A 72,089-nucleotide genomic window follows, 5' to 3' on the forward strand; every position below is an offset into this window, starting at 1 on the left:
GGATGGGAAGCAAGCAGGGATTTGGAGGAGGGGCGTAGACGAGTGGAGGGAGCGACGTACACGAGAGTGATATCAAACACAACTTTACTGTCTTGTAGCGGCATGGGTCACTGAAGGGACACCACGCACACACACACACATACACACACACACACACACACACACACACACACACACACACACACACACACACACACACACACACAGGCTATAGGCACACACGCTCACACCACGTGCGCACACAGCCCCCCAGCCATAGCATGCACCCTATGCAAACACATCAGCTACAGTACACACAGTCTCTGTTTGCTTCTTGTTGCTGTGATAATATATGTCACTTGTCTCGTCTTTGAAGTAGACGCACACACGCGAGCGAACAGGTGCCTTCATTTCCACGCAAATGTACAGTACAGGACAAAAGTTTGGACACGCCTTCTCATTCACAACACAACTGATGAAGCAAGAAATTCCACTAATCAACCGGGGTTGAAAACCATTTCAGGTGAGTACCTCTTGAAGCTCATCGAGAGAATGCCAAGAGTGTGCAAAGCAGTAATCAGAGCTAAGCGTGGCTATTTTGAAGAAACTAGAATATAAAACATGTTTTCAGTTATTTCACCTTTTTTTGTTAAGTACGTAACTCCACATGTGTTCATTCGTAGTTTTGATGCCTTCAGTGACAATCTAAAAAATAAAGAAAAGGCATTTAATGAGAAGGTGTGTCCAAACTGTTGGCCAGTACTGTACATCATTTGTGTGTGAGGATCTGTCAATCATGCATGAGTGAATGTTAAAGATACAGACTTAACATATGAGTACAAAAGGTGGTGTTGGCTTGTCTGAAGAAAAAAAGAGGAGTGTGTACTGCTGATGTACTCAAAATAGACCAAAACAATACAAAAGCATGATTTACTTGTGGATTTTACTCCTCACTTCCTGTCATGTCTTTAAAGGACCCTTATATTTTCAGCCCCTGAAAATGAATCTGGCAGTCATTTCCCAATTATATCAATTACCGTATTTTTCGGACTATAAGTTGCACTGGCCGAAAATGCATAATAAAGGGAAAAAACAAATAAGTCGCATTTTTGGGGGAAATGTATTTGATAAAAGCCAACACCAAGAATAGACATTTGAAAGGCAATTTAAAATAAATAAAGAATAGTGAACAACAGGCTGAATAAGTGTACGTTATATGAGGCATAAATAACCAACTGAGAACGTGCCTGGTATGTTAACGTAACATATTATGGTAAGAGTCATTCAAATAACTATAACATATAGAACATGCTATACGTTTACCAAACAATCTGTCACTCCTAATCGCTAAATCCCATGAAATCTTATACGTCTAGTCTCTTACGTGAATGAGATAAATAATATTTGATATTTTACGGTAATGTGTTAATAATTCACACATAAGTCGCTCCGGAGTATAAAAAAAACTGTGACTTATAGTCCGAAAAATACGGTAGTTTATTATTTTATTTTATTATTAGTAGTCGGTAGTTAACTAACTGTACTTAGAACCCCAGACTCGCTATGCTGCTCCTTATTGGTGTCACGTCATCTACACAACTGGAGCCCATTTCCCTGTGTAGACAGTGTGGATAAAAGCATGTAAAACTAATGTTTTTATGACGTAATTGCATGTTTCTGCACCCCTGGTCCACGATTACTTCAAAACTGATATGTTTAACATTATAAGTGTTCGATACTACCTGTGTCCCATTTATTGTAACAAGTTCACAGATGAAAATTACAGCATTGCTCTCAATCAACCATCAGCTACTGCCGAGAGGATAGAACCCCCATCAATAATTATTTTATAGTCTCCAGCAAGTCCATTGGGTCCTGAGGGACCAGGAATGGCCAAACGAGTCATCGCAAAGGTGGGGGCGAGTCCAGGGAATAATAGTCCAGGTGGCTTTGGCACAACAAGGACATCAGGACACGAGTTGGATGGCCATCAAACTTGTGTAACTGATTAACTGTACTTATATTCATATTAGTTTTAAAAGTCAACATTCTCCCAGTCATAACAGTTTCATGGTGTTTTGACGACACGATGGCCTTGCTAGGAGTCAGCCTGACATGTGGAGTGTGTGCTACAAGCAGAGCAAAAGTTGAAGAGGAAGCTTGAGAGCAGGGGTGCTCATTACGTCGATCGCGAGCTACCGGTCGATCGCGGAGGGTGTGTCAGTCGATCACCAGCCAGGCATTAAAAAAATAGTCCTAAAAATGAGCGATCATAAATCATCACTATGACGTCACTTTCGTCACTTGATTGACATTCACGGCACCCGAGGGTCTTCTGAGATGACGCTGGCTGCTGCCAGATCATTAAAATTACCGACTGGAAGGCGAGAAACACTTTATTTCAACAGACTCTGGCGCCGTACCTGTCGTCAAAACTCCAAAGACCGACTGCACAGTTGCACAGTTGCGCTAACAAAATAAGAGTCTCAGAAATCTGGCGTGCACAAGCTAGCAAGCTACGGACTTTGCCGACAATGTATTTCTTGTAAAGTGTATACAAAGGAGTACGGAAGCTGGACAAATAAGATGGCAAAAACCAACCACTTTCATGTGGCATTGGACAGAAAGGAGGAATTTTTTTCTCCTCCATTCGTTATCAGCACCACTGTCCAATCAATGCAAGTAATCAGAATCAGGTAATACACCAACTTATATTCTTGTCTTCATGAAAGAAAGGAATCTGTGTTAAACATGCTTGTATTATCTTTAAACACCTTTAATTTTTTAACAATATTAAGTATGTGTTAAACATGCTTGCATTATCATTAAACATCTTTAACTTGTTAACAAAAACATATATTTTATAAATAAGTAAATATAAATGATATATATGAATGAGGTAGATCCCCATGACTTGATCAATTGAAAAGTAGCTCGCCTGCAGAAAAAGTGTGAGCACCCCTGCTTTAGAGAGTGATGTGAAATGCAATATGGGTATTTGTGTTTATTCAATACAATATTCTAACAATAAGCAAAAAAGTATGATAAAAGAATCACCATTTCCAGATTTCCCTGCTCCTCTTCCCCTTCCATAGTCTGTTTCCTCATGCTCTGTCAGCATTTCCTTAAGCATCTTGAAGAAAACATCAGTAGAAGAGGACACAAAATGGAATACTAGCAGCTTACCTTCTATTTGTCTTTTTTTTTTTTTTTTTTAAAGCAACAGGTCTGCTTTATTTTCTCTATTTTTTCCCTACAGGCTCTGACCTAATCTTTCTTCCTTCCTTTTTGGGATCGCATTTGAATTGAGTTTTTTTCAATCCAAACTCCGCCCGGTCAGAATCATTAAAACGTTCCTTGGTCCATTTGACTGGAGAAGTCTTTACTGGAAATGTATGCAGACTAACCCCTTCTTTAGTCGTATTGCTACAACTTGCAACAGTGCATCTGCCATACTTGCTAAAACATTGTGATGGAGATGTTACCAAAAGACATCCATCCATCCATTTTATACCGATTGTCCCGCCTACATTTTGGAGTTAAAAAGTAGGTGTTCCAAAATGTGCTGAAACTGAAACTACTGTGTCTATTTGGGGGTCATTTTACCAGAACTATGAAGTAAGTGCCAATGTTGTCAGCATTAGAGGAGCCCTTTAATCTATTCTTTCTATGGTGTCACGTTCCATCCACCGCAGGCTGGTGTAACTATCCACTGGACCAGCTGGGTTTCTGGAGACACATGGAGCGTCTGATTGAGAGACTGACGGGTCAAAAGCCTCGCTCTGACGACTTGGCCTGGGCTAAGAAGACCGACTGACAGATGGGCTTGCATATGGAAACATAGCAGATAAGAAGAAGATAGATGTATGGGGAGGAAAGCACACACACTGTACATTATACATTTTCAGTGCATTCTTCATTACTGTATTTCTGTGTGTGCAGAATTGTATCTAAAAAGGTTTGTGGAAAAAATGCCTCGTAGTTCCACTGATAGCAGTCAATCATCTTGTTATTGAATGCTCATTTTAACCAATCAGGTGTAGTATTGTTTTAACGTCTCGTAGGAAGCTTTTGGAGGTTGGGCTCTCCAGGAGTGAGACCATGCTGCCTCTCACACAAACACACACACACACACACAATTCAACCCCTCGAGCCCCACAGTGTCCATTCACAGGTACGTTACTTTAACAACCTCCAAAGTTAAAATCCTGCTCTCTACACCTTTTATTCTGTCATTCCAATGTTGTATAGCCTTTCATATAGCATAAACAAGACAAGAAAGTATCTTAAAACTGACAAACTTCTGTTTTAAAACTGAATATTTTATTGGAATATGAACAGGCTCATCAAAAGTCCTAAATTAAGGTTTAAAAAGCTGCATTTTTAATAGTAATTACATTGCTTACTCGTTTAACTGCAGAGGGTACCAGGCATGTAATAGTGTTGAGTCAATATTAGCACAAGGCCTTTAATTAGATAAACGCACGAGTGTATTAATTGTGAATAATATAATGAATTAATTTGACAGTAGCTTTTTGATACATAACAGAGTTGTACCAAGGGCCTGATCTACTAAGATCCAAATAACAAGTGTGCAAATTATAAAATTAAATGTACCGGTATGCTTAGTGCACAGGTGTGAAACTTAACGCCCGGGGGCCAGATCTTGCCCGCCACATCATTTTATCTGGCCCGCAAACACCTGGAAATGATACGTGTCAATAAAGTACTTCATATTTTCTCACTAAATGTAATTGTTTTTCATTTTGACAGAAAAAAAAAAAATGTACTGCTTGAAATTGCATACCTTTTAACTTTAATAGTATCCAATATTACAGTATGTTATATTTTCCCAAATAAAAAATACTAAACTTTACAGCATACATTTTACGTTCTTTACAGCATATTACTGTAAATTGAATAATTACTGTTTGACTGTTGACTGAGCTGCCAGCTTTTGACTGTAAAATCTACGGTTGTTGTTTTTAACGGTGTATTACTGTAAATGGAAAGACGGTACATTTGTTTTTACAGTAGAAAAACTGGCAGCTACGTTGCCAGAATAAAAAAAAAACTTGTATTGTTTTTCCATTAACAATATAATGTTGTAAAAACCAATGTCAATTTAACACAAAAATTCTAGCAACTAAGCTGCCAGTTTTTTCTGTAAAAACAAATGTACCGTCTTTCCATTTACAGTAATACGCTGTTAAAAACAACAACCGTAGCTTTTACACCAGGCGTAGGGAACCTATGGCTCTTTTGATGACTGCATCTGGCTCTCAGATAAATCTTAGCTGACATTGCTTAACAGGATAAGTAATGAATAATTCAGCTGGTAATCACAGTGTTAAAAATAACGTTCAAAATATAAAACATTCTCATGCATTTTAATCCATCCATCCGTTTTTTACCGCACCTGTTCAAGAAGTCGCATTAACGGTAAGAAGTATTTAATTTATTATTGGTTAGCTTCAGAATAACAATGTTATTAAAAAGAATAAGAGACTTATTATACTCTAAAAATGTTGGTCTTACTTAAAAATGCACGCATTTAGTTGTATTCAGTGTTAAAAAATATTATATGGCTCTCACAGAAATACATTTTAAAATATTTGGCTTTCATGGCTCTCTCAGACAAAAAGGTTCCCGACCCCTTTTTACAGTCAAAAACTGGCAGCTCAGTCGACAGAATTTTAATGTCAAAAAAACAGTAGTAGTTTTTCAATATACAGTAATATGCTGTAAAATGTACTGCCATTACTTGCCGTACTGTTTTTCCCATTTACCGTAAAATGTTAAACAAAAAAACCCACTATTTTACAGTAGAGATTTGTAAATGTAAAGTTTTTACTATAAAATCGACAGTTTAGTCTACTTAAAACAATTTATATAATTAATAATGAAATCAAATTCATATATTATTCACTGTTACAAGCGGCCCTCAGATGGCAGCCATAACTGCCATGTGGCCCTCAATGAAAACCAGTTGCGGGTGATTTACTAAGACTGTACAGTTGACAAGTGCTTACCGTCTTATTTAAATGAGGATTTTGCATGTACTCTAGCAGCTGTCACCATGGAGACACTTTTCCTTTTGTATGCAGCTGATCAAGATAAAGCACAAAAAATGTTGAAGAACATGCAGCACACACACCTTTTATAGGTTCATATATTGTACTTTCGGGGCGTTAGAGCGCACCAACCACATTTTTGAAGAAATAAATCTTTTTACATATATTAGCCACACCAGACTTTTAGGCACAGAAATGGGAAATGTCTGCGAAAACGCGGAAATCCACGTTTTAAGTTGTTGCGCCAAAATATGACTGCTGTTGTATTTGCTTCACCATGAGGGTGGTGTTTCTCGGGATGAAAACAAAAAACAAAGGAGGAAGCAGCGTGAAGGTCAAAACAGTCTATTTGATACTTTTAAGCAAGGTACAAAGTCGTTACTGTCTTTTTCGGACTATAAATCGCAGTTTTTTTTCATAGTTTGGCCGGGGGTGCGACTTATACCTTTCGACTTATGTGTGAAATTATTAACACATTACCGTAAAATATCAAATAATATTATTTATCTCATTCACGTAAGAGACTAGACGTATAAGATTTCATGGGATTTAGCGATTAGGAGTGACTGATTGTTTGGTAAACGTATAGCATGTTCTATATGTTATAGTTATTTGAATGACTCTTACCATAATATGTTATGTTAACATACCAGTTGGTTATTTATGCCTCATATAACGTACACTTATTCAGCCTGTTGTTCACTATTCTTCATTTATTTTAAATTGCCTTTCAAATGTCTATTCTTGGTGTTGGCTTTTATCAAATACATTACCCCAAAAAATGCGACTTCTACTCCAGTGCGACTTATACATGCTTTTTTTCCTTCTTTTCGGCCGGTGCGACTTATACTCCGGAGCGACTTATACTCCGAAAAATACGGTAAACAAAAGATGATCATGACACTAAAAAAAAAAAAAATTCGCACAGGAGAAACAAAAATACGTCCTTGTCAAGGAGGGAGATATACAAACGCAAGCTGGCGAGCCCGGTATAAATAAGGAGCCCGATTAACTAGAAACAGGTGGGAACACTGATTACTAACTGAAGACAGGTGTGGAGGGCAGCGCTCGGAAAGTGATTACGTCACAGCAGGATGAAACAAACAAGGGGGAAGAAAAACTAAATAGTAGCGCAAAAACATAACCTAACACAAAATAGGGAGAAATAACCAAAACACAAAACTAGGCACGACCTGACATAACAACTTCCGCGTTTTTTAAAATGAAAGTAGGATCTAAATAAAATTTGTTGAACGCTCGCCTCAGCTACTTGTTGTTACTCTTGCCTGAATGCTGCACTGAATTGCAGGAGAGGGAAATGATCAGGGACGCCCAAACAAGCTCGCTGGTTAGCATCATCTAGCTTTGATTTAAACTTTTATTAGTATATTGCACAGTACAGTACATATTCCGTACAATTGACCACTAAATACTCGAATAATTTTTTCAACTTGTTAAAGTTGGGGTCCACGTTAATCAATCCATGGTAAGCTGGCTTACTTGTTGTCGCCTGCGTTCGCTCTCCGAGCCACAAGATTGACAGCTTTCTACTTTGCTGCTCATCATATTTGGATGATTTTAATCCCAACACCGTTTGTTCCGAACCAGTTGTAGTTCTCAAGTATTTATTAGTAGCCAGTGAGAAGGTACATTTGACACAACACTATATTTATTAGCCAAGGAAGGGCGGCTGCAGCATAGTTGCCAAATGGAAAATGCTTTCTGCGTTCTTTGCATGCATGTTGTATAATTTGACATGACATGTTCAATGATAATAAATGTAGGAGCCTAAATGATGTTTAAGTTCATTTACATTTTATGGAAGGTGTTTTATGTTTATTCAGCCAAAACGGGACTATTTACATAATACGAAAATGTATATATTGCATGCTTAGAATAATCATAAGGTACACTTTATTTGTAATTATTAAATTTGTCTGAATAATTTGATGTACTACTATTTTATACTGCTTTAATACAGTGAAGATTACGTAACTGTTTAATTGCATATATGGCGGAAGGATCTGTGTGGTAATATGGTTTGGACACAACGTATTATGGGCAATGGCAGTCAGGTATGGTGGAATTGACCTTACTCTTACTTTTTCTAACTCTTTCTTACTGTAACAAACTCGCTTCATTTTGCCATTCATTTGTTCCCACGTCGTTATAGTTTTACGTTTTTGAATGATTAAGTTCACAAGTAAACGATACAAAACGAAGAATAGCGTTTGGAGTTTTGTTTGTTGTTGCCGCAGCAAGCGGGAGCAGGAGAAAGTAGAGGAGCGTCAAGCTAAGGCTTCATTAGGAAACTACAATAATGTTAGTAAATGATGTACTAAAACTCTGGTACATTACATGCGACATGAGTCAAAAATACAGCCAAAAGAGGTTGGTGGATGAGAATAAATCTAAAGCCAAAATATAATGTAAAATGCACCCAACTGCAGGAAATGTAGTCTGGATTTTAAAAAATGTATTTCGGGATTTGCGTGGTAGCACTTTGTGCTGATAGAAATGTTCCTCTTTTTGTCAGTGTTCTTCAAAGTGCCTGATTTTAACCATCGTTATAAACACCCGTCCATTTTCCTGTGACGTCACACAGTGATGCCAACACAAACAAACATGGCGCATAGAACAGCAAGCTATAGCGACATTAGCTCGGATTCAGACTCGGATTTCAGCGGCTTAAGCGAGTCAACAGATTACGAATGTATTGAAACGGATGGTTGTAGTGTGGAGGCAGGTAGCGAAAACGAAATTGAAGAAGAAACTGAAGCTATTGAGCCATATCGGTTTAAACCGTATGCAAGCGAAACCGACGAAAACGACACGACAGCCAGCGACACGGGAGAAAGCGAGGACGAATTCGGCGATCGCCTTCTAACCAACGATTGGTATGTGTTTGTTTGGCATTAAAGGAAACTAACAACTATGAACTAGGTTTACAGCATATGAAATACATTTGGCAACAACATGCACTTTGAGAGTGCAGACAGCCCAGTTTTCATCAATTAATATATTCTGTAGACATACCCTCATCTGCTATCTTTTCCTGAAAGCTGATTTGTCCAGTCCAGTTGGAAATGCATCTGCTTTGAGTGTCGCAGGCTATCCACACATTCTTGCCATCTCTGTCGTAGCATAGCTTTCGTCGGTAAAGTGTGCGGAACAAACGTCCAATTTCTTGCCACTTTCGCATCTTTGGGCCACTGGTGCAACTTGAATCCGTCCCTGTTCGTGTTGTTACACCCTCCGACAACACACCGACGAGGCATGATGTCTCCAAGGTACGGAAAACAGTCGAAAAAACGGAAAATAACAGAGCTGATTTGACTCTGTATTTGTAATGTGTTTGAGAAAATGGCGGATTGCTTCCCGATGTGACGTCACGTTGTGACGTCATCGCCCCGAGAACGAATAATAGAAAGGCGTTTAATTCGCCAAAATTCACCCACTTAGAGTTCGGAAATCGGTTAAAAAAATATATGGTCTTTTTTTCTGCAACATCAAGGTATATATTGACGCTTACATAGGTCTGGTGATAATGTTCCCCTTTAAATAGGTAAGTAGGTACTATACAAATGAAAGAAAACTGTTCACACAATGTAAGGTCACCTTGAATACTGCGCTAACCGGTTCATAAACACATAACACTGCTGGTCTGCCAGAGAATAAGAAGACAGCACAAGGGAACCATGAATTGATTAACGTGGACCCCAACGTAAACAAGTTGAAAAACGTATTGGGGTGTTACCATTTAGTGGTCAATTGTACGGAATATGTACTGTACTGTGCAATCTACTAATAAAAGTTTCAATCAATCAATCAATCAAAAAAGGGATCGTGTTGCAACCTTAGCAAGTCAGATAGTCCTTTTCAAAAAAGCTGTTGATGACTGACATTTACAGTACATAAAGTATTATTACTCTTAACAAGCCCCTCCCCCAATTACACTCAGCAGCTCCGTCTAGCAGTTGTACAAATATTTATTTAGCCCTTTTTTTTTTTTTTTTACTCCCTTTCTGCATATATGTCCTGGTTGAATATGCAAATGCAACAAGTATGTCACCCTGCCACAAATAGATCGCAGTCCTGTGGAGACTCTGCACTATTTGTTAACGCTGCTGTGCGCACCTGTGCTCCGTGACCTCATGTACATGCATGACTATCATGGTGGACAAAGAGCCGTTAGGTTCCTGGCAACACTGGTGCCTTACATGGCATTTTTTTGTGTTTTGATCTCTCATTTTTGAATGTACCAGGGGCCTTCTGTGTGTCGGAAATAAAGTTGATGATAGATACCCAAATAGCAGCTGGTATAGGACTCCACAATAGTCATCAATAATGTGCCTCAGTAGGTGCTGCTGTTTTGCTTAGCAACACCACTCAATTGGGCTCAGCAGTTAACTCTTTCATGTCCGCCAGTATTTGTTATAAGCCAGGGGCCACATGAAGGAACATCTGTGCACACGCGGGCCGGACTATTAAAATCATGGCATTGAAACTAAAAAATAAAAACAACTTCAGTTCGTTTTCTTTGTCTTACTTTGGCCTAAAATAGAACAAACACATTCTGAAAATATTGCAGTTAAATATAGGAAAAAATACCGGCAGCGGTAAAGTTTAGATCCATAAAGAAAAGAAGAAAGTGAATGAATGTTTATAACTGAATAAAAGTACATATGCACAAAAATGTGTTTTCTTTTGTATTATTTTTTTTTTTAATGAATTAAGTAATGTTTATGACAACCTTTTTCCAAAACACAATATAAAATGTGAGATATAACAGGATAATGCATACATTTATCATTTGTTTTCAAAACGCTTACAAAAAAGTGTGACCACATTTTTAGGACTGATGGACTATTGGCGCGTGCTAAATAGCAGCAGGCGGCTGTGGCCTGCGGGCCGGTTCTAATACTAATCAAATATCATCCCGGGGGCCATAGATCGTTCATTCGCGGGCCGGATCTGGCCCACGGGCCTTGACTTTGACACCCCTTTTATAAGAGGACCACGCATCCTGCAATTAATTGGATTTGAGGTCACTATTTTAGGAAATATTCTTTAAAAAAAAAAATTCAACAATGGACACTGAAGAAATTGTTCAGACTTTTATAGGTCATTTCAATGGATTACATTTAGGAAAAAAAACGATTGAGCCTCGCTTTTTTTGTTTAGGGTAGGGGACATACTACTACTATAGATACTGTATACATGAGGCTCTCAGTTTCACAAAATGTCATGCTTTTATTTTTTTCCTGATCATGCAATAAGAAGTTTACTTTACTCTGCTGTACATGTGCTTACACCTGGAAATACACTGAACCTAAATCATTAGTATTACATCACACTATAATATTGTCTGCTGCTGCTACATCCGACAATATTTCTACATCTCAGATTTAGGCTTACATCTCACGTGCTGATAAAATTGGCTACTAGAGCGTCTCAATGGATACATTTTTTTTTTTTTTTTTTTACTGAGTAATGTCTTTAACACTGAACTCAAACATACCACATGCAAACTACTGAGAGATTAACAAAATACTGAATGCACACACACACACACACACACACACACACGCACGCACACACACACACACACTGTTTGGCGTTATCATTTTCTATTATCTAAATAATGACTCAAGCCTTGTACAGTCAAATGATGGCTGCCTTAATATTTTTATCTGCTCTTTAATTTGAATAAATACAAAACTACTACAGATTGCTGCCAGTGTTTTGTGTGTATTGACAATAGATACATGCAAGTGTGCTTTTTGGCATATAATATGTGGTTCTAAAGTTAGTATATGATATATATTAAGAGATAGTTATTATTTATTGAAAATAAGTTCCATTGTAGATCCTTTTTTTTTTTGTCCATTGTCCATCAGTTTTATGGGACTCGCCTTTACAAGCTGCAGTTATAAGTCTCTTACGCCCTCTAGTGTCAAGATTTAGAACATGTTTCACAAGAGATTTTTTTTTTTTTTTTTTTTTAAACTGCATATTCTGACCATCATCTATCACAGGTGTTATGCATAAGTAAGTGAGTGAGTCACCTTGTTCTGTTGAGTACATGAACCATGTGACCTCTCACGCTGACTCTTGTCTTAAGTTGCCTCCCCAGAAAGCAGAGCCCCTATTGGGGTACAGCTGGTGCAGCCTCCCCCTGTGGATGGATGGTACTTAGGGATGGAGGAAGGGCCAAACACTGAGGACTAAAGGTGGGTGCGTTAGAAAGGGGAGGAAACATAGGATATCTACAATATTGACAACATCTTTATTTAATATACAGTGCCCTAACTTAAGAGTGTTTTGAAATAAGAGCTAATTGTTATTTTTTAAGTAGTAAGCATAAATGACAGCTACATTAGCTTGCAGCTAGAAATTGATACATTTGTTTTCTAACCATGAGAAGGAAGAAAGTCAATGTGAAGGTGAATAAGTGGATGATATTCATTGAATTAAAGAAGGAAATAATCAAAAACATGACCGAGTGTCGCAAAGCATACGAGTGTAGTAGGAAGCAGAATGAGTCCAACGCCAGGCAAGAGTGTTAAAATAATACCTAAGTGCCAGACATCTATCTACAAAAATATGGAAAAGTTGCTGATGGTGTGTTTGACAGAGAAGCAGCTGGAAGGAGATACTGTAAAGTACACACTCCACGGTAAATACTGGACATTATTATTACATTACTTTATAAAACGACTTATTTTTTTCTTTTCTAAAAGTTAGTTTTTCTTCCTAAAGGGCATGTTTTTTGTTAAAACTGTGCACCAATTAAACTGATTTTAATTCATTTCAGTGGGCAACATTGATTTGAGATACAAGTGTTTTCAGTAAAGAGCTCTTTGTCACAGAACCAAGTAAGTTCATAAATTGGAGTACTAATGGTTGATAATAAGCGCTGTTAAAAGAATTTCACCCCCGTCACCACACACTTAAGTGACATTTTTATATACATTCAGATTTGAAAAAGCAGAACTGTTGACTTAAGACTTGGACGCTCTAACAATATCGAAGTAAAACTCCGTAATGAAACTGTCAGAACTTGGACTATGGTGCAGTTTCCTGCGTGGATTGTTTTCCCGAGATGCATAAGAATTGGATCGGACATGGCGTGAAGGTAAATACATGATTTAATTATTTCTCTAAAAAGTGTAAACAAAAGGCGCGCACAAGGCGGAGACACAAAACTGGCTAAAGAACAAAAACTCACACTTAACGCAGAATATGGACATGAAACAAAAGACTCGCTAAACGTGACATGAGTAAACAAAAACTTACTTGGAAAAGCATGGAAACGAGCATGGAACAATGGCATTGAATGAGCATAAACAGAGTGATGACGCCAGGCCGACTACCTGGCAACTACAGGCTTAAATAGTCATGTGATGATTGAAAACAGGTGCATGAGTCCAACATGTGAGACAGGTGAAACTAATGGTCGTCATGGTGACAATACAAACAAGGATGTGTAAAAAAACAGGAACTAATGGAGTTTTAACCAAACTAGACATGATCACAAGACATGACAGAAACAGTCTTCAAACCCTGTAGTGTTGCCTGCAGATCTCTCCAGGGTTCATATAAAGTGCTTTGGAACACAAATGAAGCTAACCCAAACTCACACTTACACCCACTAGTCCATGATAACCCTAACTTTAAGATTAACCCAAACTAACGCACCTACAGCACCTTAAACGTCTTAGCTCAACCCTTATCAACCTAACCCAAATTTGGGTTAGAGGGCAAGGGTTCACTCGACGACATGGTAACTAACTAGGGATGGTAACTAACTAGGGACGGTAACTAACGACATGGTAACTAACTTAGGGATGGGCCACACTGAAATCTATATCACCATACAAGTTTCAGACTCCTGCATCACGGAAAGTATTTAGACTTCTTTCATTTTTTCATTGGAGCCATTTGCTAAAATCAAGAATGTTCATTTTATTTCTCATTAATTACACTCAGCACCCCATCTTGACAGGAAAAACATAATTTTTTTGCAAATTTATTAAAAATAAAAAACTCAAATCGCATGTATTTAAGTATTTCACAGGCTTTGCTCAATACTTTGTTGACGCACCTTTGGCAGCGATTACAGCCTCAAGTCTTTTTGAAGATGATGCAACCAACTTGGCACAACTATCTTTGGGCAGCTTCCTCTTTGCATCGCCTCTCAAGCTCCATCAGGTTGGATGGGAAGCGTTGGTTTTCTTCCAGGATGTTCTCCCAATTTGGCTGCTGACATACACAGTAACATATTGTGTCATTTTCTTTGTATTACTTTAAAACTAGTATTTATTTACTTCAACTCTTTATTTAAAATAGGGACGACATATTATCCATCCATCCATTAAATTTTCTACCGCTTGTCCCTTTCGGGGTTGCTGGAGCCTATCTCAGCTGCCTATGAATGAACATATAACATGTCAGGTTTTAGCCAAAGGCTAATTTCCCCCTGTAGGTTGGTGTATACGTACTGTACAATCAAATAATAAAAAACACAAAGGAAAGTCAGGATCACTTGTTTTGTATTTAATATAGTCATTTAATGGGGGCGGAGCTAATCTATGCATACATTTATATACTTGCTCAGTGGACTAGTGTTTAGTGTCCGCCCTAAGATTGGTAGGTTGTGAGTTCAAACCCCGGCCGAGTCATACTAAAGACTATAAAAATGGGACTCATTAGCTCCCTGCTTGGCACTCAGCATCAAGGGTTGGAATTGGGGGTTAAATCACAAAAATGATTCCCGAGCGCGGCCACTGCTGCTACTCACTGCTCCCCTCACCTCCCAGGGGGTGATCAAGGGTGATGGGTCAAATGCAGAGAATAATTTTGCCACACCTAGTGTGTGTGTGACAATCATTGGTACTTTAACTTTATACATCAGACCAGCATTTTTACATTTAAAAAATTATAAAATCTCAGTAGATTGTATTTGGAAAGAATACTACATTGATGGGAAGTACAAGAATTATAGTCTTTTTTTTGTAGAGTGATTCAATCGGTTCTAGATTTGTTACGCCTGTTAGAGACCAGCTCGTTATACAATGTGAGAAAAGATCATGCAGTGCAGAAACATCATGGCAGCTTCATCACTCAAATACCTTCTGATTTGATTAAAATGGCATATATTATATTTAACTGTATTGGACACCATTTTGGTATTGTTTTTTGAAAGAAAGGACTAAATCCAATGTTGAAGTGAATTATATTTATATCGCGCTTTTCTCTAGTGACTCAAAGCGCATTACATAGTGAAACCCAATATCTAAGTTACATTTAAAGCAGTGTGGGTGGCACTGGGAGCAGGTGGGTAAAGTGTCTTGCCCAAGGACACAACAGCAGTGACTAGGATGGCGGAAGCGGGGATCGAACCTGCAACCCTCAAGTTGCTGGCACGGCCGCTCTACCAACCGAGCTATACCTTCACCACCTTTAGTTGTTGACCTCCAAAACACCCATTCAACTGAGTAGTGTTTGAGTCTTGCTTGTTTTTGTTGAGAAAACAAAGGTGTGTGTTTAGCAGAAGGCAGGACCTGCTTAGGCAGTCTTGAACAAGTGCAAGGGCTGATGAGGGAATCTGAGCAGCTTCTTCGGTAGAAATAATCACTGCATCCTCTGCATACATCTGTACGTCCACACCTTTACAAATACAGGTAAAAGCCAGTAAATTAGAATATTTTGAAAAATTTGATTTATTTCAGTAATTGCATTCAAAAGGTGTAACTTGTACATTATATTTATTCATTGCACACAGACTGATGCATTCAAATGTTTATTTCATTTAATTTTGATGATTTGAAGTGGCAACAAATGAAAATCCAAAATTCCGTGTGTCACAAAATTAGAATATTACTTAAGGCTAATACAAAAAAGGGATTTTTAGAAATGTTGGCCAACTGAAAAGTATGAAAATGAAAAATATGAGCATGTACAATACTCAATACTTGCTTGGAGCTCCTTTTGCCTCAATTACTGCGTTAATGCGGCGTGGCATGGAGTCGATGAGTTTCTGGCACTGCTCAGGTGTTATGAGAGCCCAGGTTGCTCTGATAGTGGCCTTCAACTCTTCTGCGTTTTTGGGTCTGGCATTCTGCATCTTCCTTTTCACAATACCCCACAGATTTTCTATGGGGCTAAGGTCAGGGGAGTTGGCGGGCCAATTTAGAACAGAAATACCATGGTCCGTAAACCAGGCACGGGTAGATTTTGCGCTGTGTGCAGGCGCCAAGTCCTGTTGGAACTTGAAATCTCCATCTCCATAGAGCAGGTCAGCAGCAGGAAGCATGAAGTGCTCTAAAACTTGCTGGTAGACGGCTGCGTTGACCCTGGATCTCAGGAAACAGAGTGGACCGACACCAGCAGATGACATGGCACCCCAAACCATCACTGATGGTGGAAACTTTACACTAGACTTCAGGCAACGTGGATCCTGTGCCTCTCCTGTCTTCCTCCAGACTCTGGGACCTCGATTTCCAAAGGAAATGCAAAATTTGCATGGTTGGGTGATGGTTTGGGGTGCCATGTCATCTGCTGGTGTCGGTCCACTCTGTTTCCTGAGATCCAGGATGGCAGGAGCAAGGGTGAAGTGTCTTGCTCAAGGACACAACGGACGTGACGAGGCTGGTAGAAGGTTGGGATTGAACCAGGAACCCCTCACGTTGCTGGCACGGCCACTCTCCCAACCGCGCCACGCCATTCCCAAGTATCAGCAAGATCATTGATAAAGGAAAATGAAATGGGGCCCAAAATGGATCCTTGCGGTACCTATACAGGACAATCTTGACAAGAGTATTTTACCCCATTGACCACAGTGTTCTATTGGGTATATATTTTGTGGCATTTGTGGAAAAATTTAAAGATGAACATTTTGATAAAAGTACATTAAAGTCCACAGAATCAAATCTAAGAAAACTTTATCCAATGAACATTCGACTTTCTCTAGAAACATTGTTACTGCTGATTCAGTCTGGCCATCATGCAGGTGTTCCATTAGTTGTTTAGCAACCCATTTTTTGAAAACACTGGCAGCTTACTAATTGGCGACAGGCCAATTACTTGTATCAATTGGACGGCCTGGCCGTGCCAGCAACTCGAGGGTTCCAGGTTCGATCTCCGCTTCTGCCACCGTAGTCATTGCTGTTGTGTCCTTAGGCAAGGCACTTCACCCACATGCTCCCAGTGCCACACCCTGGTTCAAATGTAGTTTAAAGATGTAGATAATGGGTTTCACTCTGTAAAGCGCTTTGAGTCTCTAGAGAAAAGTGCTATATAAATATAATTCACTTTACTTGTGTCACCTGAATGGGGTCATTAAAGCATTCTTCCATTTCACTGGGACAGTCTTATGTTTCATTGATAAGTTGATTAATTTAGTGATTGGGCATACCAATGCTTCCTTATACTTTTTAGCAGTCCAGCATCGAGATTGTAGTTGTCTTTAGCTTTAGAATTCTTTGAAAACCTGTGGTACAGTTACCTCCTTTATGGTGACAGTCTGTTGGGTACCATGAATTAATTGACATGGACCCCGACTTAAACAAGTTGAAAAACATATTCAGGTGTTATCATTTAGTGGTCAATTGTACGGAATAGGTACTGTACTGTGTAAACTGTACTGTTTCAGATCATGTATTCTCTTCCTTTGCAATCTACTAATAAAAATTTCAATCAATCAATCAAACCAGTTATTGAATTATTCATTAACAATATTAGTAAATGTTCAAAATATTTCCTGCTATTGGCTCTGATTTACATCCTTTGTTTTTTTGCCCTTAAAGCTATCATGTGTTCCTGGGTTTGTAAACAACAACAAATACGACAAAATAATTTGTCATAAAAATTATGGCTTCAAACCCTGTAGTATCAACCGTGTGTTGATGATATAATTGCTATTGTTACTGTTGATGTCTGTATCGATCTGCCCACCTTGTTTTACAAAACCCAAAACCAGTGAAGTTGGGACTATGATTGATTGATTGATTGAAACGTTTATTAGTAGATCGCACAGTACAGTACATATTCCGTACAATTGACCACTAAATGGTAACACCCGAATAAGTTTTTCAACTTGTTTAAGTCGGGGTCCACGTTCATCAATTCATGGATATTGTGTAAATGGTAAATAAAAACAGAATAAAATGATTTGCAAATCATTTTCAACTTATATTCAATTGAATAGACTGCAAATACAAGACATTTAATGTTCGAACTGAGAAACAAAAACTTAGAATTTAATGGCAGCAACATATTGCAACAAAGTTGGCACAGGGGCATTTTTACCACTGTGTTACATGGCCTTTCCTTTTAACAACACTCAGTAAACGTTTGGGAACTGAGGAGACCCATTTTTTAAGCTTTTCAGGTGGAATTCTTTCCCATTCTTGCTTGATGTACAGCTTAAGTTGTTCAACAGTCCGGGGTCTCCACTGTGGTATTTAAGGCTTCATAATGCGCCACACATTTTCAATGGGAGACAGGTCTGGACTACAGGCAGGCCAGTCTAGTACCCGCACTCTTTTACTATGAAGCCACGCTGTTGTAACACGTGCAGAATGTGGCTTGGCATCGTCTTGCTGAAATAAGCAGGTGCGTCCATGAAAAATACATTGCTTGGATGGCAACATACAGCATGTTGCTCCAAAACCTGTATGTACCTTTCAGCATTAATGGTGCCTACACAGATGTGTAAGTTACCCATGCCTTGGGCACTAATACACCCCCATACCATCACAGATGCTGGCAAATGATTGTATTTTGTTTTTATTTACGATTTACACAACGTGCCAACTTCACTGTTTTTAGGTTTTGTACATTGAAGAGCTCTAGGTTAGCATATCCCAGCACTGTGGAGGAACATTAGCCGCTAGCTAGAATGCGAGAACGCAGCCATTCGCTTGTTGCTGTGAATGCATTATCGCAATATAACGATAGCAATAAGAACTATTGTGGGCCAAATTCCTATTATTGTCTAAATCACGCAAACTTAACTCTAACTTTCCCTAACCCTAAAGTACCGTAAACCGAACCAAAACCCTTATTCAAACCCTAACTGAACACACTGTACGCCGATCAACCTGATCCACACGTTAAAATTGAAACCTTAACCCTGGCCAAAACTGTAACACTAATCCAAACAACCAAGTTTTAAGGTACATGCTTTTTGTTGAACAGTTTCCTACTCGTAACAATGCCTTACTTTCCTTGCAAAACCCAACTGCTGTGAATATGTAATGCACTGGCGTGGGGGAGGGGGCGTTACTGCAGGTCGCCCTGCATGTGGTTTCACAGCAGATCTGACAGCGTATGTGCCTGTTAATTAATCAGTTCATAAAGGCGCTTGTGTTTCACTCGTCACAGCCACAAACGTGGAGACAGTGTCCCTCAGACCCGAGTGTGATTCCACGCACGCTCTCAGCAAGGACATGCTGCTTGCCGATCTCGCGTCTTCATATAGCTCACAGTGGGAGCTCCTTTGTCACTCCCACATTACCTTGTGTTTTCACTGTCACATCCAGCATTAACAAGACACACGCAGGTGACACTTTGGATCTCACTCAATGCCGACATTCTCCAGTGATCACTCTCTCGCTAGCTGCTAAAGTTTCTCTCAAATGTACGGAGAGGAAAACTTTTCATCACGTCCTTGCATGTGCTGCTTCATTAGAACAACCAGCTTTTAACCGCTTTTTGTATTTTTGACAGAAAAATGTGCCCACATTTTCCCCAGTTTTTGTACGCCGATGCCATTTAGGTTATGGTACGGCCAAACATTACGCTCGACAAACTAGTCCGCTTGCATCATTCGGCGGAATCGAGTACCCAAATGAAGACTATTATGCATTGGTTACTCAGTCTTTGAAGAAATGACAGTGGTTCTTTTGGAGTGGGCACACTATACGGCAGGGCTATTTAACTACATCATGAAGAGGGTCGCAGATACAAGAGCCCAAGGTCTCAGGGGCCGGACATCAAAATTTTGATTTTTCTTTCGAAAGTGCCTCCGCAAGTTCTATTCCTTTGAGTCTGCGTTTACTTATTTACAAAGTAAACACATCAGCTTTCACACTGCACTGTCAATAAATTCACTATTCTGCCCTCGCTACTTGTTTCCAGCGTGTGCAGCTGGACAGATAGTTAACAGCATGAGAAAATAGAAGCTATGTTTTTTTGGATGATTGATGTTCCTTTTGAATTATTTTTGTTCCTTAGTTTTATTTATTTAGGCTTATAAGGCTGAAAATATGAACATAAAATTGTGAAGTACATTGTGTATTTTATATTGATAAAATAGAAGGTTTAGTGTTAATACCCACATGTGGTTTAACACAATTAAACCTAAGGTTTAGCTTTATCGCCCTCCGCTGGTCAATTTCAGCACTACATGTATTTCACCAGTTAAACAAAAACAACACAACCATGAATACAAAAGACATCAAAGTCAGCAATTTCAATACATTCATACTTTGTTGTCCAGTCGCTGTTAAAAGTCCGATTTTCTCGATTGACTTTGATCTTTTTCAGGGTCGATAGTGCCTTTTTCTTCTACTCACACCACTGCTGCTGCTACCATGAACTGATTAACATGGACCCCGACTTAAACAAGTTGAAAAACTTATTCGGGTGTTACCATTTAGTGGTCAATTGTACGGAATATGTACTGTGCAATCTACTAATAAAAGTTTCAATCAATCAAGCAAATTTGACAAATATGCTTCGCCGTATCCCCCCTGTGAGGTGGAGGGAGTACTATCCAGGAGATCGCAAAAAGCCGCTGCCTGACCAGGGCTCAGAAAATCTGCAAAGACTCCTCCCACCACCACCAAGGACTGTTTTCACTGCTGGACTCTAAAAAGAGGTTCCGCAGCCCCCAAAGCAGAACCTCCAGGTTCTGTAACAGCTTCTTCCCTCAGGCCGTAAGACTCTTGAACGCATCATAATTAAATTATCCCCTCAACTCCCCCCAAAATGGATTAACTCGCTGGAATAAAAAAGACAATATAACATACATCCATAAACGTGGACGCATGTGAAAAAGTGCAATATATTTATCTGTACAGTAACCTATTTCTTTATTTATTTATATATGCACCTTATTGATTTTTTTATCCTGCACTACCATGAGCTTATGTAACGAAATGTCGTTCTTATCTGTACTGTAAAGTTCAAATTTGAATGACAATAAAAAGGAAGTCTAAGTCTACTTCATACACATGAACAACCTTGTTTTGAATGGTTTCATCAAGCCTATTTGGGTGTTGTTCAGCTTGCTTTTGAAAATAACTACATGTTCATTTTAAAAGTTAGCAGGATGAAATATGGCCATAGGAGTTGTGAAGGAATTATTTACAATACATGCACTGTCTGTTCTTCGCTAAATTATTTTCAGCACAAGCTATTAGGTGAGTACACATTGGAGTTCCCTGGGATCCTTTTGTCCCCCAGTGACTCTTTAAAATGGCCATTTTTCAATATACTGTAAATCTGTTATTTTATAATGATTATTCAATGACAACCCAATGAATTCAAGCATGTCCCTTTGAAGTATGTGCAAGTCCTGTTAGAGGTGTAATTTGACCCCTTAGCCATTAGATACTGCCAGAATACCATACTGCATGTTCATATTGGATCAAAAGTGTCAAACTCAAGGCCCTGGGGCCATGTCTGGCCCGCAAACACCTGGAAATGATGTGTCAATGAAGTACTTAATATTTTGTCACTAAATGCAGTGGATTTTTTTCATTCACAATTCACAATGTAAAGTGCTTTAAGGCAATAGAGAAAAGCGCTATATAAATATAATTCACTTCACTAATTCACATTTTGCCAGAAAAAAGATATGTACTGCTTGAAACTGCATACCTTTTAAACTTTAAAGGGGAACATTATCACAATTTCAGAAGGGTTAAAACCATTAAAAATCAGTTCCCAGTGGCTTATTTTATTTTTCGAAGTTTTTTTAAAAATTTTGCCCATCACGCAATATCCCTAAAAAAAGCTTCAAAGTGCCTGATTTTAACCATCGTTATATACACCCGTCCATTTTCCTGTGACGTCACATAGTGATGCCAACACAAACAAACATGGCGCATAGAACAGCAAGCTATAGCGACATTAGCTCGGATTCAGACTCGGATTTCAGCGGCTTAAGCGATTCAACAGATTACGAATGTATTGAAACGGATGGTTGTAGTGTGGAGGCAGGTAGCGAAAACGAAATTGAAGAAGAAACTGAAGCTATTGAGCCATATCGGTTTGAACCGTATGCAAGCGAAACCGACGAAAACGACACGACAGCCAGCGACACGGGAGAAAGCGAGGACGAATTCGGCGATCGCCTTCTAACCAACAATTGGTATGTGTTTGTTTGGCAATAAAGGAAACTAACAACTATGAACTAGGTTTACAGCATATGAAATACATTTGGCAACAACATGCACTTTGAGAGTGCAGCCCAATTTTCATCAATTAATATATTCTGTAGACATACACTCATCCGCTATCTTTTCCTGAAAGCTGATCTGTCCAGTTTTGGAGTTGATGTCAGCAGGCCAGGGAAGCTAGGGTCGATATTCGTCTCTTGATCACCTTCGGTGGCATAAGGGACGGTGTGAGCCAAGACACCCAGGGGGTTTAGCTCGCTCGTCTGCGGGAACAAACTGCCGCCATTGCTTGCCGTGCTAGCGAGGTCCTTTGTCCCTGAATTGCTCACACACTCCGGCAGATTCAATGGGGGTCTGGCGGCAGATTTCTTTGACTTTATCGTTGGAAATGCATCTGCTTTGAGTGTCGCAGGATATCCACACATTCTTGCCATCTCTGTCGTAGCATAGCTTTCGTCGGTAAAGTGTGCGGAACAAACGTCCAATTTCTTGCCACTTTCGCATCTTTGGGCCACTGGTGCAACTTGAATCCGTCCCTGTTCGTGTTGTTACACCCTCCGACAACACACCGACGAGGCATGATGTCTCCAAGGTACGGAAAACAGTCGAAAAAACGGAAAATAACAGAGCTGATTTGACTCTGTGTTTGAGAAAATGGCGGATTGTTTCCCGATGTGACGTCACAACGTGACGTCATCGCTCCGAGAGCGAATACTAGAAAGGCGTTTAATTCGCCAAAATTCACCCATTTAGAGTTCGGAAATCGGTTAAAAAAAATATGGTCTTTTTTCTGCAACATCAAGGTATATATTGACGCTTACATAGGTCTGGTGATAATGTTCCCCTTTAATAGTGTCTAGTATTGCAACAAATATTACAGTATATTATCACATTCCAAACATTTTTTGTCTAAATAAAAATAAATACTTAAATATCTGCTTGACTTATTTTACGGTAAACTACCCATCAAATTATTTAAAATGACAATAAATTATACGTTCTTTAAAGCATATTACTGTAAATTGAAAAAAACTACAATTTTTTTGCATTAACATTATTAGCTGCCATATTTTTACTGTAAAATGTTTTTAACAGTGTTATTACTTCTAAACCTACTCAGTGGCCTAGTGGTTAGAGTGTCCGCCCTGAGATCGGTAGGTTGTGAGTTCAAATGCCGGCCGAGTCATACCAAAGACTATAAAAATGGGACCCATTACCTCCCTGCTTGGCACTCAGCATCAAGGGTTGGAATTGGGGGTTAAATCACCAAAAATGATTCCCGGGCGCGGCACCGCTGCTGCCCACTGCTCCCCTCACCTCCCAGGGGGTGAAGAAGGGGATGGGTCAAATGCAGAGGACACATTTCACCACACCTAGTGTGTGTGTGACAATCATTGGTACTTTAACTTTAAATGGAAAGACAATACATTTGTTTTTACGGTAGAAAAACTGGCAGCTAAGTTGCCAGAATAAAAAAAGAACTTGTACTGTTTAACAATATAATGTTGTAAAAACCAATGTCAATTTAACACAAAAACTCTGGCAACTTAGCTGCCAGCTTTTTCCGTAAAAACTAAACAGTGGTACTGTTTTTATATTTACCGTAAAATGTAAGAAATTAGACTATTTTACAGTAACATTTTGTAAATGTAAAGTTCTTACTGTAGATTCAACACTCCACTTAAAAAATATTTAATTAATGATAAAATCCAGGTGTTTATTCACTGTTACAAGCGGCCCTCTGATGGCAGCCATAACTACCATGTGGCCCTCAATAAAAACCAGTTTGACATCCCTGTGTTAGATGCACATAGTTGCTTTGAATCCGTCAACAACTCATATGTAATAAAATATAAGATGTATGTGGCCACAAAAATATTGTGCGTACATGTACAAATATTGCAGTCTGTGTTTTTGCCATAAAATTTGACAAAAAAAGCATAACACATTAATAAACTAAAATACTCTGTCAGATAGATCTGATGTTGATCTAGAGATTTAAGAGTTTAAATTAAACTTAAAAAAAGGTATGTCTTTTAAGAGTTGTATGGCTGAAACCTTTTGGTCGGCGGGACCTTTAAACATTCACCACATTTAGGTAATCACCAAGGATTAATCTGGCCATCTTGAAATCAATACAATGATTAGGTAAGATTTAATCAACAGGCCCCCTGCTGGCCAAGTAGTGCATGCCATTCTGCCTCCATTCAGGATGCAATTAATCAACGATTCCCCATAATCAATCCATTTGAGTCAGTACACACTTGGCTACCACTGTTCCAGAACTACAATCCTACACACTGGAATGGTCCCAGGTCTGTAACCCGAATGTTCAAAAATGAACTTGTCACCTTTTTAATACATTTCTCAGAGTGAGAAAATCCTACAGTGAAGCTCGTTAAGGATCAGACAGGTTCACACCTTGTGGCAGCGTTCTGCATTTTAGACTGTGTCTCTTGCCATTCCTCAAAAAGAAGAAAGCGGAATTGCACATTGATTTTGAGGCGTGTTTTCAAGGAGAGAGGTGCTTCTGAAAGTGAGAAATCTAATTATGACGACTTCTAGTGAAAGTGTAGATCTAAACACCAGTTCAAATGAACATAACTTGTGTTTGAATAACTATTTATTGATTTCTACTATTGTTGCAGGTTATATTTGCCCACATGGGACACATGCAAAACAAAAAATGCTGACCGAGTTTGAAAGTCATTCAGTGTCTTTGTGGGTACTCAAGTGTGTTTTGTGTGGATTTGGCTAATGATGGCAATGCTGGTTAAAAAAATAAATAAACATGAAGAAAAAGATAGATTTTACCAAATAATCCTTGAAAGTAGGGCTAGGCGATACATCGATATACGCGCTATATCGCGGGTTTGTCTCTGTGCGATATAGAAAATGACTATATCGTGATATCAGAGTATACGTTCTCACGCAGTTGCTTTTAGCTGCAGACATTGCACTGTAGGCTCTTCCCACTCTTTTTTGTCTGTCCTTCTCAGACAGTGAGCGCACCTTCTTACATACATCACATACTGTCACGTCACATACTGTCACGTCACATACGTATACGTCCTCGCGCAGCAAAGAGGTAGCAGCATGGCTAAAGTTAGCTGTGGTGCGAGTGGTAATACGAAAGAAAGAAGGTGCGAATCTGGTAACAAATGAAGGAAGAATTAATTCCCAAGAAAAACAGCAGGGGGTCCATCGTCTGGCGGTGGTTTGGCTTCAAGTGGGAATATGTCAAACAGACAACCGTAATCTGTCAAGTGTGGGGGGAAAAGCATTGCTACAATAAGTAGCATTACTGCTAATGTGTAGCATCATTTGAAAAGTCACTTGCTAGAAAATGTAGAATGCTCACTCCGCATGTCAACATCTCCATTCGGTGCCACACGCCCACACTATCAAAATGCCGAGGCAAACATTTCCAGATCAAAAATAGTCAACAACAAAAGAGATAACGTCCGCAGGAACCTACCACATAGCGAAGGACGTACACAATTTGATTTCCTAGTAAGCAGCTAATTTTTATTTGACAGTTATTGAAATATCTTGTGTGACATCATGCACAAATCAAATCAAATCAACTTTATTTATAAAGCACATTTAAAATTTACCACAGACAAAAGTGCACTTTATTTGTTTTAAACTATTGTAGTGGCGTTCTGTACAAAAAGGGCACTTTAATTTATTGTTGTTTTGATTTGTTATCTTAGTGACATCATGCACAAAAGTGCACTAATAGCTTGTTTTAAAATGTCTCTGACAATCTTGCACTTTCTGTTTTGAAATGACATGAATGTTTGTGCCACTGCTTAATAACTGTTTAATAAATACACTTTTGCTAAATTGACTTAGTTGTGATTTCCCTCTCTGCATGAAAGTTTAAAAGTAGCATATATTAATGCAGTATGAAGAAGAATGTTTTAATGTAGACACATAGAATCATCATACTGCTGCGATTATATGCATCAAGTGTTCATTCAAGGCTAAGGCAAAATATGGAGATATATATCGTGTATCGCGATATGGCCTAAAAATATCGAGATATTAAAAAAAGCCACATCGCCCAGCTCTACTTGAAAGTCTTGGTTCTAAATGTCACATTACTTGTTTTAACGACAGTAAATAAATCCTTCAGGTGTTAAGTTCAAGATCCACCTAATGCTAAAATGTAGACCGTTTAAAAGTGTTTTTTCTGCCCTACTAGGAACATGCAGTTTTGTGTGTCTGTAGCTTTAATGCTAATGAGCTATTGTACACTTTATCCATTTTAAACAATACAGTTAGGGCTGCAACTAACAACTAATTTGACAATCGATTAATCTGTCGATTATTACTTCGATTAATCGATTAATAATCGGATAAAAGAGACAAACTACATTTCTATCCTTACCAGTATTTTATTGGGGGGAAAAACAGCATACTGGCACCATACTTATTTTGATTATTGTTTCTCAGCTGTTTGTAAATGTTGCGTTTATAAATAAAGGTTTATAAAAAAAGAAAAAAAAGTAGCCTCTGCGCATGAGCATAGCATAGATCCAACGAATCGATGACTAAATTAATCGCCAACTATTTTTATAATCGATTTGATCGATTAGTTGTTGCAGCCCTAAATACAGTAAAGTGTGACTGAGCAAATGTTTTAGACGACATAAAGTACAGGCCAAAAGTTTGGACACACCTTATTTCAATTGGTTTTCTATATTTTCATGACTATTTACATTGTAGATTGTCACTGAAGGCATCAAAACTATGACACCTTTGAAGTGAAAACCCTTTCAGGTGACTACCTCTTGAAGCTTATCGGGAGAATGCCAAAAGTGTGCAAAGCAGTAATCAGAGCAAAGGGTGAGTTTCCTCTTTTCTGACTTAAAAACGTTATCACAATGTTAGAGACTCGTGATAAACAAAGCGTCAAATCATAAGGTTCAAGTAGCTTTGACCCCAGTGTTCCCTGGTAACTCATGTCTGGTATTTTCTGACTAATCCAATTCTACCGCTTGTCCCTTTCGGGATCGCAGGGGGTGCTTGAGATATCCAGTTCTTCCCAAATAGTCTCAAATATGGGGTGCATGGGAGCATGTGCACTCCAAAACGTGCTCATTATAGCCATTAATCCTGACTTTCTCATTTTAATTAAGAAAAATAATCGAGCACAAATTGTTTCATTCATTTTTGTTTTGTAGGTTAAAGAGTTTTAGTGCTGTGCTCCTTAATATTAAATGTTACTGACCAATTTGAATATATTACTTATTGATTTTACTAAATGTTATTTTTCAGTATCAAAAGGTTCAAGTCGGTCAAAAGATGTTTATAGTTTATATAAGGATATACATATATACATATATATACATACATATATATACATATACATACATATACATATATATATATACACATATACATATACATACATATATATATATATACATACATACATACATACATACATACATATATATACCGTATTTTCCGCACTATAAGGCGCACCTAAAAACCACAAATTTTCTCAAAAGCTGACAGTGCGCCTTATAACCCGGTGCGCTTTATATATGGATAAATATTAAGATTCATTTTCATAAAGTTTAGGTCTCGCAACTACGGTAAACAGCCGCCATCTTTTTTCCCCGTAGAAGAAGCGCGCGGTGCATGCTGGGATATGTGACGTTTCATTTCCATTTGTGTGTTTATGTAAAGACCCCAAAATGGCTCCTATTAAGTGTGTTGTCTGTCTAATTATAAATAATGCAGACGAGGCGTGTTAACGGAGTTCTCAACGTTTACTCACAGCGTGCTAACTGCCAGCATACAACGCTTCTCAGGGCTACCGCGCATGCTCGTAACTATCGTTGCATGCTGGGTAGTGTAGTTGTTATATTTGCTAGCTCATAACAGCACATTGAGAGACACGCTTACGCGCTTAATTCAATACTCGCCGTCATTCCGGGTGGATTGACAAAAGACCTCCAGCCGCTAGATATTGGTGTCAACAGGGCATTCGAAGCTAGACTGCTAACTGCGTGGGAACAATGGATGACAGAAGGCGAACACACCTTCACTAAGACGAGGAGGCAGCGCCAGACGACGCCAACATCTGCCAGTGGATCGTAAATTTGCCCAACTTTTCACTTCGGACACCGAAGACGAAGGATTTACGAATGAAGAATAACTTCAGAAAGTGAGCGCTATGTTTATTTTGTGTGTTGTGACATTAACGTTCGAGCAACATTATGTTGCTATTGCTCTGCACTATTTTGAATTTTACTATGTTTGTGATTGCACATTTGCGTACATTTTGGGAGTGAACAGAGTTGTTAGAACGCTGGTTTTTAATATATTATTAAAGTTTGACTGACCTATCTGACTGTTTTTTTGACATTCCCTTTAGCGCAGCGTAGGCGCGGCTTATAGTCCGGGGCGGCTTATTGGTGGACAAAGTTATGAAATATGCCATTCATTGAAGGTGCGGCTAATAATCCGGTGCGCCTTATAGTGCGGAAAATGCGGTATATATATATATACACATACTGTATACATATACAAATATATACTGTATATATATATATATATATACATACATATATTCATATACATACATAATATATATATATATATATATATATATATATATATATATATCTTTTTTAGATTTCAGGCAAATCGATGCTTTTTAAAAGGTATTCTTAGTTGTAAGTTGATCTGTATTACTTTTTTGTCGTCTTTGATGTTAATAAGGTATATGCATAACAATTTTATAGACACATTTTACTAGTCATGGCAGAGAGTGGGGGATGGGATTTTTTTTTTTTTTTCCTCGGGGAAGTGTAACAGAAAATAATAGAGAAGCACTGGACTAATGGAATATATTTGCATTGACGTAGAACCTGACTGCTTAAACACATAATGATGATAATTCAGATGATGTGCTTATGGTTTAATTTTATTTTGAACATGCATACAATACAATATTTTACATTATACAACATACAGTTTCCTCAATGCGACATGTCCGAAAAGGAGAGGGAAGAAGCAAGTCTTATTTAATCCTAATCATTTTCCATTTCACAGCAATTTACTAACACATGTGCTCACTTCCTGTTTTCAATTTGTAAGACAAACACATTAAATAAATAAGATGTTAAGTAAGTTTTGATAAACACGATTATTACATTTTTCAATAAAGTTCAAGATGTTTATCAGGATTCTTCTTCCTTGTACTTTGTAAACACTTTGAGTTAGAACAGTTTGTTAAAGTGGATCATATTAGTACATTGATTTCATTCCATACCGTATTTTTCGGACTATAAGTCGCAGTTTTTTTCATAGTTTGGTGCGACTTATACTCAGGAGCGACTTATGTGTGAAATTATTAACACATTACCGTAAAATAGCAAATAATATTATTTAGCTCATTCACGTAAGAGACTAGGCGTATAAGATTTCATGGAATTTAGCGATTAGGAGTGACAGATTGTTTGGTAAACGTATATCATGTTCTATATGTTATAGTTATTTGAATGACTCTTTTTTTTTTTTTTTTTTAAATTAAATCAACATAGAAAAAACACACGATACACTTTCAACTAGTGCATCAACCCCCCCAAAAAAACCTCCCTCCCCCATTCACACTCATACACACCCACTCACACAAAAGGGGTTGTTTCTTTCTGCTACCAATATTCTGGTTCCCACAACATGGACAACACTTCTGCAAGGGACACAGTCCCTAAAGCACACTTGATTGTATGTGCTGCTGGTCCACTAACATTTTCATTTAATTACTATTTCTTTTTTTTATGTAATTATTTTTATATTGTTTTACTTTCTTTTTTATCCAAGAAAATATTTATTTATCCTATCTTAAAAAAAATAAAAAAATAAAAAAAGGACCTTATCTTCACCAGACCAGGTTGTAAATGAAATTAGATTTGTTTAAAGGGTTTTTAAAACCAGGTCCAGTCCAGATAATGTCCAAGTCAGGTTCAGCAACACACACCTTCATTCATGTACACTGAAAAAAAAAAAATGTATGTACAGTCCAGATTATGTTCAGGTCACTCAAAATTAGGGAACACAACAACAGATAGCATATAATCTATAAACATAATTACACTTTCGACATAAGCCTTTGAGGACTTCCCATCTTTTTTTTATGTTTTTTGGCATCATTATCGTTTTCAACCATGTAACTTTCTAAAGTTAAAATATACTGAATAAATGTTTTAAAAAAAGTAATACTAAGTGAATATCTGTTTTTGGCCTTAAAAATAAACCTTTTACCGAGTACTATAATTAAATTGATTAAATCATGATTTAGGGCTTCACGGTGGCAGAGGGGTTAGTGCATCTGCCTCACAATACGAAGGTACTGAGTAGTCTTGGGTTCAATCCCGGGCTCGGGATCTTTCTGTGTGGAGTTTGCATGTTCTCCCCGTGACTGCGTGGGTTCCCTCCGGGTACTCCGGCTTCCTCCCACCTCCAAAGACATGCACCTGGGGATAAGTTGATTGGCAACACTAAATTGGCCCTAGTGTGTGGATGTGAGTGTGAATGTTGTCTGTCTATCTGTGTTGGCCCTGCGATGAGGTGGCGACTTGTCCAGGGTGTACCCCGCCTTCCGCCCGATTGTAGCTGAGATAGGCTCCAGCGCCCCCCACGACCCCAAAGGGAATAAGCGGTAGAAAATGGATGGATGGATGGATAAATCATGATTGTCAATGAACTCTCCCAAAATAACAGAAACCACATCAAGCTTCATAAACAAACCAATCCTTAAACACATTTTTTCAACTTCCACCCAAAGTGGAATGACTCTTACCATAATATGTTACGTTAACATACCAGGCACGTTCTCAGTTGGTTATTTATGCGTCATCTGACGTACACTTATTCAGCCTGTTGTTCACTATTCTTTATTTATTTTAAATTGCCTTTCAAATGTCTATTCTTGGTGTTGGGTTTTATCAAATAAATTTCCCCCAAAAGTGCGACTTATATATGTTTTTTTCCTTCTTTATTATGCATTTTCGGCCGGTGCGACTTATACTCCGGAGCGACTTATACTCCGAAAAATACGGTAATTTAATTCTACACACAGATATGCTAAAGGTTTCAAGTGTTGTACGTGCATACAGATGTTTTGAGTTACATTTTTCTCTAAGGTTAGATTTCTCCTTTTTTTGAGAAGAATTGTTGTATGTTCTTGGGTAGCAGGTTATAGTTTGCTTTGTGCATAATTTTAGCAGTTTGCAAATGTACAACATTTTAGAATTTCAATATTTATGATTCAATGCAATCATAATTCAATTCTGCGATGAGGTGGCGACTTGTCCAGGGTGTACCCCGCCTACCGCCCGAATGTAGCTGAGATAGACTCTAGCGACCCCGAAATGGACAAGCGGTAGAAAATGGATGGATGGAGGATTCAATAATAAAAAGGGTTTGTATGTTCTCTATATCCAACATCATGTGTTATTCTAACTGACTCGTCATTTCCGGGTCTAAGTTGAATGTCAAAGTTGACCAACTCGTCAGTTTATGGCCACAACCTTGTACCCTACAAGTGAAATGCATGATTAATGGTCTAGAATGCACTTTAACCAGCCCAGAGGCGATGCAGCAGTTCACCGGCTCAGTATGTCAATATAGTAGCATAAGCTAGTTAGCTCTCTGTGATCACAGCACCACTAAGAGTAGTTTCTCTGCATTAGCGCTTATAATAACAATATTGCTAATACTTGTTTAATATTTAGGTCACAATATGTGAAGTGAATTATAGTTATATAGCGATTTTCTCTAGTGACTCAAAGCGCTTTACATAGTGAAAATCAATATCTAAGTAACATTTAAATCAGTGTGGGTGGCACTGGGAGCAGGTGGGTAAAGTGTCTTGCCCAAGGACACAATGGCAGGGACTAGGATGGCGGAAGCGGGGATCGAAACTGGAACCCTGAAGTTGCTGGCACGGCCACGCTACCAACCGAGCTATATGTATTGTTGGCATTTAAAAAAAATAAAAATGTAGAGGACTTTATGGCCGCAACAGACTCCCATTAGCTGCCTTGTTAGCCATCTCTTACTTGCCGTATTTTACGAACTAGAATGCATAAAAAGAAAAATGTGTTCTTGATAGGCAAACTCCCCCCAAAAAGTGCAGTTCCCCTTTAAAGATTCTGAAATCTCTTTAAAAAAAGCCTTAAAAAAAATAAAAAAATGTTTTACATAATAAATACGTTCCAATAATTTATTGTTTAACAATTTGGATTATTTCCTCTTCTGTCACATCAGTGTCCATGAGCTCATTCAAGTCCTTCACTGACACGGGATCTGGAATGCTTTCTTCCAGAAATGATGCATCTAAAAATTAATAATTAACAATTAACATGTATATCGTTATGTGCAGATGTAGTAATCCAACGTAATGTTATGATAACTTTAGATTAGAGATGTCCGATAATATCGAACTGACGATATTATCGGCCGATAAATGCTTTAAAATGTAATATCGGAAATTATCGGTATTGAAAAGTAAAATATGACTTTATCAAAATGCCGCTGTACGGAGTGGTACACGGACGTAGGGAGAAGTACAGAGCGCCAATAAACCTTAAAGGCACTGCCTTTGCGTGCCAGCCCGATCACATAATATCTACGGCTTTTCACACACACACACAAGTGAATGCAAAGCATACTTGGTCAACAGCCATACAAGTCACACTGAGGGTGGCCGTATAAACAACTTTAACACTGTTACAAATATGCGCCACACTGTGAACCCACATCAAACAAGAATGACAAACACATTTTGGGAGAACATCCGCACCGTAACACGACAAACACAACAGAACAAATACCCAGAACCCCTTGCAGCACTAACTCTTCCGGGACGCTACAATATACACCCCCCCCCACTCAAACCCCCCCCCAACCTCCTCATGCTCTCTCAGGGAGAGCATGTCCCAAATTCCAAGCTGCTGTTTTGAGGCATGTTTAAAAAAAATAATGCACTTTGTGACTTCAATAATAAATATGGCAGTGCCATGTTGGCACTTTTTTCCATAACTTGAGTTGTTTTATTTTGGAATACCTTGTTACATGGTTTAATGCATCCAGCGGGGCATCACAACAAAATTAGGGATAATAACAGAGGTGTGGACTCGAGTCACATGACTTGGACTCGAGTGAGACTCGAGTCATGAATTTGATGACTTTAGACTCGACTTGACAAAATGTAAAAAGACTTGCAACTCGACTTAGACTTTAACATCAATGACTTGTGACTTCACTTGGACTTGAGCCTTTTGAATTGACATGACTTGACATGACTTGCTACTTTCCCCAAAACCCAAAGATGAAAAAGTTATTCGGGAGCGCTCCGTATTTTTCATTGTGTACTTGTCTATCAGCGTTGCGTGTGTCAGCTGGTGTGGTCTCAGTACAACAGCCAATCAAATTAGATCTACTTTGTTTTCATCACACAGCATTCATCCAATCAAATTGCAGGACAACCAACGAAGAAGACATGTCCAAACCACACGCCAGTGAACAAAAAATGATACCTAAAATAATTTTGTTTGGGTATAAAAATTACGAGGTTGTCAACACAAAACGGTTTGCAGTATGCAACACATGCGGTTCGAAAATTACTGATGGAGAGGCAACAACTTCCAACTTCGTCCGGCATTTGAAGTTGCACAAAGAACGGTAAGTTTTGAATGTAAGATAACGTTTATTGGCTAAGTAACGTGACTTTTATTTGCTGTGTAGTTAAATCAGTGAGGCTGTAAACTCACTGCTAACGTTATAATGTTATTGCAAACACGGGAATCTGTTGCAGTTCACTACCTTATTCATACTTTTTGTTCAGTGATTTTTTTTAAGCAGGGTTACGTTAGTCAATATATCACACGTAACGTTAGACGGCGGTCAGCAGCACCGCGTATTTTAGCCACCTAAAAAAAGACAAAAATAGTAAAATAAAGGTCAGTTAAAATGTATACTATATTATGAATATGTGTACCGTTTTAGCTAGCTTTCTGACATACTGTTGGTTGTTTACCTCAGTGGTCCTCAACCACCGGGCCGCGGCCCGGTACTGGTCCGTGGATCGATTGGTATCGGGCCGCACAAGAAATAATTTTTTTTCTTTTCTTTTTTTAATTAAATCAACATAAAAAAACACAAGATACACTTACAAGTAGTGCACCAACCCAAAACAACTCTCTCCCCCCTTTTGTTCTGGGCATTGAACATGAAGACTCTTCCTTCACTGTTCCGAGTGGCCATGAGAGTCTTGGCAGTGCCTGCCTCCAGTGCTCCAGTGGAGCGAGTTTTCAGCCATGGTGGCATCATACTACGTCCCCATCATGCACAAATGACTGACAGACTCTTGGCTAATTTGGTCTTTTGCAAATGCAATGCAGCATAGGGCCCTGACATATAAAAAGTACAACTTTTTTGTTATGTTCACGTATATGTCATGTTTTTTCAATGTTAACACTTTTGTACAAATAAGTACATTTGCACTTTATTTTTCAATGTGTTTGTTCTGTAAAGGAATGAGTTAATGTTTAAAATGACTGGTTAATAGTGCTATTATAAAGTGCAATGTCAGCACAATTTTCTTTCCTGCAATTTAAAATGCACTTGTTTTAATAAATAAATACAGCGTTTGAAAAGCATACACAATCTGTGTTAATATATTAGTCTGTGGTTAAAAGGACTTGAAAGGATTCGAAACTCAAAATGCAGGACTTAGGACTTGACTTGAGACTTTCCAGTCTTGACTTTGGACTTGACTCGGGGCTTGCCTGTCTTGACTCGGGACTTGACTCGGACTTGAGGGCAAAGACTTGAGACTTACTTGTGACTTGCAAAACAATGACTTGGTCCCACCTCTGGATAATAATGTGTTAATTCCACGACTGTATATATCAGTATCGGTTGATATCGGAATCGGGAGTTAAGAGTTGGACAATATCGGAATATCGGCAAAAAAGCCATTATCGGACCTACTTTAAATACATATCATGTTCTAGTTCGTCTAAAACAGGGCTATTAAGTTTTTCCCCCCGAAATGTTGAAGTATTCAGGCCACTTTGATATGTTTTGTGCATTCAATGCTAAAAGCACACTTTTATTTTTTTATTGTTATCGGTGACAAAGCAAATGGTCCTTAGTGTTTATTGCAAACTACTGCAAGTTAATACATGGCTATAACGCATGTATGTATGTAAGCACTTACAGTATGATGATTTCACACTGCGTACGGGGGAGGGCTGCAGGGGAGATGAGGCTGGTGGAACAGGGCGTTGCTGGTGTCAGGAGACTTACTGATGAATACCTGACGCAGGACAACAGGGACAAGAACACTGTCAAACTGTCACAGCCTCCCTTCCACACACACTGGGAATGCTAATTAGATGTAGCTGTGTTTGCTGTGTTCTTGCCGCATGTTTGACCCCCTTAAAAGAGTTCCTCCATAATAAAGGGCATTCAAGATACAAGGTTAGGCTTTTGAGAAATGTGGTTTTTTTTGCTCCAGGACTCCCCCTTCAGGTGTGAAGTATGATCCACTTTCATGCCAATTTCAGTCACTCGGACACGAACCGACTTAAGTCTCAAATAAGGAAAATAAACCAATGGATATAGTCATCAAATTGTACAAGTCTACAGTAGGGAAGGGATTCATATGTACCCATTCCTGGGCTGATGAGGTTAATTAATTTGCAACGCAGTCTGCTGAAAATGATGGAAAGCGTGACTCTACACAGCAACTGACGCTGTGGTCAAGGTTGGAAATGCCACAAAACACATTTTAAGATATTCAACATTCTCCTGCCATCTGACAGCTAAAGTGGATAGTTCACTCCTCCCCAATTCGTCACGTTTCATGCGTCAGGTAAACGGCGACAAGTGGGGCCATAAAAATCCTCTTCCTAATGTAAACTGTAATGTTAGCATCCACACCAGTGCAATGCCTTGCCAAAGCAGTCTACTTTACTTCATCTCATCTTATTTTAATTTTATGAATTCATTATCATTGTTAGTATTATTTTAATTTTATGTAGTTATTGTGTACCATTTTATTGATTTAATTATATCGATGTTTATTTTTTCTTGATTTTTTTGTTTATCATCACTATTTGTATTTTATCTTAATATTGTATCATTTATTTTTTTGTATTATAATTTTAATTTTGTATTTTTTTTTTTTTTTGAGGGCTTTAGGGGTTTGAATCTGGTGTTTTCACAGGCAACTGAGGACCAAAAGAAAGAAAGACCATATTAATAATAATAATAATAATAATTTCGAGGTAAACATACTACATGTACTGTTATCCTACACATGCATACACACACACACAAACAAAAAACAATACCTCCGGCCCCAGAAATGAAATTATTGATGCATTCTTATTTTCAGTCACTGACTTGTGACATCGTTTCAGTAAATGTCCAGCAGATGGCAGCATTGTATACCAAACTGCAGTGTAGAATCAAGGGAGGACAGCTGTAGAATGACGGCTGCCCAGAAATAACTTTACCTTTTCAATACATGAAAATACGCAAAAGCTCTGTGTCGTTTATGTCCTTTAATGTTCCCCTCTTGTTTTCAGGTGTTTTTACCTTATTGTTGTGGACTTTTTGGATCTGCACCACAACCATATAATTTCCCCATTGTTGGATAAACAAAGTCTGTATTTTGTCCTGTCCTTGCCTTGAAGAATCTCCAGCAGAAAAGGGATTAATGGTTCTCTGAAAAGAGTCAGATCTGTCAAAGAGCAGTTCGAAAGACTGCTTCGTTTGAGTATTTTTTCCCATTTAAAAAACTTTATTTAAAAAGGCAAAACTCACTGGTAAAAGTTATAAGATAAGACTTGGATCTGAATAATTTACATTTTCACCAATTCATGTGGGAACAATTCTAAAATATGAATTAAAGGGACAAGCGGTACAAAATGGATGGATGGATGGAATGAATTTCATCTGGCTTGTGTTTTCAATGTAAACATCCCATAAGTTGGTACCTTATGCGTCCTCTTCTACTGATGTTTTCCTCTTGAGGAAATACTGAAACCCCACAAGGGTTGACAGAGAGGTCCTTCATTTAAATGTTCTCTCACCTAAGAAACGCTGGCACAATAAAAACTACACACTGTAACCTCCATGCAAATCTACTTTTTTGGAAAATTCCACACGAGCATTTTAACAATACAGAAAAAATATAGCTTACAAATGATAGATTTAAAACACTGTATAAGATATTTGAGTGAAAAAAACAAAGCACTATATAAATGGTAAATGGTTATACTTGTACAGCGATTTTCTACCTTCAAGGTACTCAAAGCGCTTTGACACTATTTCCACATTCACACAATGATGGTGAAGCTGCCATGCAAGGCACTAACCACGACCCATCAGGAGCAAGGGTGAAGTGTTATGCCCAAGGATACAACGGACGTGACTTGGATGGCGGAAGCTGGGGATCGAACCAGGAACCCTCAAGTTGCTGGTCGTACTACGGTGTATGTACACCTAAACTAGGCTCCTTAACAAAACCATGAGTCAGAAAAGTGTCAAAATATTGCAACGCTTCCTTTACCTGTTGGTCATTTTGTGTTTTTCCCCAGTCAGTTTCATAAAAGCTAAAATATTAAAAGTGTTCCTAGCCCTTCACTTTTTCCCAAAAAAATTATTTTTTCATCGAAACATTTTGGATGAAAACCAATGCTTCCCAACCAACCTGATGTAGCTTGAGAGGTGCTGCAAAGAGAAATGGGCAAAACTGCCCAAAGATAGGTGTGCCAAGATTGTGGCATCACATTCAAAAATACTTGAGGCTGCAATTGCATCAACAAAGTTTTGAGCAAAGATTGTAAATACTTATATACATGTGATTTTTATTTTTTTTTAAAGGGGAACATTATCACCAGACCTATGTAAGCGTCAATATATACCTTGATGTTGCAGAAAAAAGACCATATATTTTTTTAACCGATTTCCGAACTCTAAACGGGTGAATTTTGGCGAATTAAACGCCTTCCTAATATTCGCTCTCGGAGCGATGACGTCACAACGTGGCGTCACATCGGGAAGCAATCCGCCATTTTCTCAAACACCGAGTCAAATCAGCTGTTATTTTCCGTTTTTTCGACTGTTTTCCGTACCTTGGAGACATCATGCCCCGTCGGTGTGTTGTCAGAGGGTGTAACAACACGAACAGGGACGGATTCAAGTTGCACCAGTGGCCCAAAGATGCGAAAGTGGTAAGAAATTGGACGTTTGTTCCGCACACTTTACCGACGAAAGCTATGCTACGACAGAGATGGCAAGAATGTGTGGATATCCTGCGACACTCAAAGCAGATGCATTTCCAACGATAAAGTCAAAGAAATCTGCCGTCAGACCCCCATTGAATCTGCCGGAGTGTGTGAGCAATTCAGGGACAAAGGACCTCGGTAGCACGGCAAGCTAGACGAGCGAGCTATCGACCCTAGCTTCCCTGGCCTGCTGACATCAACTCCAAAACTGGACAGATCAGCTTTCAGGAAAAGAGAGCGGATGAGGGTATGTCTACAGAATATATTAATTGATGAAAATTGGGCTGTCTGCACTCTCAAAGTGCATGTTGTTGCCAAATGTATTTCATATGCTGTAAACCTAGTTCATAGTTGTTAGTTTCCTTTAATGCCAAACAAACACATACCAATCGTTGGTTAGAAGGCGATCGCCGAATTCGTCCTCGCTTTCTCCCGTGTCGCTGGCTGTCGTGTCGTTTGTCGGTTTCGCTTGCATACGGTTCAAACCGATATTGCTCAATAGCTTCAGTTTCTTCTTCAATTTCGTTTTCGCTACCTGCCTCCACACTACAACCATTCGTTTTAATACATTCGTAATCTGTTGAATCGCTTAAGCCGCTGAAATCCGAGTCTGAATCCGAGCCAATGTCGCTATAGCTTGCTGTTCTTTCCGCCATGTTTGTTTGTGTTGGCTTCACTATGTGACGTCACAGGAAAATGGACGGGTGTATATAATGATGATTAAAATCAGGCACTTTGAAGCTTTTTTTAGGGATATTGCATGATGGGTAAAATTTTGAAAAAAACTTTGAAAAATATAATAAGCCACTGGGAACTGATTTTTAATGGTTTTAACCATTCTGAAATTGTGATAATGTTCTCCTTTAAGTAAAAAAATTTGCAAAAAAAATAAATAAATCACATTGTCATAATAGGGAAACGTGGGTAGAATGTTGACAAAAATTAACTTATTCCATCTCGGAACAAGGCTGTAACGTAACAAAATGTGGAAAAAGTGAAGTGCTGTGAAAACACCATCAGATGTCATCCAATATGAGTAAACAAATACACCATCAGATGTCATCCAACATGAGTAAACAAATACAAAATCAGATGGCATCCAATCCAACATGAGTAAACAAATACACAATCAGATGGCATCCAACATAAGTAAACAAATACACAACACGAGGCATCACACGATTGCAGTTGTCTCTTCTCATGCTGCTCAGTAGGGGAGTCAAAATATTAGAAACTGCAGTCAGTTTAAAGAAGTACGAAAATAATATTATTATACAGGAATTTATTTGCGTTGTTTACATTTCTTATGTATTATTGTACTTATTATTCTTAACGTATTATACATACAGTATATAATACACCTTTGGCAGTGTCAATCAAAACAGATCATTACTTTTGCAAAGTAGATCACGTGTGTACCCAATGTTGTGGGTCATGTCTGTAATAAAAGTCATAAAATAAGGACCATAAATCTTTGAGCATATAAACAAATGAACATTAATCATTATGATTGCTGTACTTGTTGCTGTTAGTATGATATTTTTATCTCAGTTGGGAAGCATTTGTGAAGGAAAGAATAGTTTATGAAGGTACAATCATTTAGATACAACAATGTATGTGTGATCATTTTGGTATAATAACTGCAGGAACAAAGGAAGGTGAGGAGAGAAGGAGAGTTGTCAGTTGGTTGAAAAGACGTGGGCGCCTATTTTATTTCCTTTGTGGATACACAACAACAGCGCTGTCTGTCTGAGGTGCTTACACAGCAGAACCACACACACACACACACACACACACACACACACACACACACACACACACACACACACACACACACACACACACACACACACACACACACACACACACACACACACACACACACACACACACACACACACACACACACACACACACACACACACACACACACACACACACACACGTATACAACTACAGGAGAGTGAAGCAGTTTGAGTGTCACATTGTCATGTTCTGTCTCTGTGGTCTGTGGTGTAAACTCGGAAATCTTAAATCTGCATGAAATCCTCTTGGAAGGTGACTGACTCAAGTGTGTGTGTGTGTGTTTCTGTCTTTCTGGAACCATGCAGCGATCTCAGTTCAATTTGACTCGTCAGCTGGTCAAAGCCATAGTCTCAATGATATTTGATTAGTATTAGAACCGGCCCGCAGGCCACAGCCGCCTGCTGCTGTTTTGCGTGCACCAATACTCCATCAGTGTTGGCGCTAGAAATTTTCAAATTCAAGTCATAACTTTTTTGTAAGCGTTTTGAAAACAAATGATAAATGTATGCATTATCCTGTTATATCTCACATTCTATATTGTGTTTTGCAAAACGGTTGTCAATAACGTTAATTCATTAAAAAAAAAAAAATACAAAAGAAAACATGTTTATGCATATGTAAATGTATTCAGTTATAAACATTCATTCACTTTCTTCTTTCCTTCATGGATCTAAACTTTACCGCTGCCGGGGTTTTTTCTATATTTTTATTGTAATATTTTCAGAATGTGTTTGTTCTATTTTTGGCCAAAGTAAACAATCTGAAGTTGTCTTTATTTTTTAGTTTTAATGCCATGATTTTAATAGTCTGGCTTGCGCGTGCACAGATTTTCCTCCATGCGGCCCCTGAGCTAAAATGAGTGTCACACCCCTGCATTATGTGAAAGACAAAAGGTTACAGTACACATTATTTCCCATAAGAAATTCAGTACAGTTGTATCTCCTGTTTCTTACGCCTCACTTTTTTTTTTATTATATGATTCAGTTTTGGAAGAGAATGTTGACCCATAGTTTTCCCCAGTCTTAATGTCATGGTGGTTATGGCATACGACCAAACAAGTCTACATCTACAGTAGATGTAATACTTAGGGAAGTCTCAATCCAAACTGTTGGCCTCAGAGCCGATACTTTGACAATACACCATAGAACTGGAATTTTTTGTTATTGCAAGTTCCGTATTTTTCAGACTATAAGACGCAGTTTTTTTTCATAGTTTGGCCGTGGGTGCGACTTATACTCCGGAGCGACTTATGTGTGAATTATTAACACATTACCGTAAAATATCAAATAATATTATTTAGCTCATTCACGTAAGAGACTAGACGTATAAGATTTCATGGGATTTAGCGATTAGGAGTGACAGATTGTTTGGTAAACGTATAGCATGTTCTATATGTTATAGTTATTTGAATGACTCTTACCATAATATGTTACGTTAACATACCAGGCACGTTCTCAGTTGGTTATTTATGCCTCATATAACGTACACTTATTCAGCCTGTTGTTCACTATTCTTTATTTATTTTAAATTGCCTTTCAAATGTTTACTCTTGTTGTTGGGTTTTATCAAATACATTTCTCAAAAAAGTGCGACTTATACTCCGATGCGACTTATATATGTTTTTTTTCTTCTTTATTATGCATTTTCGGCCGGTGCGACTTATACTCCGGAGCGACTTATAGTCCGAAAAATACGGTAGCTCATGTAAACAAACACATTTCTATAACGCTTATCTTAATTTAATTCAGAATTTGCTTGTATTGTTGTAAATCGGATGACGTACTAAATTTGTGGTATTGAATGCTACATTCTATTTTTTTTTTTATTTGAACATAATGAAGTACAATAGCTTAACAAAAACAACCATCGGTTCCCATTTAAATAATTTCGTTTTTTCTGTATCCAGAGAATTACTCCCTGACTTTGTAAACAATAACAAAAAACACCCCAAAATGATGTAATTAGGAGAATTACAAAAATATATATATCTAATCACTTTAGTATCGTATATACTGACACTATCTAGGTATCAAATGTATCGACACCTGGATCAATTGCCCCTACTTTGCACTGATGCTTTAGCGGTTAGCCATTCCTTTTCCTCTAGTCCTCCAGTGATAATGCTACTTGGAAGAAACTGTTTGTTCCACCATGCTGTTGAGGATTGGTATCTTAGCGCTGTGGTTCTCAAACTTTCTACACCAAGTACCACCTCAGAAAAGACTTGGTTCACCAAGTACCGCTATAAAGGCCAACGTGAAAATACAGTAACGTAGTAGGCCTAAGTATGTCACACTCTTGTGACTGTTTTGGACTTGAGTTGTTTTTCCCCCGTATATGTGATGTTTAAGTTCCTGTCTTGTACTCTTAATTTGTAGTTTCACTTCCCTTGTCTGGCAACTGAGTGTTGGCTACCAAACCTCTCCTAGATTGCCAACCAAGACCTGACAATCAGTGTCCTATTTCAATCATTGCAATGCTCTGCTTACTGCCTAATGATTTGCTTCTTACTTCTGAGTGTCTCATTTCCTTGTCTTGTGCATCAACTTGTGCACTCGCCTTCTTTTGTTTTTTGTCGGGACAACCCCCGAAAAGCCCCGACCCAGACAAAGGCACGGTACTTGACGCGAAGGACGGCGCGGCAAAACCAATATGACAACAAACGAGAACAAAGCCGGCAAGTCCGCCAACCCCGACAACCAAAACATCAGCCCCCGGCTGCAATTCGACTGACAACCAGCACCACCCGATCAAATCAAAACGACTGAAAAGCCGCGACCGACAACCACATGCCAACGGGACCATGGAGAACAACCAGTTCGCCAGTCAGCCCAAACGCCAACACGCAAACAAGAGACACCACCACCACATCACTGTTTTAAAATCTCAACTTGTTCTGCTACTTCTCACATTCTTCTTCTGCTAATTCTTCTCGTTTTGTTACAATAAAGCAAAATAAAGTATTAATCCTGCTGATTCTTGCAGGACTGAGCAGTTATGAAAGCTTCAAAGTGAAAGGCTTCTTCTGTCATTTAAACGTCAGTTGTAAAAAGAGGACAACAATGTTTAGAAAAAATAAATGTTGCTGTGAAAGATAGCTTGGTGAAAATAGATAAATAAATAAAATATTTAGGGAGGGGTTGATTAAGGTTATTATGTGCTGTGTGTTAAGGTTTTACATGTTGAAAAAGCTGGTTTAAAGTTAAAGTACCAATGATAGTCACACACACACTCGGTGCGGTGAGATTATCCTCTGCATTTGACCCATCACCCTCACCCCCTAGGATGTGAGGGGAGGAGTGAGCAGCAGCGGTGGCCGCACCCGGGAATCATTTTTGGTGATTTAACCCCCAATTCCAACCCTTGAGGCTGAGCGCCAAGCAGGGAGGTAATGGGTCCCATTTTTATAGTCTTTGGTATGACTCGGCAGGGGTTTGCACTCACAACCTACCGATCTCAGGGCAGACACTCTAACCACTAGGCCACTGACCAGGTGAAGACAGAATTCATGCAATAATTAGGTTTTTTTACCCATTTTTTCCACCACAGAGGAGCCAGACACAAACATTGACACGGAATTAGTAATGGTACCCTTGATTTTAAATCGTATTCAATAATTATATTTTACCTACTTACAGTTTACAACCTTGTCAAATGATACTGTATGAAACTGTGTTCAAATATTATTATCGATTTAACGCATAAAATATGGGCTTAGGTCAGGCTGATTAAAAAAAAAAAAATACTAAGCAAATACACTACATAAGGGACTCAAATAGCTGACATAAAATAAATGTAGTGCTAAAACAAACTACATTAATATTGAATATGTTTCTTAAGTAAACTATCAATAAAATGAAAGTGCAAATTAAAAACACAACTTCACTGCTTTAGTCATAATTTTTGCGCTTCAGAAATGTCTTAATGTATTTTAGCTCCAGACGTAAATCTCTTTGTTTGAGATTGTCATTACTGTCACAAATGGTGGAAAAGTGTATTACAACTGCGTACCGCTGCGGCCCGTACTGACCACAGCTGAGAAAGATATTTTTTGGCGACCTTCTAGGAGGCGCTCGCGGCCCAATAACGGCAAAGTCATGCATAAAGAGAGTATGGCCAACTAAACAGGCGCCATGAATGCTACCAAGGACGTGTGCAGCTGTTCTGATGTTAGTTTTTCCTGACGAAATAGACCAAAATATGTCTATATTTTCCTGAACAGACTCCAGCTCATAAACTTACAATTAAACATGCTTTTATTTTGTGAAAGTATAATTTAGCGTCCGTATTTGACGTACTCCGTTGCTACATTCCTGCAGTGTTTCGTGACCAGCAGGCACTCTAACACGCACCCGACAATGCAAAAAAAACAACTTCTCATTTTGCCAAAATCTTCAGTAGTTTTGGACCAACAATCAGAGATATTATGACTTTTGTGTGAAGTATGTCAACTGTGGTGTCTGCCTCCAATGTATTTGTAATCACTGTGTGTATCACTCATGATGTATTATCATAACTGACCTTTCTTTTTTGTAACATGCTAAGTAAATAAGTGTACTTTTGTAGTTATTTCACCATATTTCTGCATAATAACTCAAATATGGTAACACTGGCGAGCAGTAGAGAATATGGAGTGATTTTTGTTCAACATACTTTGCTCGATTTATTATTCACATATTTCTTGCCACTTTGTTGTATATATTTTGAGATTTTCAGTTACTTTTTCATTCATTATTACAACAAAAGTGTGGTTTCTTTTACTCATTCAACATGTATCTATTTGCATTTGTGTTTGACTTTCTCTTCTGCTTCTACTGACATTCAAAGAGAGTCTGTTTTTGTCAAACCATCGCTTAAATGTAATCATTTCTTCTGTTATTATTGTAATAGCTTCTGTCTGTTCTCTTCTGAACAAAACACAGACGTTGTGTTGTGTGCTTAACTGGCACAAGACACTGTAATCAGTGGCTTCACTTCCCATACTTGTCTTCTTTACGGGTTGTAGGGAAAGTGATGTAAAATGTTTCCACAACTCTCGCAGGTATAGCAGCCCCATGCTGCACAACAACTGACGAGGAAGCACCGCAAACACATAACATCCGCTGAAAGTTGGTAGCAGTCATGGCGTAGTCACGTGAGTGTCTTTTGACCAATCATTAAGAATACCAAGTTGGCCTTACTCTCTTTATACACGACTCTGAACAAGGGTTAAGAAACACTGTTTTAGTGCGTGTAAACATACAAAGTGTGTGTGTGTGTGTGTGTGTGTGTGAATGGGCGACGACATTGGGGGCCCTTCAGGAGTCTTGTGTATGGGGGCCCAGAATTTAGTGCTATGCCCCTGTCAGTGTACACTGTACAGTATTATTTCCGTTCCAGTTCCAAAATGTACAACCTTAGGGGCATTCAAATTTAGATGTTTCACTCCATCATCGCCCTGAAATGCTCCTTAACTGCTGGTGTGTGTGTGTGCTTGTGTGTGTGATAGAAGAGGAAGTTGAAGAAATGATGTGTATGATTGTAAGAGAATAGCAGTTTTTCCTCTACCACCCCTTGCTGATATGAACAATGTGTGTAATGTGGAGTGTGTGTAAACCTGCAAGGTCGCACCTCTGGGTTGTTCCTGCAGACACACAGACTCTAATCATGTGACTGGTTGTCGTGGTAACTGTCACCACGCACAAGATTGATCATGACAGGAGAGGGGCAGAACAGTGTTTCTCACACACGTATACTTTACAGTATAAAGTGGTACCTCCATTTTGTCCCAAAAGGTTTGATAGAACCAAATGGTACCAAAACACAAATAATTTTCCCATTAGAAAAAAAAACTACCGTATTTTCTGCACTAAAAGGCGCACCTAAAAACCTCCAATTTCCTCAAAAGCTGACAGTGCGCCTTATAATCCGGTGCACCTTATATATGGACCAATATTGAGCCCCAACAGGTCTTGCAACTACGCCGACTTTATTTTCCCCCTTCTACGGCTGCTTACCATAGAACAGTGGTTCTTAACCTTGTTGGAGGTACCGAACCCCACCAGTTTCACATGCGCATTCACCGAACCCTTCTTTAGTGAAAAATAAAATTGTGGTTTTTTTTTCAAATTCAAGACAAAGTTATATGTTTTTGGTAACACTTTAGTATGGGGAACATATTCTAAGTAACAAATACTTAATTTAGAGTTATTTGGACACTAGGGGAACATATTCTAAGTAATAAAGACTTAATTTAGAATTATTTGGTTATGGTTAGGGTCAGGGTTAGAGGGTTAGGGTTATAATAAGGCCATGCCGAATAAGGCATTAATAAGTACTTAATAATGACTAGTTAAGAGCCAATATGTTACTAATGTGCATGTTAATAGTTGCTTATTAACATGCAAATTAGTAACATGAATATGTTCCCCATACTAAAGTGTTACCATGTTTTTTTTTTACTTGTGCATAAAATGAACCGTGCATGAACATCACCTTGTTCAAACAACAAAACCAACACAGTGCATAAACTCACAACAAATTACTCACCTGCAAATGAGTCAGCTGTTGCCGTATCCGTAATACGCCGATAGGAGAAGTTTGTATTAACACGATGAGTCGGGTGTGTTTTGACCTCCGCCGAACCCCTGAGGCCGACTCACCGAACCCTTAGGGTTCGATCGAACCCAGGTTAAGAACCACTGCCGTAGAAGAAGAAGCGCGGTGAGTCGGCCTCGGGTTCGGCGGAGCGTCCACCGCGGAGGTCAAGACACACCCGACTCATTGTGTAAATAAAAACTTCTCCCTATCGGCGTATTATGGATACCACCAAACAATGTTCGCTCTAATTTTCCAACTGATTTGCAAGTGTGTAATTTGTTGTGAGTTCATGCACTGTGTTGGTTTTGTTCTTTGAACAAGGTGATGTTCATGCACGGTTCATTTTGTGCACCAGTAAAAAAAAACATAACTTTGTCTTGAATTTGAAAAAAATTATAATTTTATTTTTCACTAAAGAAGGGTTCGGTGAATGCGCATATGAAACTGGTGGGGTTCGGTACCTCCAACAAAGTTAAGACCACTGTTCTACGGTAAGCAGCCGCCAACTTCAAAAAGAAGAGAATAAATAAATATATCCATGAATGAGTAATTGAATATTAATGAACAATACATAAAATTCTCATAAATAAATAGTTAAGTACGTTTTGATTTACATAATGGAGGAATAAAATTACCAAATTTTTCTATAGGGTTCAAAATGTTTATCAGGATTCCCAGTTTCTTAAACTGGATCATATTAGTACATTGACTTATTTGCTTAATCCATTCCATAATTTCATTCCACATACTGATATTATATAGGTTTTAACAAATGTTTTAAGTTACATTTTTCTCTGAGGTTATAGTTATTTTGTTTTGGGAGGAAGCGTTGTATCCATTTTTGGGTAGCAGGTTATAGTTTGTATAAAACATCATTTTAGCTGTTTGCAAATGAACCAAATCAGTGGATTTCAATATTTTGTATTCAATAAGTATGGCCCTGCGATGAGGTGGCGACTTGTCCAGGGTGTACCCCGCCTTCCGCCCGATTGTAGCTGAGATAGGCTCCAGCGCCCCCCGCGACCCCAAAGGGAATACCGGTAAGCGGTAGAAAATGGATGGATGGATATTCAATAAGTAAATGGTTTGCATGTCCACTATAACTAACATTTTGTATTATTCTAATATTGATCTTTTGTGTAACATGGTTAGTGACTGAAGAGTACTTTTGTAGTTATTTCCCTGTATTTCTGCACAATAACTCAGATATAATAACACTAGCGAGCAGTAGAGAATATGAAGTGATTTTTGGTCCAGTACATATTTCCCCGCCTTCCGCCCAAATGCAGCTGAGATAGGCTCCAGCGAACCCCTGCGACCCCAAAAGGGACAAGCAGTAGAAAATGGATGGATGGATGGATGATTGAAGTGTTTCTCGCAACTTTATGTTGTATATTTATGAGACTGGCTATTTATTTTATCATCAATTATTACACCTACAACTTGATTTATTTTACCCTTTCAATGTTTACTCCTATTTGTATTTGACTTTATCTTCTGCTGTTACTGAATAGCATTATTTTAGTTTTACTGAGATTCAAAGACAATCGGTTTTTGTCAAACCATCTTTTCATTTTCTTAATTTTTTCTATTATTTGTATTTGTGTGTTCTCTCCTGAACAAAACACAACCGTGTCGTCCGCAAACAATACAAACTTTAAGTCTTTTGTAACTTTGCAAATGTCTTTTATATATCGATCAAACAACTTTGGTCCCCGTATTGATCCCTGGTGTACGCAGCTAAGTACATTTAGATTTGCATGTTCGCCAAGCTTCACAAATTACTTCCTGTTGGTTAACTAGCTTATTACCCAGTACAAGAACAGCCCTCTGATTCCATACCGTTCTAATTTGTTAATTAGGATATTTTGGTTAATTGTGTCAAATGCTTTTGTTAGATCCATAACCACTGCAGCTGCACACTGTTTACCATCTATTGCATTGCAATCTCTTCCGGTATATTCATTAATGCCATCAGTGTTGAGATGTTGGTTCTTTATCTGTATTCAGGCTTTCTTTAGGTACCAGCAAATCTAATTGAATGATTAATGCCATTTTTAATGTCCCTTAAAAAAAGGTAATGCCTGTGTTTGACCACATATGTTATTATGTATAGTCAAAAGCTTACAATTGTCTGTATGGACACAAATATAAGTGTATTTGGGACTCGCCAATATGTATTAGTGAGTTATTAGCACTAATAGGACATAAATTAATAGGAGACTTAGTATAAAACTAATAAAGACAAAAAACACAGGCTAGTGGGGAACAGAAGATATACATTTGGCTGCAGGAGCTGGTGGTTAGTAATAATTACACCGAAACAGAAAATTAAGTTTGGTGCAGTTACCATGTATTGTGAAGAACAAAATATTTACAACAAAAATATAGGGATAAAATAGAAGCACCCAAAATATTTACAACTGCAGTTAGAGATTGGTTGATAAGTGCACTTCAAAAGTTATTGGTTGGATTGAAATCCACGAGGGTTTGGTGAGCAGTTGGATTGAATGTACAAGGGTTATTGTTAGGAGAAAGAGTGAGTGGTATTACGCACCAGAGTTCATGGAGTGTGTGGGGTGCCAGGCTGTGGCAGCCTTCCTACCAGACTAATAGTTTCTGCTAGTTGTCAAGTAGACACAGTAGCCCCAGCTCCAGGTTCAAGCTCGCCATCGATTGGTTCCAAATAGAAACACCTGGCCTGCAGTACAACAACAGGACGGGTAAATTATCTAAATTAGCACTAAAGGTTTCTTTAACTTCAGCTTTTCTACTCAAATTCAATGTGTAAACATTCTTAAATAATCATATTAAATGCATAAATTGTGATTGACAACCCAGTCAAAAGTGCTATAGATTTAGATTTATTGGTCCCCGTTGGGGAAATTCATTTTCACTGCCGTACATTTAAACAATAGACATTACACATCACGAAACAAAAATAACAAAAAGACATCATACATGACCAACACATTTACAGGCTTGTCAGACAGGTCAGCCGGGCCTGCTGTTAAGGGCGGCTATAGCTGCAGGGATAAGGCTTTTCCTGAGGCGGGCCCTCCGGAATTTGATGGTTCTGTACCTGCGCCCTGATGATAGTGGGTGAGTGATATCCTGGACTATCATGTTTGCCAGTCGAATAATGGACCTGTGGTTTAAATCTGAAATGTTGGGTCTGGGTAGGCCGATGATTTTAGCTGCTATGTTTGTAAAGCGTGTGAGTTTTGTCCGGTTGGTTACAGAAAGCATAGTGAAAAAACATGTGGAACAGTAGATAAGGATAGTATGCACCTCATGGTACCCCAGCACCTATAAAACCCTCAAATCAAGACTCCAAACATCCCAGAACAAGCTAGTCAGGTTACTTCTAGACCTCCACCCCAGATCACACCTCACTCCTACCCACTTCTCCAAAGTGGGCTGGATCAGGGTGGAGGACAGAGTAAAACAAGTTGCACTGAGCCTAGTCTATAAAATTCGCTACACCTCCCTGATACCCAAGTACATGTCAAACTACTTCCATGACGTAAATGACCGCCATAACCACAACACCAGGGGGAGCTCCACAAACCACATCAGACCCAGATTCCGATCTAACAAAGGTCTTAACTCATTCTCCTTCTATGCCACATCAATATGGAATGCGCTCCCAAAAGGTGTAAAAGAAAGTGCATCTGTATCCTCCTTCAAAACCTCACTAAAAGAACACCTCCAGGCAGCTACAACCCTAGCCTAACCCCCTCCCCCCACCACATCCCACCTCACCGGATTGTAAATAATCAAATGTAAATAATCAAATGTATGTACCTGTTCTTATGCTTTCTGAGCTCACTATGTTCACCGCTCGCTGTACATATCCTACAAAGTGAGACCTACACTGTTACAATGTCCATTTCTCAGATATAATTGTTGACTGAACTATGCTGATAGAGCAGTGGTTCTTAACCTGGGTTCGATCGAACCCTAGGGGTTCGGGGAGTCGGCCTCAGGGGTTCGGCGGAGCCTCCACCGCGGAGGTCAAGACACACCTGACTCATTGTGTAAATAAAAACTTCTCCCTATTGACGTATTATGGATACCCCCAAACAATATTCCCTCTAATTTTCTATATGCGTGAGCAAACGTAAAAACTCCTTGAGCATTCAGTGGAGCACATGTGAGCGACGTCAGACGTGCACATGCACTGTGGCCACACCAGCACACCTGTCCCAAACCTGACAAAATAACAAGTTAAATGTTTTATTATTAGAATCAAATGACAGCAGTCGTTTCCATGATATCATTTTCTAATACAAGTGTTTTGGCCCACTTACAATGACAATAACAAAAAATATTGTTTACATGAGCTGTGTACTAGTATTGTATGTCTGGGTGGGGGTCCTGTTTTGGAAATAATTTGTACCCCTTTCAGATATTGCATTTAGTTCCCACTAAAACATTCACATGTTGCACAATGAGATGTAAACATGGGATCATGTGTACATTCCTGTAACTTTCTGTTTGTAAAATATATCTTTATTAGTATTTCTTTAAAATAATAACATAATTTCATGATTAATATTTATAAATTAAGATTAAATGAAAGAAAAAACATTTTAATTTTCACTAAAGAGGGGTTCGGTGAATGCGCATATGAAACTGGTGGGGTTTGGTAACTCCAACAAGTAGTGATGGGTCCGGCAACACCGATGCATCGGCGCATGCGTCGAGCTCGTAGAGCAAAACCCTGTGTCGGTGTGCGTACCGCTTTTAGAAAGTCACGTGACCAATCATGAGCTGTTTCGGTCACGTGACCGATACGCAAACTGTGTCGCACTGACGCCTCCTCTGTGCCCTGTGAGCGGGTCTTTTCTACAGCCGGAGAAATAATAACTAAGAAGAGAAATCGTCTAAAATTTAATACGTTGGAAAACTTTTTTTTTTTTAAATAAAAATGTGTAAAAAAAAAAAAAAAAAAAAAAAAAAATTCCCAGTCCACAAGCATCCTCATTCACAACACATTCTCTTAAATTTCCATGTTATGATACATGTTCACATTATTTATTGACTGTATCTAAAAAATATAAAAATATATTTTTATTTAAATGAAGATATGAAATAATCCTAAATGAAATACAATGACTTGGTTTATAAATTATTTTATTGTATATACTTGGTCATAAAATCAGCGTCAGTTGAGTCGGTCCATAGGTTGCCTGTAGGGATTTTTAATGTCCAGCAGATATCAGTATTTAGTGACACAGTATCGACACAGTATCAATACAGTTTTGCAATGTGTCGAAACATTTCATGACCCTCATCAACCCATCACTACCAACAAGGTTAAGAACCACTGTGATAGAGCAACCCAACCTAACCCCCTTCATATGCCACCCCCCGGATTGTAAATAATGTAAATAATTCAATGTATATACTCTGATGATTAACCTGTATGATGACTGTATTATGCCGATAGTATATATTTGTACCATGAATTGATTAACTTGGACCCCGACTTAAACAAGTTGAAAAACGTATTCGGGTGTTACCATTTAGTGGTCAATTGTACGGAATATGTACTGTACTGTGCAATCTACTAATAAAAGTGTCAATCAATCAATCAATAAATGCTACATAGCCTGCACATTAACATTCAATAAATAATCCAACAGTACTGTGTAATCTGTGTGCATGTAAACACGCTGCATCTCAAAGTAAGTTCATAAAGTATAAGTCAAAATAACAGACTTCACCATAAACAGGATATGAAATTAAACCCATTGTATCAAATTGATGCTAACGCTCGGCGCCGCTAGTTTAGCATGTAGCATTGTCATTCGTTACTCACCAGTTCCTCTATGTAATGAGTCACGGCGGCAGCCACGGACTCCCTGCGGCCCAGTGGGAAACACTAAAAGTTTACAATAAGCACAACCGTGTAAATGAAACGCAAGAGGCGAATATTTGTTAAAGTTTTATGGAGAGACGAACCTGCCCAATACTGTAGGCTGGCTTCCTCTCACCTCTGAATGAGGAGGAAGTCGTCCCGCGCTAATAGGTTCGTCGCGATCACGTGACAGGGCGGGGCTTGAGGTCACATGGTGCGCACTACACCGGCGATTTAAAGGGACAGGACGCAGGACTATTATACAGCCGCCTTGTATAGTTGCAGATTTTAACCTGGGTTGTTACATAAGCATTTGACAACGATAATTCTGAACATTTGAAAAGTTTACAATAACGATTACCAACTAATTAATTACAAATTGGTTTGCAAAACTGTTTAATCTGATAATTTATTTTAATGTATTTATTTTTTTCTCTAGTGGTAGCAGCAGCTGACAGTTGTAGTGGCGACAGCAGAAGTGAAATTTGCCACTGTTAACTGCTGACTGCTCTTAATGGCCGAGTTGTGATTAGCTAATAAAATGTGTGATTTCACTGACTATTGAAGAGATCAAATTTGGCATTTTTATACAAACCCTGTTTCCATATGAGTTGGGAAATTGTGTTAGATGTAAATATAAACGGAATACAATGATTTGTAAACCTTTTCAACCCATATTCAATTGAATGCACTACAAAGACAAGATATTTGATGTTCAAACTCATAAACTTCTTCTTTTTTTTTTTTGCAAATAATTAACTTATAATTTCATGGCTGCGACACGTGCCAAAGTAGTTGGGAAAGTGCATGTTCACCACTGTGTTACATGGCCTTTCCTTTTAACAACACTCAGTAAACGTTTGGGAACTGAGGAGACACATTTTTTAAGCTTCTCAGGTGGAATTCTTTCCCATTCTTGCTTGATGTACAGCTTAAGTTGTTCAACAGTCCGGGGGTCTCCGTTGTGGTATTTTAGGCTTCATAATGCGCCACACATTTTCAATGGGAGACAGGTCTGGACTACAGGCAGGCCAGTCTAGTACCCGCACTCGTTTACTATGAAGCCACTTTGATGTAACACGTGGCTTGGCATTGTCTTGCTGAAATAAGCAGGGGCGTCCATGGTAACGTTGCTTGGATGGCAACATGTTGCTCCAAAACCTGTATGTACCTTTCAGCATCAATGGCGCCTTCACAGATGTGTGTTACCCATGTCTTGGGCACTAACACACTCCCATACCATCACAGATGCTAGCTTTTCAACTGTGCGCCTATAACAATCCGGATGGTTATTTTTCTCTTTGGTCCGGAGGACACGACGTCCACAGTTTCCAAAAAAGATTTGGAAATGTGGACTCGTCAGACCACAGAACACTTTTCCACTTTGTATCAGTCCATCTTAGATGAGCTCAGGCCCAGCGAAGCCGACGGCGTTTCTGGGGAAGCGTTTCCAGAGACGCGGAAGGAGATTTTCACAACAAAGTTCTAAAGCTTAGTGATATATCAGCTATATCAGATTGTCGGTGGGTTTATTTTGTACTCTTCGCGTTCATATTTCACTGTTTGTTGTATTTTTGTTGCGTTTCACTTGATTGTAAAATATGTCGATCGAAAGGGGGTGTGACGTTTATATTTTGTCAATATTCAGTGTTTTATCGTTCATAGAAAAATGTAAACATTTCATAATGTTTTTTAAGGCGGTCTGTCATAATGTTTTTAGCATTCAATCAGACATTATTGTGAGGTTTTGTATTAGTGTTCCTAAAAATAGATATACCGGCCCCCTCTAAATGTGGCCCCCCGAGTCAAAATAATTGCCCAGGCCTGGGATACGGTATTGTGCCGTCATACGAGTTCAGTTCTAGTCAGCGTGAAAAGTATTTCGCTCCGTGCACCATACATGTGCCCTCTTTGTTTGTGTGCACACTTTTCTCCGTTCTCCTCCTGTGGGCTGTTGGCAGCACTGCTAAAAGGCTGTCAGCGTTGACCTTTTTATGCACCTTACCAACCCCACAAAAACCACCGACAATGCATATGTGCGTGCACAAAGTAAGGCTAAAGCTCACCGTCACACTGTATACAGCACAGAGATGCACCATAGACCAGGCACGGATAATGGGAACTGAGGAAGAAGAGAAGACAACAGCATAGAACAAAGAGGAAGGAAGACGACAGAAAAGTCTGGAAAGGTGAAGCATCTGAACTATTCAGACAACAGATATTGATTTCAGTCTGCAGAAAACCAAAACGCCAACAGAATGACCTTTGACGATATTACAAGATGACAATTCAATCAAACTCGGTACAGCAGCAATTCACACAGCCGATCAGGTGTTAGGACTGTTCTCAGGGTGTTACATCTGTTGAATATTGCACGGCGGTGGTCTGCACTCCCCACTCCTGTGCGGTTAAAAATAGATCAGTGTGGCAAGGGACCACACGGACGCTAAGTGTGTTACAAATGCAAGATGGGTGAACGACACAAGAACTCGGCGGCGAATAATCCGCCTTGTAATGTGAGCGGACAGGTGTGAGAGTGCAGCGCTGTACACAGCTGTCGGCCGGCCGCTGTGTCGCAGCTGTGTGCCCTTTCACCAGGGAGGGAGGGGACACGAGGGAGCCTGTGCTCATTTTGTTCTGCAGGAAAAACAACTATATAAAAAAAAACAAATCACGCACAACATAATTAGGGACTGTTTGGAAATGATTCTTGTTCATATAATGAACAATGACTGATCTGTGACTTTGTTGCGTATGTATTAGAGATGTCCGATATTATCGGCCGATAAATGCGTTAAAATGTAATATCGGAAATTATCGGTATCCTTTCTTTTTTTTTTATTAAATCAACATAAAAAACACAAGATACACTTACAATTAGTGCACCAACCCCAAAAACTTCCCTCCCCCATTTACACTCATTCACACAAAAGGGTTGTTTCTTTCTCTTATTAATATTCTGGTTCCTACATTATATATCAATATATATCAATACAGTCTGCAAGGGATACAGTCCGTAAGCACACATGATTGTGCGTGCTGCTGGTCCACTAATAGTACTAACCTTTAACAGTTAATTTGACTCATTTTCATTAATTACTAGTTTCTATGTAACTGTTTTTATATTGTTTTACTTTCTTTTTTATTCAAGAGAATGTTTTTAATTTATTGATCTTATTTTATTATTTTTTAAAGTACCTTATCTTCACCATACCCGGTTGTCCAAATTAGGCATAATAATGTGTTAATTCCACAACTGCATATATCGGTTGATATCGGTATCGGTAATTAAAGAGTTGGACAATATCGGATATTGGCAAAAAGCCATTATCGGACATCCCTAGTATGTATGTATATGAGGAAATCTGAATTTTTGACTAAGGTTTTTGACTAAGCCCAAAAAAAGTCTGCGGGCTATAAAACATTTTCTATTCGGGCTCCAGTACTCTGGAATCCCGGTAACAGTTAGAGATGCTACCTCAGTAGAACAGCTAAGTCCCATCGTAAAACTCATTTGTATACTCTAGCCCAGTGGTTCTCAGCCTTTTTTCAGTGATGTACCCCCTGTGAACATTTTTTTAATTCAAGTACCCCCTAATCAGAGCAAAGCAGTTTTGGTTGAAAAAAAGAGATAAAGAAGTAAAATATAGCACTATGTCATCAGTTTCTGATTTGTTAAATTGTATAACAGTGCAAAATATTGCTCATTTGTTGTGGTCTTTCTTGAACTATTTGAAAAAAAAAGTTATAAAAATAACTAAAAACTTGTTGAAAAATAAACAAGTGATTCAATTATAAATTAAAGCTGCAGGCAGCGTTGGTCGGGCCCGCATATTTGGCAGGTGCTAGTCCTAAGTATCCCAATACTTTTGTCCAGTTTTAGTCCTAAGTGTCCCAATACTGTTGTCAAGTTGTAGTCCTAAGTGTCCCAATACTTTTGTCCAGTGTAGGTGTCCCAATACGTTTGTCCAGTTTTAGTCCTAAGTGTCCCAATACTTTTGTCTAGTGGTAGTCCGAAGTGTCCCAATACTTTTGTCCAGTTTTAGTCCTAAGTGTCCCAACACTTTTGTCCAGTTTTCGTCCTAAGTGTCCCAATACTTTTGTCAAGTGTTATTCCCAAGTGTCCCAATACTTTTGTCCAGTTTACGTCCCAAGTGTCCCAATACTTTTGTCCAGTTTTAGTCCTAAGTGTCCCGACACTTTTGTCCAGTTTTCGTCCTAAGTGTCCCAATACTTTTGTCAAGTGTTATTCCCAAGTGTCCCAATACTTTTGTCCAGTTTACATCCCAAGTGTCCCAATAAAGGTTTTTGTTTCATGTCTCTCCGACCTTCCTAGTGGGAGTTACAGGCAGTCTAGTTTTTTTTTTTCTAGGGGGCGCTAGAGCGCAATTTTGAGTTTTGGGGTTTGGTTTTTTGATTAAAAAGTTTTGCCAGCCATTACTGATGTGTGTGTCAAATTTGGTGAGTTTTGAAGCATGTTAAGGGGGTCAAATTACAGCGCAAAGTTGCAGAATAATAATAATAATAAAGTATAAAACGTTACAAATTCAATAGGTCCTTATGTCCCATTGCAAAAGGACTCCCGTTGGGATTCCTTTTACAATGGGCCATGCGGGCCCTAATAACGATTTCTACACATAAACGTAATCATCAACTTAAAGTGCCCTCTTTGGGGATTGTAATAGAGATCCATCTGGATTCATTAACTTAATTCTAAACATTTCTTCACAAAAAAAGAAATCTTTAACATCAATATCTATGGAACATGTCCACAAAAAATCTAGCTGTCAACACTGAATATTGCATTGTTGCATTTTTTTTCACAGTTCTTTTTGACAGACATTTAAAAAAAATCTCACGTACCCCTTGGCATACCTTCAAGTACCCCCAGGGGTACGCGTACCCCCATTTGAGAACCACTGCTCTAGCCTTTAAATAGACCCCCTTTTAGACCAGTTGATCTGCCGTCTCTTTTCTGCTCTGCCCCCCTCTCCTTCGTGGGGGGGTCCCCTCTAAGGTTTCTCATTGTAATCCCATTGGGTTGATTTTTTTTCTTGCCCTTATGTGGGATCTGAGCCGAGGATGTCGTTGTGGCTTGTGCAGCCCTTTGAGACACTCATGATTTAGGGCTATATAAATAATCTTTGATTGATTGATTGATAAGGTTTACTACGGATAGTACAGATCGGTTTTCACTCTATCAATTTATTATTTACGAAATATTGTTTTTAATCGAATGGCAAAATCTAGAACAGTGATTCTCAAACACTGGTACGGGTACCACTAGTGATAAGCCAAAGACTCAATTAAATATTGTAATGTAACGGTTTTATCTTGATATATTCAAATACATAATTACAACAATCAGCTGGATGGTAATTAGTCCAGAATTTTAGTGGTCTGACCCAATTAGGAACCGGTCCCAAAAAATACATGTAGGTAAATCGGTAGGTCTTCATTGTCATTGCACAAGTACAACAGAACTTTGTTTTCAGCACAAACCCGTTCAAGATTAGACAAACAAACAGTGTACAGGGTTACAGAACAGGAACGCTGATGAGTCGCCACAAGGGGCCCTGTTAAAGATGGGAAAAAGGTCAACGCTGGGGGAGCATGAGTAAAAAAAAATACAATCTAGACTTGGCTCCTAAGTGGGCCCAGTCTGGAGTGGGAAAAAACCTCCATAGCAAAGCACATATACATATTGCAACATACATCTTGAGACTTGCAACAGACGGGAGGTAGTGGGGGTTACGGTGGCAGGCTGCAGCTCTTCAGGCGCTGCCCAGCCGTCCATCACCCCTAAGGGATTCGTGTCAAGGCCGTTGGATGAGAGTACAGAGTACTAGGGATGTACTCTGTATACATCCCTAGTAATGAAACCTAAATCTGCATTGGGCAAGGTAAGGAGATTTATGAAGACGACTGCCTGAAGAAAACATGCTAATTTCCACAGTCATTTAAGATATGGGGCTGCATGTCAGTTAATGGCACGACCGGAGATGGCTGTCATTACACCTTCAATAAATGCACACGTTTACACTGACAGTTTGGAGATACACAGTTAGCTGCTAGCAGCCTCTATCAGTGGCGGACTAAAAATAAACACAGATCATTTTGTGTGATTGGTGTTGATAGGCATTCATAGGCATTGGCCAATCATGTAGTTGTATCTTTATTTTTCTCCGGGCATTCAATCGATCGCAACTTGACTGTTTGGTTTGTCTTAGAAGACGTTTCACTTCTCACTTCTCACTGATGAAGTAGGCTTCATCAGTTCATGCTCATCAGTTCATGCAGTTTTGTGCCATCTTTGACCAAACTAGTGTGGGCGATTCCCACTGATTTTGGGCTGGTAATAGTTGTTCCACGGCAATCGCTTTGTCACATAATACCTCAAATTCCACTTTAACGACCATCGTTGGCATTGACGCAAAGGTTGCTCTTTTGCAACAGTTGTTTTTTGTCACTACAATAAGGTGGAACCATCCTTGTCCAAGCACACCCTTCTTGTGTTGGAGTATAAGTAGTTGGGGTTTGGCACTGGCTACTAGACCAGTTCTGACCAATATAAGTCTATGAACATGTCCTGATGAAGCCAACTAGGATGAGAGGTGAAGCGTCTTTTAAGACAGACCAAACAGTCCAGTTGTGATCGATTAAGTGCCCTGAGAATACAATGACCTGGATAAATGAGAACATCCATAGACATCTTTATTATCTACATATTAATATTTAATGGGAAGTACAATAAATTCTAAGATGATAATTATGATGATCTCATTGATGTATGGCATGTATATTACAATAAAACCTTCTATCATTGTGTCCAGACACTGGTAATCCTGTAAACATTGTCCGTGTGTATCATATTGAATAAAAGTGTAAAGTATTGTTGTAATGTGGTTTCCGAGGGCCACAAGATAGGAAGGCAGAGTTTCAGTTAGTTGGAAGCGTGGCGTGTTTGACAAAGCATGCCTTTAACACTTGTCCAAACAGAACAAAAAACAAAGTCACAACTTACACTATCAAAAGGTACGAAGCAAAAAATATAGTCACTCAAATCAGTGAAATAAAGCATGTATTTTGTCATCAGCATGTCAGAATTGTTCACAACAAAATATAACCCTTCTTCTCTTATAGGGCTTCCAATACGACCTGGATTGTGCCCCTGTTGCCCATCGGTTGGTTTCCAAACAAAATATAACATTTATACACCTCCAATCAGTTAGCCTAGACCAGTGTGTCTTCATAGTGTTCTAATAAAACAACTCCAAAGATACTAATGCTATCTAATCCTCATATTTGTCTGACCTAACATACGATTAAATCTAAATCGTAATGTCAGTTAATTTTATTGTGTGTACAGTACATGTAAGTATTTTGCAACAGATAACTTGATACATATAACTGACACCAAAATGAAACCACTACTGCAATAAATGAGAGCAAACCAATAACATAATTATGTGAATTAGACATGTTGAGACAAGTAAAGAGTTCATTCTGTCACCCTCCTCAGAGGCACCGGACAGGAAGTTTGCAATAGTTTCTTTGCCCAGGCCTTTACTGAATCTGAAAACAATATGGCTGGAGAGACAAGTACCATCAAGTAATTCTAGCATTAGTGTCTTTCATTTTGTGGATCCACTGCAAAGCATGATGGTCGGACTCTAGAACAAATTATTTTCCAATTAGGCAGTACCTCAGAGTGTCCAAGGCCCATTTAATGGCTAAAGACTCCTTCTCGGCTGTAGAGTACACAACTTCTCTTGAGAGGAGTTTACAGCTAAAGAACTGTACCGGTTGCTGATTTCCTTTAGCTCCTTACAGTAACACTGCTCCGAGACCTACTTGGGGTGCGTATATCTGAACAGTAAATGGCAGAGTGAAATATGGACACTGTAAGACAGGTTCATTACCCAGAAAGTTTCTCAAATCAATGAAAGCGTTCTCACTTTCTTGTGTCCACTTAACCTTTACATTGGCAGTTTTCTTTGTCATATCAGTTAGTACTGCTGCTCTATCTGAAAAGTTAGGGATTAGTCTGCGATAGCATCCTACTAATCCCAGGAATGAGCGTAGTCTCCTTTTGGTATTGGTAAGGGTGAAGCTGCAATTGCCTCGACTCTTCCCACCTGAGGAGGGTTGCCTCCTCCACCAATCACACATCCCAGGTACTGGAATTTTGGTTTGGTGATGCTGCATTTCCTGCCATTAATGACAAGCCAAGCAGCCTGAATGCGCTGAAATATATTGGCCAAATGTTGCACATGCTCCTCCCATGTCCGACTGAAGACAACAATGTCATCAACATCGGCTGCTGCGTAATCCTCTGCTCCTCTTAAAACTGTCCATTAACCTCTGAAAGGTTGCTGTTGCGCCATGTAAACCAAAAGGCATGATTCAAAACCTGTACAGACCACCTGGAACTCTAACTGTTGTCAAGTCCTTTGAAGATTCTGATAATGGTACTTGCCAATAAATCAAGGGTTGTCAGAAAATGGGCCTTTCCCAAACGTTCGTTTAACTCATGAACTCTTGGCAGAGGTTATGGACACTGCATTTATCTTTGAAAAATGTACACAAAATCTCAACTTTGGATCATCTTTCTTTGTGACTAAGATCACTGGCCAGCATCTCTTCCACTTCCTGCTTTAATTCTAGGACTAGTCTAGCTGGAATGTATCACTTTGTGTCCCTGATCGGTTGCTGTTCTGGGCAATGCAGTCTGATCTGAGGTTCAATAATGTGTGCGTGGCCTGGTTTAAAGGGGAACATTATCACCAGACCTATGTAAGTGTCAATATATACCTTGATGTTGCAGAAAAAAGACCATATATTTTTTTAACCGATTTCCGAATTCTAAATGGGTGAATTTTGGCGAATTAAACACCTTTCTATTATTCGCTCTCGGAGCGATGACGTCACAACGTGACGTCACATCGGGAAGCAATCCGCCATTTTCTCAAACACATTACAAACACCGAATCAAATCAGCTCTGTTATTTTTCGTTTTTTTCGACTGTTTTCCGTACCTTGGAGACATCATGCCTCGTCGGTGTGTTGTTGGAGGGTGTAACAACACGAACAGGGACGGATTCAAGTTGCACCAATGGCCTAAAGATGCGAGAGTGGCAAGAAATTGGACGAATGTTGTTCAAAATACGAGGGTATGGGGAAAGCCGTCAAAAATGGTTAGTCGTTTATTCCGCACACTTTACCGACGAAAGCTATGCTACGACAGAGATGGCAGGAATGTGTGGATATCCTGCGACACTCAAAGCAGATGCATTTCCAACGATAAAGTCAAAGAAATCTACCGCCAGACCCCCATTGAATCTGCCGGAGTGTGTGAGCTATTCAGGGACATAGGACCTCGGTAGCACGGCAAGCAATGGCGGCAGTTTGTTCCCGCAGACGAGAGAGCTAAACCCCCTGGATGTCTTGGTTCACTCTGCTTCTACCGTCCCTTAAGCCACCGAAGATGATCAAGAGAAGAATATCAACCCTAGCTTCTCTGGCCTGCTGACATCAACTCCAAAACTGGACAGATCAGCTTTCAGGAAAAGAAAGCTGTTGAGGGTAGTCTACAGAATATATTAATTGATGAAAACATTATTCATTACTCGCGGTTTTACGTAAATTATTATACATAAACTGTGTTTACCAATAATTTAGCTTAAAAACATTACAACACTTAAAAACAAACACATACCAATCGTTGGTTAGAAGGCGATCGCCAAATTCATCCTCGCTTTCTCCCGTGTCGCTGGCTGTCGTGTCGTTTTCGTCGGTTTCGCTTGCATACGGTTCAAACCGATATGGCTCAATAGCTTCAGTTTCTTCTTCAATTTCGCTTAAGCCGCTGAAATCCGAGTCTGAATCCGAGCTAATGTCGCTATACCTTGCTGTCCATCTGCCATGTTTGTTTGTATTGGCATCACTATGTGATGCCAATACGTCACTACGTCACAGGAAAATGGACGGGTGTATATAACGATGGTTAAAATCAGGCACTTTGAAGCTTTTTTTAGGGATATTGCGTGATGGGTAAAATTTTGAAAAAAACTTCGAAAAATAAAATAAGCCACTGGGAACTGATTTTTAATGGTTTTAACCCTTCTGAAATTGTGATAATGTTCCCCTTTAAGACTTAAAAGTTATTTTGACATGTCGGCCTGTAACACCTGGCATTTACCTGCAGTCAGACGACTAAGGTCCGGAAACACCGGAGTCTCTACTGTATAGGGGAAATTGATTTAGTGATAATGAACAACAGTAACATGTACAGTACAACTTATGGGTGGCTTTAAAAACAAGAGGCACCCAAGCCTACACAGATGTAGAGTAAACATGTATGTGAATAATTGATTCAATCCAGCTCGGACGAAAAAGATAGGCAAACATACTGCTTTCCTCTTACCCCCTTTGACCTCGGTTTCTTCCCCAGGACTGAGTTTTGGGAGGCACCTTTCAATTCTTTCAACCCGTGGACCATTACCTCTTTTACCCACCACGTTTCCTTTGCATCTATCCATCACTCCATCTTTTCCATTAACAGTGTGTGACCCGTAGGTAAGTGCTATCTGCCTGTCTCTCTTGGCTGTGTTTTAAATAGCTCTCCTTTTCAATGCATGGCCTCTGTCTTCTTTAGCTCTTAGCTGCTCTCTATCCCTTTCCCTCATCTTTCAACACACTTATTCTGTAGCGCACCCAAGTCGCACACAAAGCCAGAGGTTCTGGAGGAACCCTTGACGGTAAAGTAGATTAATTATGAAACCTAATATCTGCGTTGGCTGGCAACATATCTCAATCCTCATTTCTTTAACAATTTTATTATATATTCTCAAGGGACAATACTAAAGAAATGAAACTTGGATATACTTGAGAGGAGTCAATGTACAGCTTGTATAGCAGTATATATTACAGAGGGATCAAGACTTCTCAGCCTCCCAGGCAACGTCTATTCCGGGGTGCTGGAGAGGGAAGTTTGGCCGTTAGTCAAGCCTTGGATTCAGGAGGAACAATGTGGATTTCGTCCTGGTCGTGGAACAAAGGACCAGATTTATACCCACGCTAGGTTACTGGAGGGGGCATAGGAGTTTGCTCAACCAGTCCAAATGGGTTTTGTGGATTTGGAAAAGGCTTTAGATCGTGTCCCTTGCGGTGTCCTGTGGGGGGTGCTCCAGGAGTAAGGGGTCCCGGGTCCGTTGCTACGGGCCATTCGGTCCCTGTACAAGTGTAACAGGAGTATGGTTCTCATTGCCGGTAGTCATACTTGCCAACCCTCCCGGATTTTCCGGGACACTCCCGAAATTCAGCGCCTCTCCCGAAAACCTCCCGGCACAAATTTTCTCCCGAAAATCTCCCGAAATTCAGGCGGACTCAGGTCCTCATAAACATAAACAGCATACCTGCCCAATAACGTTATAACTGTAGAATGATGGAGGGCGAGTTCTTGGTTTCTTATGTGGGTTGATTGTTAGGCAGTTTCATTAACGTCCTCCCAGCGCGGCAACAACACACAACAACAGCAGTCACGTTTTTGTATACCGTAAAGCAGTTCGTCTGCCGTAAACAGCAATGTTGTGACACTCTTAAACAGGACTGATGAAAACACTTTTGTGCGTGCCACACAGAATGCATCATCAGAGGTGTTCAGCTTGGTTCGAAAAATAGTGACAGAGAATAGAACAAGGATGGACAATTCAACCCTTAACTCAACAATGAGTAGATGAGTGTTATGTGTGTGTATATGTGTAAATAAATGAACACTGAAATTCAAGTATTTGTTTTATATATATATACAATAAATATACATATATATAATAAAATACATATATATATACATATATATATATATATATATATATATACATAATCTATGAAATACTTGACTTGGTGAATTCTAGCTGTAAATATACTCCTCCCCTTTTAGCCACGCCCCCAACCACACCCCCGTCCCACCCCCACCCCCAACCCCCTCCCCCCACCTCCCGAAATCGGAGGTCTCAAGGTTGGCAAGTATGCCGGTAGTAAGTCAGACATGTTCCCAGTGGACGTTGGACTCCACCAGTGTTGCCCTTTGTCACCGCTACTGTTCATTATCTTCATGGACAGAATTTCTAGGTGCAGTCAGGTTGTGGAGGGTTTCCAATTTCGTGGCCAGAAGATAGCATCTTTGCTTTTTGCAAATGATGTGGTCCTGTCGGCTTCGTCAGGCTCGGACATTCAGCGTTCACTGGTGCGGTTTGCAGCCGAGTGTGAAGCTGCTGGGATAATGATCAACACCTCCAAATCTGAGGCCATGGTTCTCAGTTGGAAAAGGGTGGACTGCACGCCCCGGGTCGGGAGTGTAGTTCTGCCTCAAGTGGAGGAGGTCAAGCATCTTGATGTTTGAACATAAACAGTATATATATATATATATATATATATATATATATATATATATATATATATATACACATATATAGATGAGGTGGCGACTTGTCCAGGGTGTACCCCGCCTATCACCCGAATGCAGCTGAGATAGGCTCCAGCGCCCGCCCGCAACCCTAAAAAGGACAAGCGGTAAAAAATGGATGGATGGATTGATATATATATATTTATATATATATATATATATATATATATATATATATTTATATATATATATATATATATATATATATATATACACATATACATACACATTTTACTAGCCAATTATTACGCTTTATAAGCCGGTGTGCCTTATGGTCCGAAAAACACGGCAGATGTATTTGTAATTATATAATGAGGGTCAGAGTTTCCTCAAAGCATTGATTATAATTTGTTAATCCGCAATGTATATAAGGCAAGCTTTACATTACCAACTGTTCTTTCAAAAGTATGGTAGTGTGCCTCCGTTATTACAGTATGGGATTGGCCTTTCCTTTTTCCTGAGAGGTCAACCATTGAACCTCTGAGTCAACAAAGCACCTCACACTTTCTTGATATTTGCACACGGGTGGGGAGCAAACATTAAGATGGATGCACACATAAGATCACCTCTCCACACACGCACGCACGCACGCACACACACACACACACACACACACACACACACACACACACACACACACACACACACACACACACACACACACACACACACACACACACACACACACACACACACACACACACACACAGATTCTTGTATTTGTTACCTTCTTGAGACCTTCGAAAAATGCCTACCTCTTTAGGACCACCCTTTCTAGACATATAAAGATGTGTATTTACAACATTAATAATATATACATTCTATGCAAATATAAAAAAACTTGTCCTGAAAAATTAGTTGAGAAAAATGTCACAAGAAAAACTACGAATGTTGGCAGTGTTATAATAAAGTCGTCATTATAATAAAGTCGTCATTTTACAAAATGACATAATATTGCACTTGTGCAATATTATGACAAAAGTTGGAATTTTACTCAATAACAGTCACAATTTTACAAGAAAAGCTTAACATTTTGGCAATTTTATGAAAAGAGTTCTAATTTTACTCGACACAAGTCACAAGTTCATAAAAATGTTTAAAAAATGTTGGCAATATTATAATAATAATCTGAATTTTTACTTGGCAAAATTATGACAAAAGTCATCACATTACTCAAGAAATTTCACTATTTTACAAGAACAACAAAAACATTGGCAATGTTGTGATAAAAGTCAGAATTTTCTATCACAAATGTCACCATTTTGAATTAAAAAGTAATAATTTTACCAGAAAACATTACATTATTACAGAAGTAGAAAGAATATGAGAAATTGTTCCCGATTTTATAAGAACAAAGTCGACACATTGTGAGAAAAAGAGTGCTTTCAGTTATTTAATTTTTTTTGAATTTTTTGTTTGTAATTGGTTTTTAATCTTCATTATTTACTTTAAGTTATTACAGTATGTCTTTATATACATATTCTTCTTAAATTAATTTTGGCCAACGGAGGCGCATTTTAATTTCTTTCACACACTTGTTATTACATATGTTGGCCAGAGGTGGGGCAGTTTAAACATTTTCACACACACTTGTTATTTCATATGTTGACCGGAGGGGGAGCACTTTTAAAACCGACACACAGTCAGTTTGAAAAATCTCTCCTTTTTTTGGGAACACCCTAATTTTGATAGATTCACCACCAGGGGTGCAAATGAGATCTCTATTTTTTGTTTTTTTTGTAATGTGCTTTTAAGGCCGATGACAAACAAGTCACAGACCACAGATGGCCCCTGTGCTGCACTTTGGGCAACCCAGCTGTAGAAGCTAACTGTTAATGGCCACTACAGTCTTAGTACTGTAGTGTATTCGTTTATACTATGGTCCCATATGGTTTGTCTTACGTCAGCACCGGAAGTCGTAAAATCAGCTGTTCACCTGGCGGGTTTTTTCGGGGATGATTAGGGAAGTCCTTCTTTCTCTGCCGTCTTGTTTTATCATATATTGCTGCCTTTGCACCTGTCAATGTTTACTTTTGTATGCACATTAAATCAACAAAAAATCCTGACTTTGGAGCAATGTTCACGGACTCTAGTATTTGGCTCTCTATTAGATGCAATGGTTTTTCCTTATTGGGACCATGATTTCGGTCCTAACTTGTTCACCGGTCCTCATATGGACGCTACTTTTCCTTGTTGATGTCTCAAGAAGGGTAGGAATACAAGAACACACACAGACACACACACACACACACACACACACACACACACACACACACACACACACACACACACACACACACACACACACACACACACACACACACACACACCTACACAAGCATACAGTCACACTGTGAGTACTCCAATGTGCAAAGTTGCCAACCAAATATTCATTGCAATTTTTAGATATAGGCTATATAAAAGTTTCTCAAGTCCCACTCACCTTCTTTCCTGCAAGTGAACGCAACACATGTTGGCACTGGGGCATCTGAAGAAAACAAAAAAAGAGGATCCACTACTAAGTGTTGGCCATAGCGACATGTTTTTCCTCCAGGGCGTCCTGCACACCAAATGTTCTCCAACATGTTAGTGCTTCCTCCTGTGAACACAACAATGATTTCACTGACTGCCCCCTTTACACCTCCTATTCAAATGTATTGAAATAGCTCTTCTCAGCAGCTCATAGCAAGGCAGACGATACTCTATTTTCGTGTTCTCCATGCAGGGACAATTCACACGTCTCGGAGATACTAGAACATTCACAACAGGGGCCAAACAAAAAAAGAACTGCAGCTCTCATGGCCAGGCTGAGATGTGGGTTCTCAATGGCTAACCTAATAAATTATATTGTCACGCTCCAAAGGTCCCTGTGCAACATATGTCTGCTCGTTCTTGATATTCTGCAGAATATCTAGAACCAATTCCCTCAGTCTATAATATGATCAACCATTATACAAACTCACTGTTTTCCCCCAGATGTACAGATTCAGGTCAAGTTTCACATTCAATCCGATTTTTCCTTTTCTTTCGCCTTTATCACAATGTTGTGCAAAATATTCCTCCAAGAAAATGATATTCTTGGCTTACATTAAAATATAACAAAACGCAAATTAGGGGAATCATATGTTGAGGAACAATAGGTTTATTTTTGCGGCTAACGTTAGCAACATATGCTTTAGCAGCCTCAGAAACCTTGGAGTTGTGTTGGATCAGTCCATATCTTTGTCGTCAAGTGACCAAAAACTGTTTGTATCATCCATCCATTTTCTACCGCTTGTCCCTTTTGGGGTCGCGGGGGGTGCTGGAGCCTATCTCAGCTGCATTCGGGCGGAAGGCGGGGTACACCCTGGACAAGTCGCCACCTCATCGCAGGGCCAACACAGACAGATATAGGTTGATTGGCAACACTAAATTGGCCCTAGTGTGTGAATGTGAGTGTTTTCATCATCTCAGAAATATTTCTAAAGTGACAAATTTGTTGTTAAAATTGGATCTCGAAATGATCATTCACATGTTTATTTCGTCTCGCATTGACTATTGCAAATCTCTCTTCACTCTTTTCAACAAGAGACTTCTGACTGTACAAAATGCGGCTGCCAGACTTTTGACCGGTGCACCCAGAACAGCCCATATCACCCCCATTTGATCCAGTCTTCATTGGCTTCCAGTCAAATTCCGCATTGAGTTTAAGATTTTAGTCCTGACATTCCGTGCGTTGCATGGTGGGGCCCCTCAGTACATCACTGACTTGTTATGCCCCTACTCTTCAGGCCAGGGTCTTCTAAAGATGCCAAAACCCGTGGAGACCTGGCATTCCAGGCTACAGCTCCCAGACTCTGGAACAACTTGTACCAGTCCCCTCAACGGAGGCTCAATAATGCAACATCAATGCCGGAAATCTGTCCTGTGAAAAAGCGTCCGACCGGAAACCTCTAATAACTAAAGTTCCGTGGGTGAATAATGTAAACTGATGATCAATGATCTGATGACTCAAGATGATCTCCTGCTGGCCCCACTATGGACAGGACTCTCACGCAATTATGTTAGATCCACTATGGACTGGACTCTCACACTATTATGTTAGATCCACTATGGACTGGACTCTCACTATTATGTTAGATCCACTATGGACTGGACTCTCACACTATTATGTTAGATCCACTATGGACTGGACTCTCACTATTATGTTAGATCCACTATGGACTGGACTCTCACACGATTATGTTAGATCCACTATGGACTGGACTCTCACACGATTATGTTAGATCCACTATGGACTGGACTCTCACACGATTATGTTAGATCCACTATGGACTGGACTCTCACAATATTATGCTAGATCCACTCGACGTCCATTGCAACGGTCGCCCAGCGGGGGTAGGGGGGGGTCTCTAAATCTGCGGTCCCCTCCAAGGTCTCTCATTGTCATCCCATTGGGTTGAGTTTTTTCTTGCCCTGATGTGGGATCTGAGCCGAGGATGTCGTTGTGGCTTGTGCAGCCCTTTGAGACACTCGTGATTTAGGGCTATACAAGTAAACTTTGATTGATTGATTGATTGAAACTCACTACAGTTTTTAGCGCTTTGATAGTTAGTCTACTGACAGATATAAGTAAGAATTTTACACTACTTTGTATTAGAAATGGCAACAGCGGAAGATGAATGCCACACAAGAAGGTCGAGAAAAAGAAGAAGCTTATGACTATGGCGTCAGAACGGACTACAATGGCGGACGCGCGCATATTTTCAGGACTTATGCAGATCCCAAATACACATCAGCAGGTACCAGAAGGTAAGAAAAGTTGGTTTTGCATAATATTGCGAATTAAAACGCCAGATAATATGACTGCTAATGGATGCCATTTTGCGGTTTTATACACACACCATAGTAATACTCGTATGTTTAATGCGCCGACTATCCATCAAGCGGTGCGGCGGCATAGCTTACCAAAGTCGTACTAAAAAACATTTTGAAAGATTTTTGTGCGCCGTGTGTAATGTTCTATATTCTCAATGGAACATTTAAAGTTTTGGTGTTGTTTACTGGCGTCATCTTGCAGTCTCCACGTATCTTTTTGTTCTGTATATTGTACAGTTTTTTGTATACTGTTTTGTATATTGTACAGGATTGCTTATTGTTTTTATTGGATAGTAGTCTGTTTATTTCAATTCTTATTTTTTATCTTTATTACTTATGTGATTTATTTTTATTTCATATTTGTTTCTACTACCGCACCTTAAGTTGGAGTCCTTAACCTCGTTATATGCAAATATAATGACAATAAAGTCCATTCTATTCTATTCTCTATCTCTTATGTATGACTGCCATCTGCTGGTCACACTTATCATTACACCATGTACCAAATAAAATTGCTTCGAGGTTGGCAAGCACAACCAGAATTATCCTGTACATTAGGCGCACCGGGTTATAAGGCGCATCGTCGATTTTTGAGAAAATTAAAGGATTTTAAGTGCGCATTATAGTCAGAAAAATACGGTACATATAGACTTATCATTTTGGTTGTTTTGTGAGAAAAAAAATTAACGTCAAAATAACAGCAATTGCATGCATCCGGGCACAGCCGCATGCGATGGAGCCTGTTGCTTAGTTGGCCATGCTCTCTTTATACACGACTCGGCTGAAAGCAATGCACATGGTGAGACATCTCGTATCCGGTTTGAAAGACAGAGACGAAGACGTAATAATTAGTCATGACCGTTATAGAGTTAATTTGCATTTATTATGCAACTTATTGAAAATCAGCCCAGGCCTTCAATTGTATTCAATTTTTAATACCTTTTTTCATGCCACTTAAGGCCTTAATTTCGGCAAAATCCATTTAATGACATTTAATGCTTTTTACTGCCCCGCGGAAACCCTTTAATAGCGTGTTTATATTTCAATTAGAGATGTCCGATAATATCTGTCGATAAATGCTTAAAAATGTGATATCGGAAATTATCGGTATCGGTTTCAAAAAGTAAAATGTATGACTTTTTAAAACGCTGCTGTACGGAGTGGTACACGGACGTAGGGAGAAGTTCAGAGCGCTAATAAACCTTAAAGGCACTGCCTTTGCGTGCCGGCTTAATCACATAATATCTACGGCTTTTCACACACACAAGTGAATGCCAAGCATACTTGGTCATCAGCCATACAGGTCACACTTAGGGTGGCCGTATAAACAACTTTAACACTATTACAAATATGCGCTACACTGTGAACCCACACCAAAAAAGAATGACAAACACATTTCGGGAGAACATCCGCACCGTAACACAACATAAACACAACAGAACAAATACCCAGAACCCCTTGCAGCTCTAACTCTTCCAGGACGCTACAATATACACCCCCCGCTAGGCCCCCCCTCCCCAAACCCGCCCACCTCAACCTCCTCATGCTCTCTCAGGGAGAGCATGTCCCAAATTCCAAGCTGCTGTTTTGAGGCATGTTAAAAAAAATAATGCACTTTGTGACTTCAATAATAAATATGGCAGTGCCATGTTGCCATTTTTTTCCATAACTTGAGTTGATTTATTTTGGAAAACCTTGTTACATTGTTTAATGCATCCAGCG

At 39.1% G+C, this 72,089-nt stretch overlaps 1 protein-coding gene and 1 long non-coding RNA gene across 4 annotated transcripts in view; one reads left to right on the forward strand and one right to left on the reverse strand.

Moving 5' to 3' along the window:
- LOC133612164 (plasmanylethanolamine desaturase 1) overlaps positions 1-4,857 on the forward strand; it is a 70,242-nt gene extending 65,385 nt beyond the window's left edge. For both annotated transcript variants that reach the window (XM_061969328.2, XM_061969327.2), the window contains one exon: positions 3,675-4,857. In XM_061969328.2, the coding sequence (XP_061825312.1) occupies positions 3,675-3,796 (122 nt within the window). In that variant the 3' untranslated portion in view covers positions 3,797-4,857. The remainder of the gene's footprint in view (positions 1-3,674) is intronic.
- Positions 4,858-13,148: 8,291 nt separating this feature from the next.
- On the reverse strand, positions 13,149-53,130 carry LOC133581284 (uncharacterized). Of its 2 annotated transcripts, none has more exons than XR_009812349.2 (3): positions 53,006-53,130; positions 49,736-49,879; positions 13,149-14,315 (listed from the first exon to the last, which is right to left on the reverse strand). It is a non-coding gene; the product is annotated as an uncharacterized lncRNA (long non-coding RNA). The 2 variants fall into 2 exon arrangements; XR_012050631.1 differs by having other exon boundaries at positions 13,149-14,318.
- Between the last annotated feature and the right edge of the window lie 18,959 nt (positions 53,131-72,089).

The sequence above is a fragment of the Nerophis lumbriciformis genome, linkage group LG10 (assembly GCF_033978685.3).
Source record: "Nerophis lumbriciformis linkage group LG10, RoL_Nlum_v2.1, whole genome shotgun sequence".
In the NCBI taxonomy this organism is placed as follows: domain Eukaryota; kingdom Metazoa; phylum Chordata; class Actinopteri; order Syngnathiformes; family Syngnathidae; genus Nerophis; species Nerophis lumbriciformis.